General features: G+C 42.3%; 11 protein-coding genes across 11 annotated transcripts in view; 7 read left to right on the forward strand and 4 right to left on the reverse strand.

The window, feature by feature from the left end:
- Positions 1–5,175, forward strand: part of LOC310940634 (uncharacterized protein) — a gene marked incomplete at both ends in the record, with an annotated part of 16,381 nt that extends 11,206 nt beyond the window's left edge. Inside the window, 5 exons of the mRNA XM_083905623.1 lie at positions 1,457–1,605; positions 1,735–1,878; positions 3,776–3,929; positions 4,263–4,480; positions 4,615–5,175. Of these exons, the coding sequence (XP_083761749.1) occupies positions 1,457–1,605; positions 1,735–1,878; positions 3,776–3,929; positions 4,263–4,480; positions 4,615–5,175 (1,226 nt within the window). The remainder of the gene's footprint in view (positions 1–1,456; positions 1,606–1,734; positions 1,879–3,775; positions 3,930–4,262; positions 4,481–4,614) is intronic.
- Positions 5,176–7,359: 2,184 nt separating this feature from the next.
- LOC310940635 (high affinity choline transporter 1-like) lies at positions 7,360–15,043 on the forward strand (the record flags this gene model as incomplete). The annotated part of the gene is made up of 8 exons (XM_083905624.1): positions 7,360–7,543; positions 7,701–7,814; positions 8,098–8,253; positions 11,328–11,476; positions 11,606–11,749; positions 13,646–13,799; positions 14,133–14,350; positions 14,483–15,043. The coding sequence occupies 8 exons, from the start codon at positions 7,360–7,362 to the stop codon at positions 15,041–15,043; spliced, it is 1,680 nt and encodes a 559-aa protein (XP_083761750.1).
- A 1,542-nt stretch (positions 15,044–16,585) lies between these two features.
- Positions 16,586–21,348, forward strand: LOC310940637 (high-affinity choline transporter 1-like; the record flags this gene model as incomplete). The annotated part of the gene is made up of 8 exons (XM_083905626.1): positions 16,586–16,769; positions 16,927–17,040; positions 17,327–17,482; positions 18,684–18,832; positions 18,969–19,112; positions 19,526–19,679; positions 20,357–20,574; positions 20,797–21,348. 8 exons carry the CDS (start codon positions 16,586–16,588, stop codon positions 21,346–21,348), a joined length of 1,671 nt encoding a protein of 556 aa, XP_083761752.1.
- Positions 21,349–26,387: 5,039 nt separating this feature from the next.
- LOC310940638 (high affinity choline transporter 1-like) lies at positions 26,388–30,982 on the forward strand (the record flags this gene model as incomplete). Its single annotated transcript, XM_083905627.1, has 8 exons — positions 26,388–26,571; positions 26,725–26,838; positions 27,114–27,269; positions 27,474–27,622; positions 27,761–27,904; positions 28,668–28,821; positions 29,997–30,214; positions 30,431–30,982. The coding sequence occupies 8 exons, from the start codon at positions 26,388–26,390 to the stop codon at positions 30,980–30,982; spliced, it is 1,671 nt and encodes a 556-aa protein (XP_083761753.1).
- A 5,643-nt stretch (positions 30,983–36,625) lies between these two features.
- Positions 36,626–39,011, forward strand: LOC310940900 (interferon-induced protein with tetratricopeptide repeats 5-like). The gene is made up of 2 exons (XM_083905949.1): positions 36,626–36,710; positions 37,093–39,011. The coding sequence occupies exons 1-2, from the start codon at positions 36,706–36,708 to the stop codon at positions 38,396–38,398; spliced, it is 1,311 nt and encodes a 436-aa protein (XP_083762075.1). The 5' UTR covers positions 36,626–36,705; the 3' UTR covers positions 38,399–39,011.
- Positions 39,012–39,830: 819 nt separating this feature from the next.
- LOC310940639 (uncharacterized protein) lies at positions 39,831–41,387 on the forward strand (the record flags this gene model as incomplete). The annotated part of the gene is made up of 2 exons (XM_083905628.1): positions 39,831–39,943; positions 40,266–41,387. The coding sequence occupies exons 1-2, from the start codon at positions 39,926–39,928 to the stop codon at positions 41,385–41,387; spliced, it is 1,140 nt and encodes a 379-aa protein (XP_083761754.1). The 5' UTR covers positions 39,831–39,925.
- A 1,413-nt stretch (positions 41,388–42,800) lies between these two features.
- On the reverse strand, positions 42,801–47,741 carry ndufs8a (NADH:ubiquinone oxidoreductase core subunit S8a). Its single transcript, XM_083905963.1, has 8 exons — positions 47,677–47,741; positions 46,664–46,719; positions 46,123–46,188; positions 45,532–45,621; positions 45,310–45,418; positions 44,879–44,942; positions 44,666–44,794; positions 42,801–43,907 (listed from the first exon to the last, which is right to left on the reverse strand). The coding sequence occupies exons 2-8, from the start codon at positions 46,704–46,706 to the stop codon at positions 43,776–43,778; spliced, it is 633 nt and encodes a 210-aa protein (XP_083762089.1). The 5' UTR covers positions 46,707–46,719; positions 47,677–47,741; the 3' UTR covers positions 42,801–43,775.
- A 1,171-nt stretch (positions 47,742–48,912) lies between these two features.
- Positions 48,913–52,203, forward strand: LOC310940641 (uncharacterized protein; the record flags this gene model as incomplete). The annotated part of the gene is made up of 9 exons (XM_083905630.1): positions 48,913–48,925; positions 48,967–49,106; positions 49,193–49,256; positions 49,979–50,104; positions 50,185–50,323; positions 50,481–50,595; positions 50,751–50,761; positions 50,881–50,974; positions 51,988–52,203. 9 exons carry the CDS (start codon positions 48,913–48,915, stop codon positions 52,201–52,203), a joined length of 918 nt encoding a protein of 305 aa, XP_083761756.1.
- A 277-nt stretch (positions 52,204–52,480) lies between these two features.
- Positions 52,481–58,548, reverse strand: p2rx3b (purinergic receptor P2X, ligand-gated ion channel, 3b; the record flags this gene model as incomplete). The annotated part of the gene is made up of 12 exons (XM_083905952.1): positions 52,481–52,600; positions 52,692–52,769; positions 53,345–53,410; positions 53,521–53,614; positions 54,095–54,231; positions 55,201–55,342; positions 55,442–55,519; positions 55,610–55,703; positions 55,821–55,890; positions 56,442–56,513; positions 56,614–56,749; positions 58,427–58,548. The coding sequence occupies 12 exons, from the start codon at positions 58,546–58,548 to the stop codon at positions 52,481–52,483; spliced, it is 1,209 nt and encodes a 402-aa protein (XP_083762078.1).
- Positions 58,549–62,800: 4,252 nt separating this feature from the next.
- Positions 62,801–67,051, reverse strand: LOC310940642 (high-affinity choline transporter 1-like; the record flags this gene model as incomplete). Its single annotated transcript, XM_083905631.1, has 8 exons — positions 62,801–63,352; positions 63,453–63,670; positions 63,779–63,932; positions 64,367–64,510; positions 64,952–65,100; positions 66,005–66,160; positions 66,487–66,600; positions 66,868–67,051. The coding sequence occupies 8 exons, from the start codon at positions 67,049–67,051 to the stop codon at positions 62,801–62,803; spliced, it is 1,671 nt and encodes a 556-aa protein (XP_083761757.1).
- A 1,741-nt stretch (positions 67,052–68,792) lies between these two features.
- The window catches only part of LOC310940643 (high-affinity choline transporter 1-like), a gene marked incomplete at both ends in the record, with an annotated part of 4,258 nt that continues 2,477 nt past the window's right edge, over positions 68,793–70,573 (reverse strand). Inside the window, 4 exons of the mRNA XM_083905632.1 lie at positions 68,793–69,344; positions 69,444–69,661; positions 69,760–69,913; positions 70,501–70,573. The exon at positions 70,501–70,573 is cut by the window's right edge and continues 71 nt beyond it. Of these exons, the coding sequence (XP_083761758.1) occupies positions 68,793–69,344; positions 69,444–69,661; positions 69,760–69,913; positions 70,501–70,573 (997 nt within the window). The remainder of the gene's footprint in view (positions 69,345–69,443; positions 69,662–69,759; positions 69,914–70,500) is intronic.

Consider the following 70,573-nt stretch of genomic DNA (forward strand, 5'->3'; position numbering starts at 1 on the left):
AAGCATGTATCTGTGAAGCCACTGCTTTCTCCAGAATCTTGGAGACAAATGGTAGGTTGGAGATTGGTCGCAGGTTATTAAAGTCACTGGGGTCTAAACCGGGTTTCTTAAGTATAGGTGTAACAGCAGCAGATTTTAGAGTGGACGGTACAGAACCAGAGGTGAGGGAGGAGTGAATGATAGCAGTTATCAGAGGTAACAAGGAGGGTAGACAGGAAGTGACTAAGGAGGTAGGGAGGGGGTCAAGTTGACAGGTAGATGTTTTAGATTTCAGGATGAGATCCGAAATGTCAGCAGCAGAGGGCAGTTGGAAGCTAGAGAATGCTTGGGATTCTCTAGCTTCCGGAGGAGAAGGAATGCAGGGGATTTGAGGGGTCAGTTGCTGGTGGATCCTGTGTATTTTTTCATTGAAGAATAACATTAGGGAGTTGCAGTGATCTGAGGAGTAGAACTGTGCAGGAAGTGAGGTCGGAGGGCGTAGTGTGTTGTTGAGGACTGAGAACAGGGCTCGAGTATTCCCATAACCAGCACTGATTAAACCTGCATAGTATTGAGATTTGACTGAGGATATTGTGTCTTTGTAGAGAAGGATGTGGATGTGATACATTTCTTTCTGAACGGAGAGTCCGGTTTTCTTGAAGAGCCTCTCTAGTTGCCGTCCCTTGGCTTTAAGTTGTCGTAGATGCGGTGTGAACCAGGGAGCAGTGTTGGTAAATGACACAGTCCTAGTTTTAACAGGAGCAAGTGAATTCAGCAGGGAATGGAGGCCATGATTATAGTGGGTAACCAGTTGATCAAGAGTAGATGAAGAACTGAAGCTGGGGAGGCTGTTAATGCCTGTGGTGAGATCAGCTAAATTCATATTTTTGATTTAAAATCACCAAGCAGAATTATATTGGGACAGAGTGAGGTAAGGTGGGTGAAAAGAGCAGAGAAATCATCAATAAAATCCTTATTTGGCTTAGGTGGACGATAGACAGTGACTAAAATAGTGGGAGTTGGACCATTCAGTTGAAGAGCCATGGCTTCAAAAGATGAGTATGTCGTCAGTTTGAGAGAAGAGATCTTCCAGGTCTGGAAAACATGACTGAGTCTTGTTTTTTTAAATTTTGGGGACTGGTATGGCCCCCTGAGTCCCAAATATCAATACTAAAATGATTAAAAAGTTGATTTTGCACAATATGGGCCCTTTAATACAAACCACAGACATCAATTGCAACCACAAACATAATCATTATTAACAATTACATGAAACAGCTGTATGTGTGTGTGTTCATGTGTGACTGTGTGTATGTGTTGTTTGGAATTGCGTCGATGTCTGGAACAACCAGACATCTCGAGTTAAATGTGGCAAAAAGTTGCTGTCAGTTCAGAATGAGGAACCTAACAAATGGTGCCCCCTTGTGGCCATGAAAGCTTTTAAACTGTATTTGTCTGTTTGTGATTCTCCCAACAGGATTAACCATGAGTGTGATCCTGGACTTGCCCTTTGCTTATTCTGTGTGCATCTCAGCAGCTGTGGCCATTATCTACACATTGTTAGGAGGCCTTTACTCTGTGGCCTTCACTGACATCATCCAGCTTAGTCTCATTTTTGTCAGTTTGGTGAGTCTACAGTAGAACATGTGTTCAAGACATAGTATTAATTATCTACAGTGGTGTTTCCCATACTTTCTGTAAATTATTGTGAACTAAAATCACTATAATCAAGATGATCTCTACTTGTGTTAACAGTGGTTGTGCGTCCCCTTCCTTCTACTCAACGACACATCTTTAAACATCGCAGAGACAGCTTTCAACAACACACTTCATGAACCCTGGGTTGGCACTCTGGAGATAGACATGGTCTGGAAGTGGATTGATGACTTCTTATTGATGGTAAGATGAATATTCATCATCATCAGTTTCAAACCACTTTCACATATAGGGCATGAACTTTCTATGTATTTTGACGAGTTCAGCTAAACTCAAAGGAGGTTGGTGTGGCCGGGGTCAGACTACGCGTTACCCCAAACCTCAGTGCCATGGATTCAATATTGAAGAATAAGGCCCAGTCCCAATTCTCTCACTGAGAACCCTTGCTATAAGTTCCCTCCACAGTAAAGTACCCTGAATGAGGGAAATGCAAGGGAAGATTTTCCCCTAAGAAATGGGACACCACTAGTATGCAAATGAACGTGGCGATAGTGTTCTCTACGTATGCGCATCATCGACGTGTGATTTCACGGATTTCAGGCGTATTTGCGAATATATTCTGTGTGCATGTAGTCGTCTGCACCGGTAGCCGCCATATTGTTCCAGAAAATTGCAGCTGGCTAAGTGTGCAAGGCATCTTCAGCTGGTCGAGAGCTGACTTTGTGGCAAGGGGCATTTTCAGGGGAGGATGGGCACTTCCTCTTGTTCCCTAAAGTATTGGGATACTCTACCCCCTCACGGGTAATTTGAGGGCGTTTACATCCAAATCACGTGAACGGTGTAGGAAGACTTTCTATATGTGCCTCCCACATTTTAGGGGACCAAATGTAATGGGACAATTGACTGAAAAGCTATTTCATGGACAGGTGTGGGCTATTCTCCCAGGGTTGATTCCAGGAGTGACATTAGCATTTGGAAACTGTTGCTGTTAACTCTCAATATGAGATGGAAGGAGCCGTCACTGTCAGTGAAGCAAGCCATCATAAAGGCTGAAAGATCAAATCAAACCCATCAGAGAAATAGCAAAAACATTAGGTGTGGTCAAATCAACTGTTTGGAACATTCTTAAAAAGAAGGAATGCACCGGTGAGCTCGGCAACACCAAAATACATGGAAGACCAACCACGACAGAAGAATTCTTTCCCTGGTGAAAAACCACTTCACAACAATTGGCCAGATCAAAAACACTCTCCAGGAGGTAGTTGTATGTGTTTCAAAGTCAATAATCAAAAGAAGACTTCACCAGAGTGAATACAGAGGGTTCACCACAAGATGTAAACCATTGGTGAGCCTCAAAAACAGGAAGACAAGAGTAGAAACAACACGTAAAAAAAGTCATTACAAGAAGAACATCCTATGGACAGATGAGACCAAGATCAACTTGTACCACAGTGATGGGAAGAAGAGTGTGGAGAAGGAAAGGAACTGCTCATGATCCAAAACATACCACCTCATCAGTGAAGCATGGTGGTGTTAGTGTCATGGTGTGGGCATGTATGGCTGCCAATAGAACTGGTTCCCTTGTATTTATTGATGTTGTAACTGCTGACAAAAGCAGGATGAATTCTGAAGTGTTTCGAATAATATCATCTGCTCATATTCAGCCAAATGCTTCAGAACTCATTGGACGGCGCTTCACAGTGCAGATGGACAATGACCCAAAGCATACAGCAAAAGCAACCAAAGAGTTTTTTAAGGCAAATAAGTGGAATGTTATCAGTCAATTACCTGACCTGAATCTGATTGGATATCATTTCACTTGCTGAAGAACCAAACTGAAGGGAAAATGCCCCAAGAACAAGCAGGAACTGAAGACCGTTGCACTAGAGACCTGGCAGATCATCACCAGGGATGAAACCCAGCGTCTGGTGATGTCTATGCCTTCCAGGCATCAGGCTGTAATTGACTGCAAAGGATTTGTAAAGTTTGATCTATGATTGTTTAGTTTGTCCCATTACTTTTGCTCCCCTAAAAAGTGGGAGGCACATATAGAAAGTGTTGTAATTCCTACACCATTCACTTGATTTGGTATGTGTATAAAAAACTTGCCACATACTCTCCTCGTCTTCTCTTTCTCCAGGCTCTTGGCAGTCTTGCATATCAGTGCTTCCACCAGAGGACGCTGTCTGCCACCTCATCACAGACAGCCCAGATAACCTGCTTTGCTGCTGCCTTTGTGATCTCCATACTGGGAATTCCTTCAGTCTTGATCGGGGCTGTCGCGGCCTCCACAGGTGGGAATTACATTCGAGAGACGACAGATCTGGTCTATTTTCCTTTAATGGGAGCATCATTTACAAAACTGATTTCAGAGGAGCTAAAACTAGACATTGAGACATTAACTCCTCAGGAAAATGTTAAGAGTAGAAGCTCATTTTCCCATAAACTTCTTCCTGCAACCCTGGGGGCTAACTGCTACTTTCATCCTTTACAAAACAGGAGGCAATGCCATTTTTAAGTTTTAAATATATATAGTTATATAGTCCACAGCAAAACCTTTGAAATAACAGGAAAGTCAGTGTTTTTGTTGGAAAAAAGTTTGTTGAACCTTCATATCTCTTGTCCAGACTGGAACCTGACGATGTATGGCTCTCCGTCTCCTTATGAACGTGGTGAGCAGTCGATGGTCCTTCCTCTGACTCTGCAGTACCTCACTCCATCTTTTGTTTCAATCATTGGAATTGGAGCCATCGCTGCAGCCGTCATGTCCTCTGCAGACTCAGGCCTGTTATCTGCAACTTCTGTTTTCTCATCAAACATCTACAAAAACATTCTGCGCAAACAGGTGAGGACTGCAGGACACTGACAGAAATGTGTTCTTGGGTTGATTGCTGTTCATTTGCAAAGGCAACATGAACAAGCAGAGTTTCAAAGTACATGAATGAATATAATGACACATCTCATTTTCTGTGTCCCCAGGCTTCAGATCGTGAAATGCAGTGGGTGATTCAGATCTCAGTCGTGGTTGTGGGTGTCCTTGGAACATCCATAACGTTCTTCACTAAAAGCGTCCTCCTCCTCTATATTCTTGGAGTAGACATTGCCTACACCATTATATTCCCCCAACTGGTTTCTGTACTCTTCTTCAAAGTGACAAATGGGTACGGTGCTGTGGTGGGTTACATTGTAGGGCTGATTGTGAGGATTCTGTTAGGAGAGAACGCTGTAGGTCTTCCTGTAGTTATTTGCCTTCCCGGTTGCACACTGAAGGACGGCATCTACGTCCAAACATTTGCGGTCAGAACATTCTCCATGCTTTGTACTCAGATAACCATCCTAGCTGTTTCTGCACTGGCTTTGGTCCTGTTCAACAAGGGCCTGCTGCCTGAAAGATGGGACATTTTCAAAGTAAAGTGTAACAATGCTGTACCACCAGGAGATGCTGTCACTCAGAACCTCAAAGATGGAGCTGGAAGTGATGCTGAATGTGATGATGACAGAGATGGACTTCCCTTAGAGCCCATGTTGTCGATTGGATAACCATTTATCTTTCCCTTTCATAAGCTGCTGGCATTGCTGAACTTTTAGTTTGATATTAATAAATATATATTTTGTTTACAGTTCTTGACACTTAAAGAGACACTGTGTAGTATTTATGGGTTTATATTACCTAAAATCCATACAAAATCCTTTTCTATACATATTATGTGCTCCTGCATTGTCTAGTAGCTGTATAATATTCTTTGTTTCATTCTCGTAGTGTTTCAAAAAGTACAATAAAATGGTGTGAAATAACATGGTTGCGGACCGCTACTGCATTGCCACGACGCTATGTTTCTACTGGAGCCTGTATAGACAAACGCGAGAGAACAAATCAAGCATAACTTTACTTGTAGTGGAAGTCCCGCCTCCACTCTCTCCTGTTCATCTGCTATGACCGCGGTAGCTCGCCCTCTCCCTCGCCTCACAAACCTCATCTGCTGACACGGAGAAAGACGACGAGGACGACATTTGACAGGCTGAGGATACCGTAGCGCTCAGGGAAGGGAGGGGGTGAGCAGAGGAGCAGTTCCTTGTTGTAAATTTCAGCCTCTCCTCTAGATGTCACTATAAACTACTTACTTCACCCTTAAAGTATCTAACTGTTGATAGTTGTTCTTTTACACTTGTAACTGCTGCACTTTTTTTGTCTATTTACTTGCACTTTAATATTTCAATGTTGACTGGTTCACAGCGGGCTCTCCAGCCATTGATCCGGCACTCTGTGGTGAGCTCCGAGTATTTGGCTCTCTTACGCTCATTAGCTACATCAATCCGGTCGTCCCAGAGGACTGTCAGTTCCATGAGCACCACTTGCTTAGTTGACTCCAATGTTGACACCATGTCTGGGTGGAGTGAAGTGGTAGCAATATTGTCCAGGAACTTGAGTTGCCTTCCCAGGTCAACTTGGAGCTGCCAGTTGGGAGCTGTGGTGAAGAGCCCTCCTGTGGAGTTGGGCTGGTGGTTTATTATTAATAATAATAATAATAATAATAATAATAATAATAATAATAATAATAACAATAATGCATTATATTTGAAGGCGCCTTTCAAGACACTCAAGGTCGGCCTTCTGCCCTGCTCTGATGAAGGTGATCGACTGCTTCGGAGCGACCTGGGACTTGCTGCTTTGTATCGCTGTGCAAATGGAAACCGCCAAGGATTTTAAAACTCGGTTGTGGCGCCAGCGATGCCGCCCCTACCCTAGAGCCTTTGGGCAACAACTCAGAATGTGCCCCATGGTGCCCCTCCTCTGGCACAGCTTGCACTCCACGGGCTTGGGAGGACGTCATACACAGATTGGATGAGGAACTTAGCTCTTATTTTCTGAAATTTCAAAGATCCTCAAACATCACGTCCAAAAGCAAGTTGAGCAGGACCTGGGCCCCTTGCTCCAGTAGATGATCCACATATTTGTCCTCAAGCCTGGGGTAAGTTGTGTCACTTAACAAAGAGCAATGGGGACTATAAAATACAATGGCATTGGAGGGAAGCATTCCTACTTAGTTATTTCTCACCTCTGGCAAATGTCACAAAAAATGTTCTAGTTGTGTGGTTGGTACATTTGTTTCTGCCTAATGTCAATAAAACTGCTCAGTCTGGTTGCATTTCAGCACACGAGCTCCACAGAGGCAGAACACCATGGCTCTGAACATCGCTGGTGTGGTTGCAGTTGCTGTGAACGGCGTGTGTCCTCTCCTTTGAAATACCTGTCAACAGGTAAGTAAAACGCAACCACTTGTTGTCTGTGTCTCTCTATCATGACCCCAGGGCTCAGGTGCTCTTGAGCAAGGCGCCAAGATCCTGCTTAACTTGTTTTTTGGGTGTGATGTTTAAGGATCTTTGAAGTAGAACTGTATCACGGAAAAGCGCCAATAATCATTGCTAGATTATTAGATTATTTTCTTCTCCAGTAGCATTGGTTGCGCCAGTGGATGATCCGCATACTTGACTTCGTGCCTGGGGTAAATCGTAAAATCGTAAATTGTCACTTAACAATGAGCAATGGGGACTATAGGTATAGGAAGGAAGCATTCCTGCTGAGTTACTTCTCACCTCCTCATTTGTTTTTTTTCACTAATGTCATTATTATTTCATAAATTATTATTTTTTTCTGCCTAATATCAATAAAACTGCTCAGTCTGGTTGCATTTCAGCACATGAACTCCACAGAGGCAGAACACCATGGCTCTGAACATCGCTGGTGTGGTTACAGTTGCTGTGTTTTACGTCTTAGTCCTGGTCACGGGGATTTTAGCTGCCCGAAAGGCCAAGAAGGCTGAGAAGACCAGCAGAGGAAACAGGACTGAAGTGATCCTGCTTGGAGACAGAAATATTAACTTGGTGGTTGGGATTTTCACCATGACTGGTACGTAGATCAGTGGGTTTGAAAAACTTGATCGTGATCAGGTATTGTAATCATAAAAGCTTATTTTTAATGATGTCATAAAAAGACAGTATATTCTCTCAACCAATGTGATTTTGATTTGTTGTGTTTCTTGCCGTGTTGTGTGATTTTTCTGCAGCTACATGGGTGGGAGGTGGTTTTACCCTCGGTGTGACTGAGGCAGTTTACACTCCTAAGATGGGCTTGATCTGGGCTCTAATGCCTGTACAACAAGCTATATCCTTCATACTGGGTAAGACTGATGATCTAGAAATTCTAAAACCAGTTATTTTGATCATATCAGACACATAATTTACCAGCTGCTTTAATAACCTTTAAGAGCGAGGACAATGGACTTTGAGATATGTGCCTCCAAGTCAACTGACCTCTGCTGGTACCCATTGGCTTAATTCCACACCGCACCTTTGTTAGTGTTTTTGTTTCAAAACTACCCTCATAGCATTTGCACAGCATGTTATTGATTGAGTAAATAATATATACAGTAATTATATTGAATATCTCACCCACTGCACAAGGTGGTCTCTTCTTTGCCAAGCCAATGAGGGACAAGAAGTACGTCACCATGATGGACCCATTCCAGATAAAGTACGGCAACGTACTGAGCGCTTCTCTGGTGCTGCCTTCTCTGATCATAGATGTGCTGTGGGTGGCGTGCACTCTTCTTGGCTTAGGTAAACACACCTACATGACAAATTAAAAACACTGGTTATAATATACTATGACAGTAACCACTTTGATATTAAAGAGCCCATATTATTATAATAATAATAATAATGCATTATATTTAAGGCGCCTTTCAAGACACTCAAGGTCGCCGTACAACAACAAAATAAAAATAACAAAAGGTAAGAGCAACGGGTAGTGAGTTAGAGAGTCAGAGGGAGTAGGCCTGTTTAAAAAGGTGGGTTTTCAGGTGGGATTTGAAGATGGCAAATGAAACAATGTTCCTGATGCCAGGGGGGAGGGAGTTTCAGAGGCTGGGGGTAGATCGGCTGAAGGCTCTGGCCCCCATGGTGGTCAGACGGGCAGGAGGCACAATGAGGCTGATAGATGAGCCAGATCTTAGTGTCCGGGAAGGGGTGTTGATGTGAAGGAGGTCAGAGAGGTATGGGGGAGAGAGGTTGTGGATGGCCTTGAAGGTGAGAAGCAGAATTTTGAAATCGATGCGGAATTTAACCGGAAGCCAGTGAAGCTGTTGCAGGACAGGAGTAATGTGATTGATAGAAGGGATCCTGGTGATGATCCGGGCAGCAGAGTTCTGAACCAATTGGAGTTTATAAATGGACTTGTGGGGAAGACCAATAAGAAGGGAGTTACAATAGTCCAGGCGGGATGTGACCAGGGAGTGGACCAGGTTAGCAGTAGAGTTGGGAGTAAGGGATGGGCGGAGACGGTTGCTGCGTAGGTGGTAATAGGCAGACCGAGTGGTGTTATTGATGTGGGTCTGGAATGAGAGAGTGCCGTCAAGGACAACACCCAGACTCTTAACCTGTAGGGAGGGGGAAACAAAGGAGTTATCGATGGGGATGGTGAAACTTTGAGTGTTGGCGAGAGTGGATTTGGAACCTATGAGGAGAACCTCGGTTTTATCACTGTTGAGTTTCAGGAAATTGGAAGAGAACCTACGTCACTCGGCTGGCCTGGGAACGCCTTGGGGTCCCCCCGGAAGAGCTGGAGGAAGTGTCCTGCGAGAGGGAGGTCTGGGTGTCCCTTCTCAGACTGCTGCCCCCGCGACCCGGCCCCGGATAAGCGGTGGAAAATGGATGGATGGATGGATGGAAGAGAACCAGGTTTTGATTTCTTGCAGACAGTTACAGAGGGAGGAGGGCGGGAAGGTGGAGGTGGGTTTGGAAGAAAGGTAGAGCTGGGTGTCATCCGCATAACAGTGGAAGTGGATATTGAATTTGCGGAAGATCTGACCAAGGGGGAGGAGATAGATAGTGAACAGGATGGGGCCAAGTACAGAGCCTTGGGGAACACCAGAGGAGAGGGGAGACGGTTGGGATGTGAAGGTTTTCAACTGGATAAACTGGGTGCGGCCAGAGAGATAAGATTTAAACCACTCCAGGGGCGTGTTGGAGATGCCAATAGATGCTAGTCTGTCGAGGAGGGTGGTATGGGAGATTGTGTCAAAGGCCGCACTCAGATCAAGGAGGATAAGGATGGATAATAGGCCAGAGTCAGCTGCCAACAGTAGGTCATTAGTAATTTTAAGGAGGGCTGTTTCTGTGCTGTGACGTGGGTGGAATCCAGACTGGAACTGTTCATAAAGGTTATTGCTATGGAGATAAGCATGTATCTGTGAAGCCACTGCTTTCTCCAGAATCTTGGAGACAAATGGTAGGTTGGAGATTGGTCGCAGGTTATTAAAGTCACTGGGGTCTAAACCGGGTTTCTTAAGTATAGGTGTAACAGCAGCAGATTTAAGAGTGGCCGGTACAGAACCAGAGGTGAGGGAGGAGTGAATGATAGCAGTTATCAGAGGTAACAAGGAGGGTAGACAGGAAGTGACTAAGGAGGTAGGGAGGGGGTCAAGTTGACAGGTAGATGTTTTAGATTTCAGGATGAGATCCGAAATGTCAGCAGCAGAGGGCAGTTGGAAGCTAGAGAATGCTTGGGATTCTCTAGCTTCCGGAGGAGAAGGAATGCAGGGGATTTGAGGGGTCAGTTGCTGGTGGATCCTGTGTATTTTTTCATTGAAGAATAACATTAGGGAGTTGCAGTGATCTGAGGAGTAGAACTGTGCAGGAAGTGAGGTCGGAGGGCGTAGTGTGTTGTTGAGGACTGAGAACAGGGCTCGAGTATTCCCATAACCAGCACTGATTAAACCTGCATAGTATTGAGATTTGACTGAGGATATTGTGTCTTTGTAGAGAAGGATGTGGATGTGATACATTTCTTTCTGAACGGAGAGTCCGGTTTTCTTGAAGAGCCTCTCTAGTTGCCGTCCCTTGGCTTTAAGTTGTCGTAGATGCGGTGTGAACCAGGGAGCAGTGTTGGTAAATGACACAGTCCTAGTTTTAACAGGAGCAAGTGAATTCAGCAGGGAATGGAGGCCATGATTATAGTGGGTAACCAGTTGATCAAGAGTAGATGAAGAACTGAAGCTGGGGAGGCTGTTAATGCCTGTGGTGAGATCAGCTAAATTCATATTTTTGATTTAAAATCACCAAGCAGAATTATATTGGGACAGAGTGAGGTAAGGTGGGTGAAAAGAGCAGAGAAATCATCAATAAAATCCTTATTTGGCTTAGGTGGACGATAGACAGTGACTAAAATAGTGGGAGTTGGACCATTCAGTTGAAGAGCCATGGCTTCAAAAGATGAGTATGTCGTCAGTTTGAGAGAAGAGATCTTCCAGGTCTGGAAAACATGACTGAGTCTTGTTTTTTAAAATTTTGGGGACTGGTATGGCCCCCTGAGTCCCAAATATCAATACTAAAATGATTAAAAAGTTGATTTTGCACAATATGGGCCCTTTAATACAAACCACAGACATCAATTGCAACCACAAACATAATAATTATTAACAATTACATGAAACAGCTGTATGTGTGTGTGTTCGTGTGTGACTGTGTGTATGTGTTGTTTGGAATTGCGTCGATGTCTGGAACAACCAGACATCTCGAGTTAAATGTGGCAAAAAGTTGCTGTCAGTTCAGAATGAGGAACCTAACAAATGGTGCCCCCTTGTGGCCATGAAAGCTTTTAAACTGTATTTGTCTGTTTGTGATTCTCCCAACAGGATTAACCATGAGTGTGATCCTGGACTTGCCCTTTGCTTATTCTGTGTGCATCTCCGCAGCTGTGGCCATTATCTACACATTGTTAGGAGGCCTTTACTCTGTGGCCTTCACTGACATCCTCCAGCTTAGTCTCATTTTTGTCAGTTTGGTGAGTCTACAGTAGAACATGTGTTCAAGACATAGTATTTATTATCTACAGTGGTGTTTCCCATACTTTCTGTAAATTATTGTGAACTAAAATCACTATAATCAAGATGATCTCTACTTGTGTTAACAGTGGTTGTGCGTCCCCTTCCTTCTACTCAACGACACATCTTTAAACATCGCAGAGACAGCTTTCAACAACACACTTCATGAACCCTGGGTTGGCACTCTGGAGATAGACATGGTCTGGAAGTGGATTGATGACTTCTTATTGATGGTAAGATGAATATTCATCATCATCAGTTTCAAACCACTTTCACATATAGGGCATGAACTTTCTATGTATTTTGACGAGTTCAGCTAAACTCAAAGGAGGTTGGTGTGGCCGGGGTCAGACTACGCGTTACCCCAAACCTCAGTGCCATGGATTCAATATTGAAGAATAAGGCCCAGTCCCAATTCTCTCACTGAGAACCCTTGCTATAAGTTCCCTCCACAGTAAAGTACCCTGAATGAGGGAAATGCAAGGAAGATTTTCCCCTAAGAAATGGGACACCACTAGTATGCAAATGAACGTGGCGATAGTGTTCTCTACGTATGCGCATCATCGACGTGTGATTTCACGGATTTCAGGCGTATTTGCGAATATATTCTGTGTGCATGTAGTCGTCTGCACCGGTAGCCGCCATATTGTTCCAGAAAATTGCAGCTGGCTAAGTGTGCAAGGCATCTTCAGCTGGTCGAGAGCTGACTTTGTGGCAAGGGGCATTTTTAGGGGAGGATGGGCACTTCCTCTTGTTCCCTAAAGTATTGGGATACTCTACCCCCTCACGGGTAATTTGAGGGCGTTTACATCCAAATCACGTGAACGGTGTAGGAAGACTTTCTATATGTGCCTCCCACATTTTAGGGGACCAAATGTAATGGGACAATTGACTGAAAAGCTATTTCATGGACAGGTGTGGGCTATTCTCCCAGGGTTGATTCCAGGAGTGACATTAGCATTTGGAAACTGTTGCTGTTAACTCTCAATATGAGATGGAAGGAGCCGTCACTGTCAGTGAAGCAAGCCATCATAAAGGCTGAAAGATCAAATCAAACCCATCAGAGAAATAGCAAAAACATTAGGTGTGGTCAAATCAACTGTTTGGAACATTCTTAAAAAGAAGGAATGCACCGGTGAGCTCAGCAACACCAAAATACATGGAAGACCAACCACGACAGAAGAATTCTTTCCCTGGTGAAAAACCCCTTCACAACAGTTGGCCAGATCAAAAACACTCTCCAGGAGGTAGTTGTATGTGTTTCAAAGTCAATAATCAAAAGAAGACTTCACCAGAGTGAATACAGAGGGTTCACCACAAGATGTAAACCATTGGTGAGCCTCAAAAACAGGAAGACAAGAGTAGAAACAACACGTAAAAAAAGTCATTACAAGAAGAACATCCTATGGACAGATGAGACCAAGATCAACTTGTACCACAGTGATGGGAAGAAGAGTGTGGAGAAGGAAAGGAACTGCTCATGATCCAAAACATACCACCTCATCAGTGAAGCATGGTGGTGTTAGTGTCATGGTGTGGGCATGTATGGCTGCCAATGGAACTGGTTCCCTTGTATTTATTGATGTTGTAACTGCTGACAAAAGCAGGATGAATTCTGAAGTGTTTCGAATAATATCATCTGCTCATATTCAGCCAAATGCTTCAGAACTCATTGGACGGCGCTTCACAGTGCAGATGGACAATGACCCAAAGCATACAGCAAAAGCAACCAAAGAGTTTTTTAAGGCAAATAAGTGGAATGTTATCAGTCAATTACCTGACCTGAATCTGATTGGATATCATTTCACTTGCTGAAGAACCAAACTGAAGGGAAAATGCCCCAAGAACAAGCAGGAACTGAAGACCGTTGCACTAGAGACCTGGCAGATCATCACCAGGGATGAAACCCAGTGTCTGGTGATGTCTATGCCTTCCAGGCATCAGGCTGTAATTGACTGCAAAGGATTTGTAAAGTTTGATCTATGATTGTTTAGTTTGTCCCATTACTTTTGCTCCCCTAAAAAGTGGGAGGCACATATAGAAAGTGTTGTAATTCCTACACCATTCACTTGATTTGGTATGTGTATAAAAAACTTGCCACATACTCTCCTCGTCTTCTCTTTCTCCAGGCTCTTGGCAGTCTTGCATATCAGTGCTTCCACCAGAGGACGCTGTCTGCCACCTCATCACAGACAGCCCAGATAACCTGCTTTGCTGCTGCCTTTATGATCTCCATACTGGGAATTCCTTCAGTCTTGATCGGGGCTGTCGCGGCCTCCACAGGTGGGAATTACATTCGAGAGACGACAGATCTGGTCTATTTTCCTTTAATGGGAGCATCATTTACAAAACTGATTTCAGAGGAGCTAAAACTAGACATTGAGACATTAACTCCTCAGGAAAATGTTAAGAGTAGAAGCTAATTTTCCCATAAACTTCTTCCTGCAACCCTGGGGGCTAACTGCTACTTTCATCCTTTACAAAACAGGAGGCAATGCCATTTTTAAGTTTTAAATATATATAGTTATATAGTCCACAGCAAAACCTTTGAAATAACAGGAAAGTCAGTGTTTTTGTTGGAAAAAAGTTTGTTGAACCTTCATATCTCTTGTCCAGACTGGAACCTGACGATGTATGGCTCTCCGTCTCCTTATGAACGTGGTGAGCAGTCGATGGTCCTTCCTCTGACTCTGCAGTACCTCACTCCATCTTTTGTTTCAATCATTGGAATTGGAGCCATCGCTGCAGCCGTCATGTCCTCTGCAGACTCAGGCCTGTTATCTGCAACTTCTGTTTTCTCATCAAACATCTACAAGAACATTCTGCGCAAACAGGTGAGGACTGCAGGACACTGACAGAAATGTGTTCTTGGGTTGATTGCTGTTCATTTGCAAAGGCAACATGAACAAGCAGAGTTTCAAAGTACATGAATGAATATAATGACATCTCATTTTCTGTGTCCCCAGGCTTCAGATCGTGAAATGCAGTGGGTGATTCAGATCTCAGTCGTGGTTGTGGGTGTCCTTGGAACATCCATAACGTTCTTCACTAAAAGCGTCCTCCTCCTCTGGATTCTTGGAGCAGACATTGCCTACACCCTTATATTACCCCAACTGGTTTCTGTGCTCTTCTTCAAAGTGACAAATGGGTACGGTGCTGTGGTGGGTTACATTGTAGGGCTGATTGTGAGGATTCTGTTAGGAGAGAACGCTGTAGGTCTTCCTGTAGTTATTTGCCTTCCCGGTTGCACACTGAAGGACGGCATCTACGTCCAAACATTTGCGGTCAGAACATTTTCCATGCTTTGTACTCAGATAACCATCCTAGCTGTTTCTGCACTGGCTTTGGTCCTGTTCAACAAGGGCCTGCTGCCTGAAAGATGGGACATTTTCAAAGTAAAGTGTAACAATGCTGTACCACCAGGAGATGCTGTCACTCAGAACCTCAACGATGGAGCTGGAAGTGATGCTGAATGTGATGATGACAGAGATGGACTTCCCTTAGAGCCCATGTTGTCGATTGGATAACCATTTATCTTTCCCTTTCATAAGCTGCTGCCATTGCTGAACTTTTAGTTTAATATTAATAAATATATATTTTGTTTACAGTTCTTGACACTTAAAGGGACACTGTGTAGTATTTATGGGTTTATATTACCTAAAATCCATACAAAATCCTTTTGTATACATATTATGTGCTCCTGCATTGTCTAGTAGCTGTATAATATTCTTTGTTTCATTCTCGTAGTGTTTCAAAAAGTAAGTAAGCCTAAACAACTCAGGACGGTGCCATCTGCAACTATCTAATCACAGAGGCCTCTGTGCGCTAGCAACAGTCTGTTGTCTACAGAATTTGTCCCTTAATATTTTCACTGAGCCTAACTGGACTAACTGGGGCAGACGACTGACAACGCAACTGCGCAGTCCTCCCCAACTCTGGGACTCACAGGCAGACTGTCTAACATGTTCACATACTTGGTTGTGTTCGGCATCGTCTCAGTTCTCCTCAGGTCTGAGCTGCTTCCAATAAAGCTTTTCAACTTAACTCATGACTCCAGAAAAGTCCATCCTTGGTCAACTCAACAAATAAACAAGTGCAAAAAGATATTCAATTTCAGTCAGCCTAACGTTTTGAGGGTTACTCAGCAGTGCCCCCTGTGGCTCAGCGGCACATATCACCAACCCATCATCATCATCATCACCTTTCAAATGGAAAGCACAGCTGAGACAGCAGGCTTTACTGGTCAGTCTTCTTTTGGTTAGGATTTTCTCAACATACGACCAAGTATGGTGACAATGGACAGTATTTAAAAGCATAAAACATGAACAGAGCACATCTCACATTCAAGACAAAACATAAGACACACTCGATAAGTCCCACTGTCCCACGTTTACATCCAAATCACGTGAACGGTGTAGGAAGACTTTCTATATGTGCCTCCCACATTTTAGGGGACCAAATGTAATGGGACAAAGGAAGGTGGATGTTGCTCCACCTTCTTCAGAGGGGGAAGGTGGAGCAACATCACTGAGACACATGTTAACTACAATATCTTCAATTGGATTCTGTAGAGCACTAGGATCCAATGGACAGAAGCCAGAGCGGAGGAAATATCATCACATCTGTGAGCTCCCGTTAAGGCAACACGAGCAAAACCTTTATTTATTTATTTTTTCCAGCATTTACAGCTAATGAGCAAGCTAAATGGAGAATATCTTTGAGCTTGCCAACAAATTCTTCTGAGCTCTTATTTTCTGAAATTTCAAAGATCCTCAAACATCACGTCCAAAAACAAGTTGAGCAGGACCTGGGCCCCTTGCTCCAGTAGATGATCCACATATTTGTCCTCAAGCCTGGGGTAAGTTGTGTCACTTAACAATGAGCAATGGGGACTATATAATACAATGGCATTGGAGGGAAGCATTCCTACTTAGTTATTTCTCACCTCTGGCAAATGTCACAAAAAATGTTCTAGTTGTGTGGTTGGTACATTTTTTTCTGCCTAATGTCAATAAAACTGCTCAGTCTGGTTGCATTTCAGCACATGAACTCCAAAGAGGCAGAACACCATGGCTCTGAACATCGCTGGTGTGGTTGCAGTTGCTGTGTTTTACATCTTAATCCTGGTCACGGGGATTTTAGCTGCCCGAAAGGCCAAGAAGGTTGAGAAAACCAGCAGAGGAAACAGGACTGAAGTGATCCTGCTTGGAGACAGAAATATTAACTTGGTGGTTGGGATTTTCACCATGACTGGTACGTAGATCAGTGGGTTTGAAAAACTTGATCATGATCAGGTATTGTAATCATAAAAGCTTCTTTTTAATGATGTCATAATAAGACATTATATTCTCTCAACCAATGTGATTTTGATTTGTTGTGTTTCTTGCCGTGTTGTGTGATTTTTCTGCAGCTACATGGGTGGGAGGTGGTTTTACCCTCGGTGTGACTGAGGCAGTTTACACTCCTAAGATGGGCTTGATCTGGGCTCTACTGCCTGTACAACAATCTATGTCCTTCATACTGGGTAAGATTGATGATCTAGAAATTCTAAAACCAATTATTTTGATCATATCAGACACATAATTCACCACAACAGCTGCTATAATAACCTTTAAGAGCAAGGACAATGGACTTTGAGATATGTGCCTCCAAGTCAACTGACCTCTGCTGGTACCCACTGGCTTAATTCCACACCGCACCTTAGTTAGTGTTTATGTTTCAAAACTACCATCACAGCATTTGCACAGCGTGTTATTGATTCATTAACTAATATGAAGTAATTATATTGAATATCTCACCCACTGCACAAGGTGGTCTCTTCTTTGCCAAGCCAATGAGGGACAAGAAGTACGTCACCATGATGGACCCATTCCAGATAAAGTACGGCAACGTATTGAGCGCTTCTCTGGTGCTGCCTTCTCTGATCATGGATGTGCTGTGGGTGGCGTGCACTCTTCTTGGCTTAGGTAAACACACCTACATGACAAATTAAAAACACTGGTGATAACATACTATGACAGTAACCACTTTGATATTAATACAAACCATAGACATCAATTGCAACCACAAACATAATTAAAGCTGCAACCAGCATTGTGCGGGACCTTTGCATCCACCGGCGCCACCGCTAGGCCGGGTAAGCCACCAGCAGGCTGGCCAGGAAACCGCACAGTTTGATATAGGATGTGTGGGGGTTTTCTCAAAACTGTGGGAGGAGTTACGCAGCAAAGTTTTGGTTGTATGACAAAGTATGACAACACTGTGAGCCTCCAAAGTGGCCTTGGTTTTTTCTCTTTTTCCCATTTGCGTGTATGTGAAACTACACTTTTAAGAGTTTTTCGTGATTTTTGTCGCCATGGATAGTCAAAACATCAATCATAGCTGGCTATTCCCTATCAAACCGCACGTTTTAATATTGGATGTGTGGGGGGTTTTCTCAAAACATGTCAAATTTGGCCGTGTTTGGGTCAAATTCACGTTTGTAGACATGTTCAGGGGCGGGGTCTCGTGTCAGTTACGAAACTTGTGAAACGCCAAGATATACGCCAAATCCAAGGTGGCCAACTACCTGTTGATTTGAGGTCATGGTCCCTCATGATTATTAAGAATTTCATGAAAAAAGTTAAGCAGACCAACAACAGCTGTATGTGTGTAGGTGTTGTCATTAGATGTTGTTGGGAATTGCGTCGATGTCATGGACAACAAGACATCTTGAGTTAAATATGGCAAAAAGTTGCTGTCAGTTCAGAATGAGGAACTTAAAGGTGCATTATGTAATAAATCTAAAGCAACTGGCCATAAAATCCTCCTAATATGTCACAGAGACTCAGGAATAATGTTCATATAACAAACTGAACTCAACAACAACAACAGTACAGCCAAAATATATGCATAAAAAAAAAACTGAAAATCATGTTTATGTTTTGAAATCATGTTTTGGCATGTGGCGCCACGTACCGCCGTCTACCAATCATTGCAGTCAGTAGAGTCTCAGCTGCCGAGCAACCACGGGTTGCCAGTTAGGTCAGAAAACGAAACCTAAAAGACCTCGGGAAATTTGAATTTTAAGGTGGTAACCGTTTTTGGCCACATTCTTTAACAAATGGCGCCCCCTTGTGGCCATGAAAGCTTTTAAACTGTATTGCCTGTTTGTGATTTTCCCAACAGGATTAACCATGAGTGTGATCCTGGACTTGCCCTTTGCTTATTCTGTGTGCATCTCAGCAGCTGTGGCCATTATCTACACTTTGTTAGGAGGCCTTTACTCTGTGGCCTTCACTGACATCATCCAGCTTAGTCTCATTTTTTTCAGTTTGGTGAGTCTACAGTAGCACGTGTTCAAGACATACTATTTATTATCGACAGTGGTGTTTCCCATACTTTCTTTAAATTATTGTGAACTAAATTCACTATAATTAATCTTCACAAGATGATCTCTTCTTGTGTTAACAGTGGTTGTGCGTCCCCTTCCTTCTACTCAACGACACATCTTTAAACATCGCAGAGACAGCTTTCAACAACACACTTCGTGAACCCTGGGTTGGCACTCTGGAGATAGACATGGTCTGGAAGTGGATTGATGACTTCTTATTGATGGTAAGATGAATATTCATCATCATCATCATCAACATCATCCGTTGCAAACCACTTATAGGTCATGAACTTCCTATGTATTTTTACGAGGTCACCTAAACTCAGAGGAGCTTGGTGTGCCCGGTATCAGTCTACATTTTACCCCAAACCTCAGTGCCATGAATTCAATATATTGAAGAATAAGTGTCAAGTAAAGATTACGTAGTGAGGCATCTAAAAAATACTTTCATTTACTCATAACAGCAACATCCTTACACACGTTCCGTACAGAAAAAACAATTGGGCCCATAACAGAACCTTGTGGTACACCACAAAGTGTGATATAATCTCCTCAATCTGAACAAGCAACAATGTATGTATGTATATATGTGTATGAAAAACTTGCCACATTCTCTCCTCGTCTTCTCTTTCTCCAGGCTGTTGGCAGTCTTTCATCTCAGTGCTTCCACCAGAGGACGCTGTCTGCCTCCTCATCACAGACAGCCCAGTTAACCTGCTATGCTGCTGCCTTTATGATTGTCATACTGGGAATTCCTTCAGTATTGGTCGGGGCTGCCGCTGCCTCCACAAGTGGGAATTACATTGGAGCGATGACAGACCTTTAACCCAGAGAAATTAGACTTTTTTTGTGGCAGACATTTTAACAGGTCACAGTAGAAAAAAGCACAGGAATAAATAACTATGGCCAGGTTTCTGGGTACATGCTGGCTCACTGTCACACTGTCCTGAATACTTTAATTGAACCAGTGCCAAATGGTACCTGCATTAGATGATATAACTCATAGGCTATGCGTATAAATGGATGTCGCAAACTTAACTCTTCATGTGAAGCTTTAAAATGTGTGATTGGATCAGCACCATGTCAGTTTTTGAAACTGTTCGTTCACTGACCAGGCACCTGCTGTCAATCACACTGGTTTCCACTCACATGTGCCATTGTTTATTGTCCATTTTCATCTAAATCGGAGCATCATTTACAAAATTGACATCAGAGGAGCTAAAACAAGACAGTGAGACATTAACTCCTCAGGAAATTGTTGATCATATTCCCATGAACCTCTTCCTGCAAACTGCAGTTGCCACCTGGTGGCTAACTGCGACTTTCATCCTTTTCAAAATAGGAGTCAATGTCCATTTTTATATTTTAAATGTATACAGCAAAACCTTGATGAAATGACAGGAATGTCAGTGTTTTTGTTGGAAAAAAGTTTCAAAAGTTGAACTGAACCTTCGTATCTCTTGTCCAGACTGGAACCTGACGATGTATGGCTCTCCGTCTCCTTATGAACGTGGTGAGCAGTCCATGGTCCTTCCTCTGACTCTGCAGTACCTCACTCCATCTTTCATCTCAATCATTGGAATTGGAGCCATCGCTGCAGCCGTCATGTCGTCCACAGACTCATTGCTGTTATCTGCAACTTCTGTTTTCTCATCAAACATCTACAAGAACATTCTGCGCAAACAGGTGAGGACTGCAGGACACTGCTGGTGGCAGCAGCTCAGTGGCACATGGTCTGTAGAGATGTGGCCTTGGGGTGATTGCCGTAAATCCCTTGAGGGGACTTGTGTAAAATATTAACCACAGCACCCTTTAGCTTTAAAAGGGATTACACTAAATCTTGCTTGTTGTTGAAAGCACAGGAACATGAATTAATAGAATGACACATCTCATTTTCTGTGTCCCCAGGCTTCAGATCGGGAAATGCAGTGGGTGATTCAGATCTCAGTGGTGGTTGTGGGTGTCGTTGGAACATCCATAACGTTCTTCACTAAAAGCGTCCTCCTCCTCTATATTCTTGGAGCAGACGTTTCCTACACCCTTATATTCCCCCAACTGGTTTCTGTGCTCTTCTTCAAAGTGACAAATGGGTACGGTGCTGTGGTGGGTTACATTGTAGGGCTGATTGTGAGGATTCTGTTAGGAGAGAACGCTGTAGGTCTTCCTGTAGTTATTTGCCTGCCCGGTTGCACACTGAAGGACGGTGTCTACGTCCAAACATTTGCGGTCAGAACATTCTCCATGCTTTGTACTCAGATAACCATCCTAGCTTTTTCTGCACTGGCTTTGGTCCTGTTCAACAAGGGCCTGCTGCCTGAAAGATGGGACATTTTCAAAGTAAAGTGTAACAATGCTGTACCACCAGGAGATGCTGTCACTCAGAACCTCAAAGATGGAGCTGGAAGTGATGCTGAATGTGATGACAATGGAGACGGACTTCCCTTAGAGCCCATGTTGTAGGTTGGATAACCATTTATCTTTCCCTTTCATAAGCTGCTGGCATTACGGATTTTTAGTATCATATTAATAAATATATTTTTTTCACAGTTCTTCTTCTACATCATAAGTATCAACCCGTGGTTAACAGGATACAACTGGAAACTTGTGTGTGTTTTCTTTCAGTCCTATTACCAGAGACAAAGGATTATGCATTTATGAGTTAATTAATTGTCTTTGTTCACAGTGTGACGCAAGTGGAATAAGCAAAGTGCAAAATGTATAGATTAAATCAGCAACCTGCAGTGATGACTGTCAAATAGTATTCAGTCTGTGAGTTCAGTTAATTACAGCTTAACTACTGAAGATAATAACAATGACCTTTGATGAGTAAGAACACAAAGCAAATTATATACATATATATATATATATATATACGGTATACGGTGGTATGCAAAAGTTTGGGCACCCCTGTAAATGTTCATGATTTTCCTTTATAAATCATTGGTTGTTTGGATAAGTTTCAAATTTAAGGTAAATATATCATATAGGAGACAAACACAGTGATATTTCAGAAGTGAAATAAAGTTTATATGATTTACAGAAAGTGTGCAAGAATTATTTAAACAAAATTAGACATGTGCATAAATTGAGGCACCTTGTCATTTTATTGATTTCATTATCTTTAGCACTAATTATTGGAACTCAAAATTGGTTTGGTAACCTCAGTGACCCTTGACCTGCATACACAGGTGAATCCAGTCATGAGAAAGGGTATTTAAGGAGGTCAACTGTAAGTGTTTCTCCTCTTTTCATCTTATCTGAAGAGTGGCAACATGGGAGCCTCAAAACAACTCTCAAATGACCTGAAAAATGATTGTTAAACATCGTGATTTCGGGGAAGGAAACAGAAAGCTATCTCAGAGATTTAAGCTCTCAGTTTCAACTGTGAGAAACATTGTAAGGAATTGGAAGACCACAGGCACAGTTCTAGTTAAGGCCCGGAGTGGCAGACCAAGACAAATCTCAGATAAGCAGAGGCGGAGGATGGTGAGAACAGTCACAGTCAACCCACAGACCAGCTACAAAGACCTACAACATCATCTTGTAGATGGTGTCACTGTGCATTGTTCAACTATTCAGCACATTTTACACAAGGAGATGCTGTATGGAAGAGTAATGCAGAAAAAGCCTTTTCTCTGCACCCGCCACAAACAAAGTCGCTTGCGTTATGCTAAAGCACATTTGGACAAGCCAGCTTCACTTTGGAATAAGGTGCTGTGGACTGATGAAACTAAAATAGAGTTATTTAGGCAAAACAAGGGGCGTTATACATGGCGGGGAAAAAAACACAGCATTCCAAGAAAAACACTTGTTACCTACAGTAGAATTTGGTGGCGGTTCCATCTTGCTGTGGGGCTGTGTGGCCAGTGGAGGGACTGGGAATCTTGTTAAAGTTGGGGTCACACGGATTCCATTCAATATCAGCAGCATCTGGAGAACAATGTCCAGGAATCAGTGACTTTTTCCGTGGCAGATATTTTAACAGGTCACAGAAGAAAAAAGCACAGGCATAAAAATAACTATGGCTGAGTTTCAGGGTACATGCAGGCTCAGTGTCACACTGTCCTGAAAACTTTAACTGAACCAGTACCAACTGGTATCTGGTTGGCACAGAACCACATTTCATGGCGTAACCCATAGACTGTGCATATGAATGGATGTTGCAAAATTGACTCTTCATGTGGAGCTTTAAAATTTGCGATTTGATCAGCATCATGTCAGTTTTTGAAAGTGTTCGTTCACAGACCAGGCACCTGCTGTTAATCACACTGGTGTCCACTCACATGTGCCATTGTTTAAATGGGTTTACACAAAACCTTGCTTGTTTTGGAAAGCTAAAGGAACATGAATGAATATAATGACACATCTCATTTTCTGTGTCCCCAGGCTTCAGATCGGGAAATGCAGTGGGTGATTCAGATCTCAGTTGTGGTTGTGGGTGTCGTTGGAACATCCATAACATTCTTCACTAAAAGCATCCTCAGCAGACATTGCCTACACCCTTATATTCCCCCAACTGGTTTCTTTGCTCTTCTTCAAAGTGACAAATGGGTACGGTGCTGTGGTGGGCTACATTGTAGAGCTGATTGTGAGGATTCTGTTAGGAGAGAACGCTGTAGGTCTTCCTGTAGTTATTTGGCTTCCCGGTTGCACACTGGAGGACGGCGTCTACGTCCAAACATGTGCGGTCAGAACATTCACATCCATGCTTTGTACTCAGATAACCATCATAGCTTTTTCCGCATTGGCTTTGATCCTGTTCAACAAGGGCCTGCTGCCTGAAAGATGGAACATTTTCAAAGTAAAGCATAACAATGCTTTACCACCAGGAGATGCTGTCACTCAGAACCTCAAAGATGGAGCTGGAAGTGATGCTGAATGTGATGACAACGGAGATGGACTTCCCTTAGAGCCCATGTTGTAGGTTGGATAACCATTTATCTTTCCCTTTCATAAGTTGCTGGCATTGCTGAAATTTATTTTGATATTAATACATTTTTTTTTCCACAGTTCTTCTACATTATAAGTATCAAATAGTGGTTCAAAGGATAAAACTGGAACTATGTCAAAGGTCCTTAATGCAATAATTGACTACTTGAATCACTAGAATTGAACATTGTGTGCAGTCCTATTACCAGAGACAAAGGATGATGCGTTAATGAGTTAATTACTTTACTTTGTTGACAGTGTGACGCAAGTGGAATAAGCAAAGTACAACATGCCTCAGGGAGGGAACAATCTGTATAAATTAAATCAGCAACCTGCAGTGATGACTGTCAAATAATGTTCAGTCTGTGAATTCTGTTAATTACAGCTTAACTACAGTAAACTTCACAAGTTATTAACCACAGGCTGGTTGTGTATTTGTCACACTAGTGCAATGCCCGTAGGAAGTATGTATTCCTTTTGTGGGAGCTGAAGATTTTTCAGTTATGGTAATGCATGATAAGGAACGTAAAGGCTAACATAATACAAACACTGTGCAACCTGCGTGCCTAATGAGGTTGCACAGTGTTTGTATTATGTTAGCCCTACACTAATGCTAATCGTAGCCTCGCTAGCTTACCTTTGGAAACAGGTTCGCCAAGTTAGCCACAAAGTAGTAGCATGCTAATGCAAAAATAAATACATTCTCGCGTATAGGTGAATGGACACCTCGTCGTTTCAGTATAACACCATGTTCTGCGGTGAACTGTGTGAAAATGTCTCACCCACCGTGAGGACAGCCTCTTCACTCCCACCTCCCCTGCTGCTGCTGATGAGCCGCTGCCTGCCTGGTGAAAGTGCAGCACGATAAATCAGTGAAAATCAAAATTCATCCAAGAAAATTGGAAAATCAAGGTACACACCATCGGGCCATGCTTAAAGGTGCCATATGTAAGAATGTGGCTAAAAACAGTTACTACATTCAAATTCAAAATACAGAGGTATTTTAGGTTTCGTTTGCTGACATAACTGGCAACCCGTGGTTGCTCGGCAGCTGAGACTCTACTGACTGCAATGATTGGTAGATGGCAGTAGGTGGCGCCACACGCCAAACATGATTTCAAAACATAAACATGATTTGCAGTCTGCAAAATATTTTTTTAATGCAAATATTTTGGCTGTACGGTTGTTGTTGGTGAGTTCAGTTGAGTTCAGTTTGTTATATGAACATTATTCCTGAGTCTCTGTGACATATTAGGAGGATTTTACGGCCAGTTGCTTTAGATTTATTACATTATGCACCTTTAACCCATGTCCAAAGTCTTAGGACAATCTAACGGTCAGTGAGATATGCCTGTCACAGACAGATAGACTGACAGACGCAACTTGCTTTATAGATAGATGTTACAGCAATAAACTAGTCCAGTGCTTCATCCAACCTACCTCCTTGAAGTTTATGCCAAAAGCAGCAGAGCATAATAACAAAGGTCACACTTGGTCGACTCACCAAATAAACAAAACTCCTTAACAAAGAGTTTCTTAACAGTGTAAAGTGTTTTATGAGACACCTACTCTGCTGCGGTTTCAGCGTGATCCAGGTGCAGTGTAGGATCCCTATCAGGATGCGACTTGTCCATTTCATATGCTGGTTTACCTGTAATGAAACAAATATATCAAAACTCCAAATATTTGAAAACGACAAAAAAGTCTATCAATCTATTCATTTATCTGCCAGCTGGCTAACTGGGCAGCTAGAGACAGTCAGTTAGCCAGTGAGCTATGATTGTGCAGTAAAATCAGATTTTGTGATAAAACATTACCAGTAGTAAACAATCAAAACACTTTCCTGAATGAATTGAATGAATATTTCAGGCATCTCTGGATGCTGGTAAATTGGATATCAGGGCTTCCTCGAAGCTGCTTCCACGGATGAAAACCGCAAAACGATGTGCACTGTCGAGTTAGTTTCCTTGTGGTCGTGTGAACGGGTATTGCAGCCGATGAGTGAAACTTTCTATGGTGTTACTATCCCCTCTTGCTTTGGTCTCTCTTCGGCTTGGGCAATCAAGATTGCTACTGACACCACAACGCAAATGCGCTGATGTCACATTGACAAGCTCCATACACTTGTTTTCACCTGTGTTTAGGGGTTTATTTGCACTTTAAACACTTTATTTCCAGCATTTCCAGCTAATGAGCAAGTTAAATGGAGACGATCTTTAAGCTTGCCAACAAATTCTTCTGATCTCTTATCTTCTGACATTTCAAAGATCCTCGAACATCACATCCAAAAAGTTAAGCAGGACCTGGGCCCCTTGTTCCAGTGGATGATCCGCATTGTATGTCCTCATGCTTGGGGTAAGTTGTGTCACTTAACAATGATCAATGGGCAATATAAAATACAATGACATTGGAAGGAAGAATTCCTTCTTAGTTACTTCTCACCTCTGGCAAATGTCACAAAAAATGTTGTGGTTGTGTGTCACATTGGTACATTTTTTTCTGACTAATGACAATAAAACTGCTCAGTCTGGTTGCATTTCAGCACATGAGCTCCACAGAGGCAGAACACCATGGCTCTGAACATCGCTGGTGTGGTTGCAGTTGTTGTGTTTTACATCTTAATCCTGGTCACGGGGATTTTAGCTGCCCGAAAGGCCAAGAAGGCTGAGAAGACCAGCAGAGGAAACAGGACTGAAGTGATCCTGCTTGGAGACAGAAATATTAACTTGGTGGTTGGGATTTTCACCATGACTGGTACGTAGATCAGTGGGTTTGACTTGATCATGATCTGGTATTGTAATCATAAAAGCTTCTTTTTAATGATGTCATAACAAGACATTATATTCTCTTAACCAATGTGATTTTGATTTGTTGTGTTTCTTGCTGTGTTGTGTGATTTTTCTGCAGCTACATGGGTGGGAGGTGGTTTTATCCTCGGTGTGACTCAGGCAGTTTACACTCCTAAGATGGGCTTGATCTGGGCTCTAATGCCTGTACAACAAGCTATATCCTTCATACTGGGTAAGACTGATGATCTAGAAATTCTAAAATCAGTTATTTTGATCATATCAGACACATAATTCACCACAACAGCTGCTCTAATAACCTTTAAGAGCAGCTTAGATATGTGCCTCCAAGTCAACTGACCTCTGCCAGTGGGTACCACTGGCTTAATTCCACACCGTACCTTAGTTAGTGTTTATGTTTTAAAACTACCTTCACAGCATTTGCTACGTTATTGATTGAGTAATTAATATATACAGTAATTATATTGAATATCTCACCCACTGCACAAGGTGGTCTCTTCTTTGCCAAGCCAATGAGGGACAAGAAGTACGTCACCATGATGGACCCATTCCAGATAAAGTACGGCAACGTACTGAGTGCTTCTCTGGTGCTGCCTTCTCTGATCATAGATGTGCTGTGGGTGGCGTGCACTCTTCTTGGCTTAGGTAAACACACCTACATGACAAATTAAAAACACTGGTAATAATATACTATGACAGTAACCACTTTGTCTGGAACAACCAGACATCTTGAGTTAAATGGGGCAAACAATTGCTGTCAGTTCAGAATGAGGAACTTAACAAATGGCGCCCGTTGTGGTCATTTTTAGCTTTTAAACTCTATTTGTCTGTTTGTGATTTTCCCAACAGGATTAACCATGAGTGTGATCCTGGACTTGCCCTTTGCTTATTCTGTGTGCATCTCAGCAGCTGTGGCCATTATCTACACTTTGTTAGGAGGCCTTTACTCTGTGGCCTTCACTGACATCATCCAGCTTAGTCTCATTTTTTTTAGTTTGGTGAGTCTACAGTAGCACATGTGTTCAAGACACACTATTTATTATCTACAGTGGTGTTTCCCATACTTTCTGTAAATTATTGTGAACTAAAATCACTATAATCAATCTTCACAAGACGATCTCTACTTGTGTTAACAGTGGCTGTGCGTCCCCTTCCTTCTACTCAACGACACGTCTTTAAACATCGCAGAGACAGCTTTCAACAACATACTTCGTGAACCCTGGGTTGGCACTCTGGAGATAGACATGGTCTGGAAGTGGATTGATGACTTTTTATTGATGGTAAGATGAATATTCATCGTCATCAGTTGCAAACCACTTTCACATATAGGGCATGAACTTTCTATGTATTTTTACTAGTTCTTTATTGAAGAACAAGTGTCAAGTCAAGTAAGTAGTGAGGCAATACTTAATTTACTCATAACCGCACCATCCTTACACACGTTCCGCACTGAAAAATCAATTGGGCCCATAACAGAAGCTTGTGGTACACCACAAAGTGTGACATAATCTCCTCAATCTGAACAAGCAACAATGAACTAACGTTCAATACACTCTATACATTGTTAATGTGGTAAACGACTATTCTAGGTGCAAACATCTGTTTTTTAATGGAATATGTACATAGGTGTATAGAGGCCCATTTCCAGCAACCATCTCTCCAGTGTTCTAATGGTACATTGTGTTTGTTAATCACGTTAGAAGTCTATTGGATGATTAGAAAACCCTTGTGCGATTATGTTAGCACAGGTGAACAGTTTTGCTGTTTTTTTGACGAAAGCAATGTTTGAAGGGCAAAAATATTATTTTGGATAAAAATCATATATATATACGTTTATATATATATATATATATACGTTTATATATATATATATATATATATATATATATATATATAAATATACACATATAAATATATATACACACATATATATATATATAATATACACATACATATATACAAACACACGCACATATATACAGATATATATGTATATATATAATACATATACTTGCCACATTCTCTCGTCTTCCCTTTCTCCAGTCATTTGGCAGTCTTGCATATCAGTGCTTCCACCAGAGGACGCTGTCTGCCTCCTCATCACGGACAGCCCAGTTAACCTGCTATGCTGCTGCCTTTATGATCTTCATACTGGGAATTCCTCCAGCCTTAATCGGGGCTGTCGCTGCCTCCACAGGTGGGAATTACACTCGAGAGATGACAGACCTTTAACACAGAGAAATTAGACATTTTTCGTGGCAGACATTTTAACAGGTCACAGTTGAAAAAAGCACAGGCATAAATAACTATGGTCGAGTTTCAGGGTACATGCAGGCTCACTGTCACACTGTCCTGAATACTTTAATTGAACCAGTGCCAACTGGAACCTGCATTAGATGATATAACCCACAGACCAGGGCTATTCAACTGAAATTTCCGGAGGGCCAGCTTTTCTGAAGGCTGTCCAGCCAGTGGGCCGGTCAACCCCTGTACTACTATTTTGTGTTGCATGTACAATAAACGGATACAAAATGTATACAAAATGTATACAAAATGTTATACATTATTTAGCACTTATTTATTAAAAGGGCTGCTAGTTCTGTGCAAAAAAGGTAAGTAACAAAACCGCCGACATTCGCTTATAGTGCAAAAAGGTAACAGTTACAGTACCACCAACATTCACACTCTTACAAAATTAGAGATAACAATATAAACAACATTAAGGTGCAATGGCCACTACAGGCTATTTTGGCAGAAATATAAGTAACAGTACCAATAATATTCAGGTACAATAGCTACAGATGGCGATTAGTGCAAACGATAAAAGTTACAGTACCAACAAAACACAGGTACCGCTACAGTTGGCTCATAATGCAAAATATTCTGGTACATACATAGGCTGCCTACAATTACAGCTGTACTAGTATTTGCCAAAAAGGGACACAAAGTGTCACAAAGTGCCAGAAATTGCCAAATTGCTTGAAGGGCCAGTTCTGGCCCCCGGGCCTTAAGTTGAATAGCCTTGCCAAAGACTGTGCATATAAATGGATGTTGCAAAATTGACTCTTCATGTGAAGCTTTAACTTTTTTTGAAACTGTTCGTTCATAGACCAGGCACCTGCTGTCAATCACACTGGTGTCCACTCATGTGCCATTGTTTATTGTCTATTTTCCTCTAAATGGAAGCATCATTTACAAAACTGATATCAGAGGAGCCAAAACTAGACATTGAGACAGTCTGTGTTTTTTCCATACATGCACCAACAGACTTCTATGGCAAAACCTTTAAATGACAAGATACCCAATGTTTTTGTTAATTGTTGTTAAGGATGTTCATGTTTCAAAAGCTGAACCGTCATATCTCTTGTCCAGACTGGAACCTGACGATGTATGGCTCTCCATCTCCTTATGAACGTGGTGAGCACTCCATGGTCCTTCCTCTGACTCTGCAGTACCTCACTCCATCGTTCATCTCAATCATTGGAATTGGAGCCATCGCTGCAGCCGTCATGTCCTCCACGGACTCAGGCCTGTTATCGGCAACTTCTGTTTTCTCATCAAACATCTACAAGAACATTCTGCGCAAACAGGTGAGGACTGCAGGACACTGCTGGTGGCAGCAGCTCAGTGGCACATGGTCTGTAGAGATGCTTTCTGGGGCTGATTGCTGTAAATCCGTAGAGGGGACTTGTGTAAAATATTTACCACAGCACCCTTTATCTTTAAAAGTGATTACACTAAATCTTGTTTTGGAAAGCACAGTGACATGAATGAATATAATGACATCTCATTTTCTGTGTCCCCAGGCATCAGATCGTGAAATGCAGTGGGTGATTCGGATCACTGTCGTGGTTGTGGGTGTCGTTGGAACATCCATAACGTTCTTCACTAAAAGCGTCCTCCTTCTCTGGATTCTTGGAGCAGACATTGCCTACACCCTTGTGTTACCCCAAATGGTTTCTGTGCTCTTCTTCAAAGTGACAAATGGGTACGGTGCTGTGGTGGGTTACATTGTAGGGCTGATTTTGAGGATTCTGTTAGGAGAGAACGCTGTAGGTCTTCCTGTAGTTATTTGCCTTCCCGGTTGCACACAGGAGGACGGTGTCTACGTCCAAAAGTTTGCGGTCAGAACATTCTCCATGCTTTGTACTCAGATAACCATCATAGCCTTTTCTGCACTGGCTTTGGTCCTGTTCAACAAGGGCCTGCTGCCTGAAAGATGGGACATTTTCAAAGTAAAGCGTAACAATGCTGTACCACCAGGAGATGCTGTCACTCAGAACCTCAAAGATGGAGCTGGAAGTGATGCTGAATGTGATGACAATGGAGACGGACTTCCCTTAGAGCCCATGTTGTAGGTTGGATAACCATTTATCTTTCCCTTTCATAAGTTGCTGGTATTGCTGAATTTTAGTTTGATATGAATATTTTTTTCTTGACACTTCAAGTAGATAAAAAAAAAGTGCCATTTATGTTCACATATAGTGTTTTAAGAACTGTTTGCTGACTCTGAAGTGAAGGCAAGGCACACGTGTTTGTATAATTTTCACACAGCTCACTACTGTTCGCTTTTTTTAAGGCTCAACATTTCCAGGCACCACTGGAATATTTGGCCTGAGGATTGTCCCTAAGCAGTAAGGTAGAATCTGCTTGCCCATCATCCCCTTAACAGGAATCCATTGAACAGTGCCTGTGTTCTTAAATTGTTAGTGCCCCTGCACGATATTTGTCTATTTACTTTACTTTTATATTTCAATGTTTGTTTTGTAACTGCTTTTCTTATCATCTGGTTGAATAAAGGTTGAATGGAAACATAAATGTGTCACCGGGAGGGCAGACCAAGACATTTGAGAAGGTCCCCACGACAACAATTGGTTGTATTCTGTATTTTATCCTGTGAGTGAGCAAAAGTGACCAATAGGGAACAGTATAGCCAACAGCATAAGCAGTCTTAGTCTGGTATTTGCTAGCACTGCTGACTGCTTGCTAGGACGCGAACAAAATCCTACGAAAAATGTCCATAAAGATGGTTCTAGTCCACCCAAAATGCAATATGTGGCACAAAGATTTCAATCGATCCGGCCTGGTAGGTGAGCCAGGGCAAAAAGATAAGCTAACTTTTATTCCAGTCTGGCCAGGCAAATTGAAAATAGTTTTAGCAAGGCCTACCCAAAGTCCAATATCACTGATGGTGTCAATCTGTGCCATTAGGTCAGGCCTGCAGCTGAGGAGTTACCTTTAACGGAAAGGCCAGTGGGTGGCAGAACTGGCAGATTTTCATTTTACAATTAAATACCGCCCTGGCCAAGGCTCAAACCCAGCAGTCCAGTGTCACTTGGCCACTCCTACTGACGACAATCTAAGATTGAGTATTTCAACTCACGAGAGTCATGGAGTATGGCAGAGTGGTGGTCAATATGCGTGACCAGTACACAGACACTACTTATGGTCTGGTCAATAAAAGGGCACACCAAAATGTGGACTTTTGTCTCTTGTCAATATGCCACAGATGTCACAATACATGAGGGTGCGTGCCATTGGCATGGCGAGTGCTGGGTTGAGCGTTACAGCTGTGGCAACACAACTGAATGTGCATCATTCAACTGGCCGCCATATTTACCAGACATGTCACCTATCAAACACCTTTGGGATGTTCTGGATAGGCGTGTCCACCAGCGGGTTACAGTTCCCCAGAACGGCTATCAACTTCAAGTGGCTCTGCAGGAGGAATGGGACAACATCCCCCAGGCCATGATCAACAACCTGGTGATGTCCATGCGTCGCCGGTGTACCGCTCTGCGTGAGGCTAATGGTGGACACACACGTTATTGTTATTGAAGTTTGTGAACTTGGATCATCGACCCCCATTGTGTTCTTCCTGCCATTACTCCAGGACTTTTGTTTTGAAATTTATCCTAATGCTCGCAAACTAAAGCCACTTTATTGATAAGGTTATACTGTTATTTTTGGATAGTTATTCTGTTTTGTCACATAACTATAACTACAAGTATTTCTTTGTGCGTTTATATTTTTGTTGCGTTTACAGAATTGTTAATATTACAATAATACTCAAACAGTATACATTGTGAGAAGAGAGTCATATATATAATACCTAATATCATATTTAATCTTTGAATCACTTTCAAGATTTCAATGTTTGATAAAGAAAATAAAACTTAATTTAATGGGGTCAATAACTTTACATTTGATTGGAACGTTGGTGTTCCTTCCCATAATGATTTTTGGACAGACTACACTAAGAGATGAAATGCTGAGACTGCTATATTATGATGGGCTCATCCTGTAATGCTAATATATTTGACGATCTCTATGTGTGTTAACAGTGGAGATAGACATGGTCTGGAAGTGGATTGATGACTTCTTAATGCTGGTAAGCTGAATATTCATCATCAGCAATAAACCACTTTAATTTACAGGGCATGAGCATTCATCCTTTCCATCAGTTGATGTTACTGCACTTGTTGAGATACGATGTCTTTCTCAAATATGTTTTGATCCATTTCTCTCTACGTTGTTACTTGGTAAACTCAAGATAAAGCTTGTTGCCTCGCTAGGCTGAGCCTTCACGTCGGCCTTCATCGTCCTCATCATTTTCTCCACAACAAAACCAAGAAAGGAAGCACATGGATGGCAACCGGTATCTTCATGTGTGTCCATGAAGATATCGGGTGCCAATAGAAAACATTCTGTTACATGAAAATAAATCTGCAAGCATTCCAGTGCTCGTTTCTGGTAACTCGAGAACTGGAGGGAAGAGGGAAAATGTAATTTGCTCCTTGTCCACCTTTGATCCAGTTTGCCAAGGCTACAAATTGCAGGGGATTTTGTCTTTCATCTGCCTTTGATCAGAGAAAGGCAGATCATGCATAGTTTCTGTGTCCATTCAGTTTCAGTGGGGAGACGGGTTGGAACTGCAGTGTGCAACTTTTGGTGGCATGATTATTCTGCCTCCGTTTGGTCTTTATGAAGCAAAACAATGCAACATTGCTTGTTTGCTGTGTCTTTCAACTGAAAACAGGCTCTGCCAGGTAAAACTATCACACCTGACTGAAAAAACAACAGACTAATTAAATGCGAGTGTGAGGGTTAATCCACACTGAGGAAACTTAATACACCCACACATTATGTTGGTCAGTTGGGCCCTCCCATTGTCCCTTTCCTCTGACACAAAATCACTTTTATCAGATGACGAAATGGGAGACATGGTGTGCAGTGATTTGGACATGCCCTTGTTCAAATCTGAGTGTGTGGCTTCACTTTTTAGCTCGTATATTAACATGGCCCTTCCTTCATGGGACTTATGGGAGTTGGTGATGGATGGCAGACGTGTCAGATCCGAGTTCAGCAGTTTGCTGTCCTCCGTTGTTAAGAATATTGTGGATGTGATCAGCACAGCGGTTTTCCAGGTGGTGAAGCCACAGGTTATTTCCCACTCAGGTTTAAGAAACAGGAACCATAATTACAGATATGTGACAGAGGAGGATATCCTTGCCAGCTTTGACACAGCTTTCCACCTTGGCCTGGAAACAGCGCTGGGACTCAGAGTGAAACATTCTTATATCACAGACAAGATGCTGCAGTTGTTAGCAGCCGAGGTGACAAGTATTCTCAACCAGTTGCTAGACTCGGAGGAGCGAGACGACGGTGAGCCGAAATTGTGTTACATGCACACAAGAGAAATGGTTGAACTTCTAGCGTTCATGCTAATGTTAGCTGAAAAACATCCCGAGTCGCGTCATAGCCAAGATGCACCAAAAGATGCCAAGTCACGTGACAGCCAGGATGCGCCAGAAAATCCCAAGTCATGTGACAGCCAGCCAGATCAGACCGAGTCCTGTGAGAGCCAACCAGAACATCCCGAGTCATGCGACAGCCAACCAGAACAACCCGAGTCATGCAACAGCCAAGATGCACCAGAACATACCGAGTCATGTGACAGCCAACCAGAACAGACCGAGTCATGTGAAAGCCAACCAGAACATCCCGAATCCTGTGACAGCCAACCAGAACATCACGAGTCATGTGACAGCCAACCAGAGCATCCCGAGTCATGTGACAGCCAACCAGTACATCCCGACAGCCAAGGATCTGCCGGGACCGAGTCCCATTCGCAGAACTCCGAGGATTCTGACTCCGAGACGTTGCTACAGCGAGACTGGTCCTTTGTTGTGGTGTTTTGCTCAAACTTACTGATCCACATTCTAGACTCGAATGCCTTGATATATGACGTGGACTTCTTTGGGATCATAGTGCGACTGGGAGAGAGAACTGTGGGGGAATTGGGGCCAAAGCTCCCAAAAAACATCAAAAAGGTCCAAATTGCTGTTTATAAGACGCTGTGTTCCGAGTATGGATCTGCAAATGCTCTGCTGGCTGCCATGTTCAGTGACACTAACTTTGAGGATAAGGTGTACTGGGTTTTAAAAGAAGAAGTGCAAAAGCCAGAACCAGTCAGCTTTCTGGATAAAATGAGGAGTCTTTTCAAAAAACGGACCGGCAGAGTTTATCCAAAGTGCACCGTCAGTGACCACCAGGACTCCATCAACCACGAGACTGGATCAACACCATCGTCTTCCAGGAAACAGAAGCCACCAGTCAACGTCAGGAAGTTCTTGTCCATAGCCAGATTTTTTAAGAAGCCTTGAATGGATGGAAGAAAATAAACATCCTCAGGGTAAATATATTTGTTGATCAGCCTGAAAAATAAACTAATGGACATAATCTGTTGATGTTGTTGCCTTTATTGTTACTTTTCAACTAAATTTGATTAATTTCACTTTGAGACCTACGATGTTAGTCCCAGTATTATTACCTTTTATATTTAAAAAAAGATTCTTAACTTGAACCAGGGGCATTTAAAAAGAGTTTGGGGATCCCGGGAAAATGGGTCCTGGGTGGGGCGGCCATAGACCAAACCCCAATGCCATCCGATCTGTGCCAACTGTCTCATAGTCTGCCTATCCCAGCCTTTACTTGTTTCCCTGAAACAGAAACCTAATGCTCAGAGGAAACAAAACCATGACTCAGCAGTTAGTTGCTCCCTTTAAGTTCAATCAAATGACAAACACATTTTTTATCCATTTGACACACACAAGTATAACTCGAACAAATCCTGCAAACAAGCCCATTGTCTTCCGTGTGGACGATAGAAGAGGCCTGCAGTTCTTTCAACATAAAATGATCACGTTTATACAATATAATTATCATGTTTATACAACATAGTATATACTGATCCAAAAAAATTATTCCTGTTCCACTGGGACAGCAATATGCTTCCACACTAATGAAACTCCAGATAGATTCAGTCCATCCAGAAACTACAGTTTATATGATACTTTATTTATTACTAATATTTTGAAGTTTATGGATATTGATAAGTGTGTGGGTGTGTAGGACCGTCTGTGGTATAAACAGTGATTTTTTTTTCCAGTACTAGCATAATTTTAGATTAAGGTTCTGGTAAACTGGACTGATGTTTGAGATTAGAGATTAGGTTTTTCCAAATGACTGGAGTGTCCTTACAAGAACAGCTGCACAAACCTGTGTGTGTGTGTGTGTGTGTGGACATTATAATGTTATCAATCTTCCAACAGAACATCTTTGTCATTTTACTGAAGTTAAAGGGCGTAACTGAGTCGTGGTTTCGTTTTTTTTCTCTCTGAGCGTTAGGTTTCCGTTTCAGGGGAAACGAGAGTTACGGGACAGAACGCGCGACGGAAGTTCGCACGCGAAGGCAGGCTGTGTTTTGCTCACGGGCCAAAACAAAGCCAAGATGCGGCTTATTTCGAACAGAAGTGTTTTCTTCCACTTCCTCTCGGGTGTGTGCTCTGGTGTCACCGCTGAGCTCCGTGGAGTGGACAGTGTTTGCGCTCAGTTCGCCTCGCCACGCTCTGCCCCTGCAGCGAACTCGCGTCGTTCGCGCGACGTGTCGCAACGCCCTTATAAAAGCGTCTCCCCTCCTCATCCAAACCACTGCTGCACAAGCTACTGCTGACAACAGAGATTCCTCTAATCCAACTACAAGCAGACGAGCTGATCAGAGGCAAGGAAACAGCTGAGAATGAGGTGAATTCATGCAATTATTTCTTCTTATTATTATTATTTTTATTACTATTTCTATTATTATCATCATCATCAATAAGAATATCAGAGGTGTTGTCAGTGATATTAGGAATGGGGGAAAAAATACAAATAAAAAATGTGCAATATAGAATAAGATATTAAGAATAGCGGGAAGGTGTCACAGTGCAACTGAATATTAAAAGCCTCTCTAAATAAATGTGTTTTGAGTTTACTTTAAAAAAAATCCCAGGTCAGTAACTGAACGCAGGGTTAGTAGACATATCGGTAGTATATTTAAGTTCTGCCAATAAATAAAGGATAAATGTAAAATTGCCACTCTCTCTCCACATAGTGACAATGTTTTTATGTCATTAATCTCCACCAGTGCTGCACAGAGTGAAACTACGCTGGAGGCCAAACTGAAGAAGCTGCAGTGTCACTTCACCTGGGATCTGGGTGGCAACAAGTCCAAACTTTTACAACTCGGCGAGAAGCTGCAGGACATCGGAACTGATGAGGGAAACTGTTGGCTGGGCCACATTTACAACCTGCAGGGCTACGTCCACTTCCAGCTGGGAACCAGTGAAGCCAAGGAGGAAGCCAGGAGTTTCTTCAGCAAGGCTACAGAAGCTCTAAACCAAACAAGAAAAGCAGACAGGGGTCCATGGCTGCTAGTGAACTATGGGAATCTGGCTTGGCTGCACCATCTCCAAGGTGAGGAAGCAGAGAGTCGGGCTTACCTGTCAAAGGTCACTGCCCTGATGGAAGAATTCCCATCTCCATCACAGGACGAGCCGCACCCAGAGATCTGCGCTGAAAAAGCCTGGACTCTGCTGAAGTTCAGCAAAGAACAAAAGGTGCTGGCGGGCGAATACTTCCAGAAAGCCATCAGGATGCAGCCAGACATGGTGGAGTGGCAGACCAGCCATCTGATAGGGTTGGCCAATACTCATAAGCACAATGAGAACGAACTAGAGGCGGACTTCATGGAGAGAATGCAGAATGCCAAGGAACAGGATCCAGAGAACCTGTACCTTGCTGCTGCGTACCTTAAGCAGTGTGCCAGCAGAGGAGAAGATGTTAGAGATGAAGTAAGTGAGTTGGCAACAAATATTTTGAGAAATCCTGTCAGCAGCTACAGCGGAGTCAAAGTAATACTACGCATTTACAGAAGCTACGACTCGTTTGACGAGGCTACAGCTTTGGCAGAGGAGGCTCTCCAAAACCATCCAGATGAACGTTATCTGAAAAGATGCCTTGCACTCTGTTACAAATGGAAGATCAATTCAAGGGACAGTCGCCCATCACAGCAAATGATCGACGAAGCAATCAGTCTCCACAAGCAGGTGATTTCTCTTTACCCACATTCTTCCTTTGTAAAGAGAATGGACCTTGCAAACGTGTACGCAAAGTCCGCTCACGGCGTGCATGAAGCCGAGGACATTTACCGGGAGTTGCTAAGACGTGACCTGCAACCTGCAGACAAGCAGGTCCTTTACAACATCTATGCAAAATTTCTAAACTTTGATCGACATGACCGCAACAGATCAGTAGATTATCACATGAAGGCGGCGAGGATCCCGGATGAGTCGTTCTACCGACAGAACAGCATAAAAGCTCTGGAGAAGATCAGAGACAGAGGCAGGGATCGAAGGTGCCGTGAAATAGCGCAGTTTCTGGACGGACTGTAAACGCCACAGTAATCGCCGTGACATCACTTTAACAGCTCAGTAGATGCTGATGTCATGTTGTTTGAACCGCTTTTAGATACTGGGATTATAACAATTATAATAGCTTGAGTGTTCTACAAATATCAATCTTTAATCATCTGACATTTATCTCTATAATAGTAAAAAAAAAATTGGTAATAGTTTATTAATTATATGCATTTAAATGTTTCATTGAATGCTGCTTGCACATCACACACACACACATATATACATGTATACATATATATACGTATATACATGTATACATATGTATATGTATTCATATATACATATGTATACATATATACAGATATATACAGATATACGTACATCTGTATATATATGTATATACACATGTATATACGTCGTATATAGATATATATACGTATATACAAATATACACACATATACACAAATACATAAACATATATATATATATACACACATATATACACACATACATACACACACATTGTTGATTATCAAACAACGCACACAATGCACTTAAATCTGCACTATGTTTTTGAGAAGTAAAAAAAAGTCTTTGTTTATTGCTTTATTTGTGGTGGAATCTGAATAAAGTTTTTAATCTTAATATTTTCTATATAGAGATTTATTTTGCATGAACAAACTGACAGGACTTTGGTCTTTCGTCTTTCTTCTTATTAAAAACAACAACTGAATTCAACATCGTTAGTAAATCATTTGTCATGAACATAATAAAAAAAAAAAATAATAACCATAAACACAACTCAAAACGATATGCGGGTCTGTCGCTAATTTAAAAAATCTCAAAAAGACTTACGTGTTTCTATCCAGCTATGGCGTCATAGTGTCATCACTTTCCAAGATGGCGATATTAGCGTAGCTACTGCTAGCAGAAGGGGGGACTGTTGGAGAGAAACGGATACAGGCTCCATTCTCTTTCCTTGGCGTGTATTGATGAACGAGAAGCCCCAGGAAGATTTAGTAACCTAGTAATTAGCTAACTAACCGGTTTAATAATTAACTGGCCCTGTAGCGTAGCGTATTTATTTAGCCTCCTCGCACTTATCCGTGTTAGCCCGTTAGCTTGGGATGCTAGTGTGCAGCGGATTCGGCGTCTACACGTACACTCACTGGCCACTTTATTAGGTACACCCGTAAACCGGTTTTAATATAAAATAGATACATTTGACAATGCGGAAAAATCACTAGCTGTTAGCTTTAGCAGTTTGAACTGACACAGATACCTTTATATTACAATTCGACGACTTATTTAGTTATATATATGTTATTACACTACTTTGACTAGGCAAAAGGACAGATATATCAGTATCATAACATGAAAAGTTGTGAGTTTTAACAATAAACGTTTAATGTTTTAGTATGATACTTATCAGTTTGCATATTGCTGGTTTGGCCGCAGTTAGATGTCTGCATTTACACTGAGACTGTTGGAGTAACGGTCATTTCAGAGCTCCCATCTGCTGAGGAGATTTGGAGGACGTTGCCCGATAAAGAAATGAAATGAATTCTTCTGAAGAGGTGAGCACTCTTCAAAAAATAAGAAGAAACACGTGCTTCATTTATATTTGAATTCATGTACATTAATTAAACTAAACTAAATCACAGCCTTATGTCTAAACAGGCATATTACTATCCTTATTATCAATTGAACAAGGTAACAGACATCTGTCAGTTAATCATCCGTCATAATAAGCAATAGAAACCTTTGCCTTTTCAGTTTAAATGTTGTACGTTAGCGGCAAACGGACACCAAATAAAATCTGCCCCTTCTTAAGTCTATAATATCCTTAGAATATGTTGACTGCCACTCTGACTTCACTTGTCTTGGTGTTCTCCTCAGTTGAAACAGGAGGACAAAGAAGAAAGCAGACCTCATCAGTGCCAGAGCTGTGGGAAGTGTTTCCGTCGGATTTGTAGTCTGAGAAGACACGAAATCACCCACGACGCAGAGGAACTCTATCACTGTGAACTGTGTGGCAGCAGTTTCAGCCAACTTAACGCATACAACCTGCACCTTTATACTCACCCAGAAGAGACACAGTACCGCTGTGACCAGTGTGGGGAGGATTTCAGTGACCAGACCTCGTACAGAAAACACCTGCGTGACCACAATGGACCGTACCAGTGTGTCCAGTGTGAAAAGACTTTCACGTACTTCAGTATATACAAGATACACATGCGTGTCCACACAAAAGAAAAGCCATATTGCTGTGACCGGTGTCCAAAGAGTTTCAGTTTCTTAAGTTCATACAAGCGCCACCTGCTAAGCCACAGCGGAGAGAAACCGTACCAGTGCGACTTCTGCGGAAAAGGTTTCACCCAGTCGGGACATTTTAACCTGCACCTGCGCAACCACACAGGTGAGAAAGCCTACGAGTGCGAGCAATGTCAGAAGAGTTTCAACGACGTTAGCAGTTACAAAATACACCTGCGTGTCCACACCGGCGAGAAGCCATACTCCTGTGACCAGTGTGGGAGGAGCTTCTCCCAGCTAGGGAACTACAAGTCACATCTGCGTATCCACACAGGCGAGAAACCATTCCAGTGCGAGTTGTGTGACAAAAGTTTCTCCATCTCAAAAACGTACAAACTCCACGTGCGCACCCACACCGGCGAGAAACCGTACAAGTGCGACGAATGTGGCAAGTGTTTCGGTCGCCCCAGCAACCACGTGCGCCACGTTCGTATCCACAGCGGGGAGCAGCCGTACAAATGTGACCAGTGTGGGAAATGCTTCAACAGCTCTTTCAGTTACGCCCGCCACAAGCGCGTCCACACTGGAGAGAAGCCTTACTGGTGTTCACGGTGCAAGAGGCTGTTCACACGTTCACACACTCTGAAGAAACATCGCTGCGTTCGACTCGACGAAGACTTTTCAACGGCGATAACCAAAGCGGAGCAGACGAGGACCTGCTCAACAGGGGACCCAACCATTGACAACCAACAGCAGCCAATCATATGAAATACACGCGACAAGACGCCTCGTGCTGGTTTCAAGCGGGAAAGAGTTCACTGCGCACTTTAAATCTACAGAGATGGAGCAATATATCGCATACCTAAAGCCCCTTTTCCACCCAGCTCACCTGGGCATGGTTTAAGGTTGGTTTTCCAACCTACTCTACGTGGGCGGAGTCATCACTGCACGGCTGCATGAAACTGCCGTGTCTTCGTTTTCCACGTGACACACGAACGAGCGACTGGTAAAGCAGTTGTTTTCAGTGTAACTGAATCAATGACTTGGTTGATTCCCCACCTGCAACATTTGTTAATCCTGTACTGGGATTGTGTCCCACACAATATTAACATGAGTACATGGAAACATTTAGGTGTTGATGCTGAGCCAGAAAAATACAGTTGGAAACATGCAATATGAGGTTTTGCCATCTGACATTTTAAATACTAATCTATAAGCAGGTGTCCCATCTTGTAACTTGTTTGTATGTTGTCAAGTGTATTATATTATTATTGTATATTTTATATATTACTATCTATTTGACTGGTGGGTTGTGCAATCTGAAATGCAACGCTGTTGTTTACATTCTGTAAAATGTTTTAAGAAATAATTAAAGGAATTGAGACTGAAGTGAAGTGGTTTGAAAGTGTATAAGATTGGGTTAAACAACAGTTAAACAATGTGCGTATTAGAAAATATTTAGATACATTTTTGTCACGTTTACCTGTAAGAAGTCATGAAAATGTTCTCGCCTGGGTGAACTCGAGGCAGGCTCCTCTGATGGCAACACTGGCAGCTTTCGTATACATCCAACATGGCGGCCATTGAAGAGCAGCCGTCACTCCAGTCAGCCGTTGTGTCCGTTTTTAGTGGCAAGTGCAAGACAGACAGACAAACTAACACACAGAGCCACCAAAAACAATATGTAACAAGGCTTATCATTGTCAATTTATGGGAAATTTTGGGTGGTGGTTAAAGATTTATTCCAAAATAGCATCTTTTGTATCCTATTCCACTTCTGGGTTCAAATTGCAATCAATCTGAATGATCTCGAGACCAAATGATTTCGAGTTCAAACCCTTCCAATAAATCTTCCCAATGGTCTACTCCTGCTTTTACCTTTCACTTGAAGGTCCCAGGGGTCGTTGTAGACAATCCCAGCTGACATGGGGCACAAGGCAACCACTGACACCCTTTCACATTCACACCTATGGTCAACCGAGTGTCCAAGTTTTTGGACACAGGAAGGAAACTGGGGAAAACCCACAAACAGACAGGGAGAACATGTTAACTCCACACAGAAAGGCCCTATGTTGGACTGGTATGCAAACCTGGGCCTGACAGCTTAAAACGTGTGTTACATGAGCAGTAAACATTTCATACTTCAGATAAAGTAAAGAATCCCTCACATTTTCTCCCACTATATTATTTTATTTGATTCAGGGTGAAGACACCGAGCTGGTGGACTTGACACGCGGGGATACAAACAATAGTCCATGTGTGGGACGTGTGCGGGATCGAGTTCACATCCCAGTGTCCACAGTGTCTCAGCAGTGGAGACAAATCCACTCAGTCCTCACTGATGATCACACATGAGCCAGTGTACGACTCGACCAAGGGCTGCAATCATTAACACTAAATCACACGCCAAATATTTTGACAGTCAAAGTATCAGTTTTTGTGATTTTTTTTGAGGGGGTTGGCAGGAAATAATAATTGTTATTTCAGCATCATAATAAACGTTACATTTATTAGTGGCGTTTCCTGATGCAGCTGTGGAGGAGAAACTACGCCGCCTTCGATTAGCATCAAAACATGTTTACTTTGTCAATTTGTGCATCAGTCCACTAGATGGTGCCAAGTGCTAACTCTCACGAGAGCTGTTGCGCGAGTATACTGCAACAAGCAATATACAAATACTTTTTTGCAATATCATCAAATTATCTTATCGTTTCTTCCCAAACTTATTGTAGACTAAAAATTTAACACACTGGACCTTTAATTGTGAGCATTTCCTGGTTTCTTTGCTCTTCTGTGACGGTAAAACCGACAAATCTTTGGTTTGTGGACAAAACTATATATTTTAGGAGGTATTCATTGTGATGGCTCGGGAAACAGATTTTGATATATGCCACCAATTTTTCCACGCAAACTATTGACCGAGAGACAAACGAGCAGATCGATCGATCGATGATGAAAATGACTTCAGTTGCAGCCTTAATTCCTAATTTTACAATAAATATATGATGCCACGGGAAACAAATTTAAAACAGAAACGTGTTAAAGTTTGATCATCATGTCAGGATGAGATGACGCTGATGTTCGCTTCGAAACAGCCGAGTCTGTCTCCTTACATTATGTACAGTATGGACGTACAGTGTGCGTGTGTGCGCGTGACTATCGATACAGGTAATCAGCTTGTATGTTGGCCGCGATCTCTGCTTCCCACTTGTCTCCGTTGTTGAGCAGCTTCTCCTTGTTATACAGCAGCTCTTCATGAGTCTCAGTGGAAAACTCAAAGTTGGGGCCCTGCGTGAGAAAAAAAGAAAGACGCCAGACGGAGAGAGAGAGAAGGACAATTACCGATTGACCTCATTATAAATTATAACAATTGTTATCATTATTAGAATCATTTAAACAATCAATTCAATTAAATCCTCCTAATATGTCACAGAGACTCAGGAATAATGTTCATATAACAAACTGAACTCACCAACAACAACAGTACAGACAAAATATTTGCATTAAAAAAAATATTTTGCAGACTGCAAATCATGTTTATGTTTTGAAATCATGTTTTGGCATGTGGCGCCACCTACCGCCATCTACCAATCATTGCAGTCAGTAGAGTCTCAGCTGCAGAGCAACCACGGGTTGCCAGTTGCGTCAGAAAACCAAACCTAAAAGACCTCAGTATTTTGAATTTGAATGTAGTAACCGTTTTTGACCACATTCTTACATATGGCAGTGGTGGTTACAACCCTGGTTGAAAAATAAATTCATATAGAACTTCACCTGACGACCAAGTGCCTTCGTTTTTTCTTTCCACGGTTGATCTACAGTTTAAACGTCGAGCAGAACCTCAAGGATTTTGTTCTTGTGTATCTTTATCCCTTAGCTCTATGATGAATATCTACTGCTCCTTGAAGTTTTCTATTTCTCAAACTACAGAGAACATGGTTATACTCTATACTATACGACAACAATAAAAACCCGATGCGAGGACGCTGAGATGAGTAAGAACTGCGGTACAAACAAGCCAAGATCGTGCGCACACACACACAAACCTCAACAATGGCGTCCACAGGACACGCCTCCTGACAGAAGCCACAGTAGATGCATTTGGTCATGTCGATGTCGTAGCGAGTCGTCCTCCTGCTGCCGTCCGCGCGAGTCTCAGCCTCGATGGTGATGGCCTGGGGGAGAGAGAGAGAGATATGAAAAATGGATACTCATGTGAAGTCCTTTCGGATCTTTGTGTATGTGTGTTGTGTACAAACCTGTGCAGGACAGATGGCTTCACACAGCTTGCAGGCGATACAGCGCTCCTCTCCTGATGGATACCTGGCGTAACATCATCACAAACATTGGACATCAAGTCGTTCAGTTTACTCAGATTAACTGTTAACAACCAGTCAATTGCTCGGTTTGGCACAGTACAGTACATATTTTTCTGAATTTCCATTTGGAAAAGTACCAAAATAACCAGCTCTTAACGGTACATTCCGTGTGGAGCCGTTTGCTACTTATCTCGTTGACGTGGCACCTCGCCTATAAAGGTACTGTTCTCATTTGAAACGCAAGCCTGATCCAGTACTTTACCGCTCCAAACCATACTGTATCAACCCAAACCCGACCGTACCATGATGGAAACACAGCATTAAGGTGTGTGTGTGTGTCAGATTATACCATTGAACTCTCGCTCTCTCACCTGCGCAGTGCGTGCTCTCCTCTGAAGCGAGGTGACAGTGGGCCTTTCTCAAACGGGTAGTTGATGGTGGCGGGCTCTCTGAGAAGGTAGCTCAAGGTCATGCCCAGACCTGACCACACAAAACCATCATTCATAATGTAATCAATAATAATAATAATAATAATAATGATAATGACTCGAGGCTCCAGCCTTGGAAGACCAGGTGAGTGTGGTTGAGCTGACCTCTGAAGAGCTCTGTCCACAGCAGCGTCTGAGCAGATCGGTCTGTGATGGACTTTGTGTCAGTGGCAAGCTCCTGAGCGTTCACATACTCTGTGGACACATGCACACACACAGGTCAGATTTAGCATGCATTTCACACATCTTTGTCAAAATTGCTGCAACCAGGGTTCACACAACTTTGTTGACATCAAATTCAAGGACTTTTCAAGGACTATCCAGGACCAATTCCAATTCAAATCCAAGGAGTGACTTTTATTGACTTGTAGAATGCTGTGCATCTGGACAAGTGACTGTCTTTGGGATCCTGGTCAAAATGAGTCTTTGAACATTCTTTGGACAGACAGAGATGCTGGAATTTTCATTTCCCATTTCTGGTTTCTTTGCTCCATATAACAAAGAAATCATTAAAACTGAATCATTTTGGTTTGTGGACAAAACAAGACATTTAAGAACATCAACACAGCCCTAATTTATGTACATTTATTATATGCTTATATTTGCACATGGTGCTAGTATTATTTATAATCAGCTCTCTGGCATTATCTCACATGTATGAGAACGTATTGATGATGATGATCTGGCTGTACTTACTGAATCCTCCCCTTTGTGCAGAGATGCTGAAGGACCTCACCAGATTCTGGCTGGTCACTAAAGAGCCTGCAGGTAAACACAGAGTACATCAGCATAAATACTGCTGTCAATGATGTCATCTTACAGCGCGTTTTTCAAAAACTAACCCACGGGACTCGGGACACTGAAAATATATGGCTGCCAGCAAAGAAAGGAGGGAAACGGATTTAATATTGCAAGTCTGCAACAACATGCATTTTCTCGCTCTTAATCCACTAAGAAAAACAGTGTTTTTAAGTCGCGGGGAGACAGGAGTTGCTGGTCTAAAAACAAAACAAGACATTTCAGATCATCATTTGTGTAATTGGGGAAAAACAACAATCAACATTTTCTGGAACAAACAAGTTCTTGTAAATAATCGTAAGTTGGAGCCCTACTTCTTGAAACTTGAATAATATGTTGAAGTGTTGTATATTCAGTTTAAGGTCATGAATCTGACTTTTCTATGGATCCACCCACAGAAAGTGAACTATAAGTTGAAGAATTATACTTCAGATCTTACCTGGTCTTGACACACAATACAGTAAACGCAGTGTTGCAGCCATGACGTCTTTGCAACTGAAATAAGACACAGACGATGACAATTTTTTCCAAAATCATGCTCAGACAAATTCATGTAATGCAATTAAATACATATATATTTAAATTAAATTAAAAAAAACAAGACTTTAGTGACTCTGCAACATTTATAAAGTTTCTAAGGACAAAACATGTGAATGCATACAGTCAAAGGCAAAAAAAAGGCAAATATCCTGATAAATTGGCCCAACCAATAAATCAATCTAGTTCTTCTTGTTAATTTCATGTTTTTACAGTATTTTGTGTTATAAACAAGAATAAATAGATAGATGTTAAAGATATCACAATAAAGTGTCGAATCGTGTCTAATGGCTTCTTAAATGACTTTAACAGAACCGTTGGGACGTGACATTAGCATCACGAATGAGCAGCCGACAAATTTGCAACAACTGAGGGACATTTTTAGCTCTGCATGAACCAAACTCTCCGAGGAATATTTCCAGCACCTTGGAGAATACATGTAACATACGAATTAAGCCCGTTATAAGGGAAAACACGAGTCCAATACACCCCTTACAGGGTGTACCTAATAAAGTGGCCGGTAGCTGACACCCAGGGGACGAACTTAAATGACACTCGGCACCTAAGCTAGCCCTGGCGCTGACCCTGAAGTGCACTACACGACTCAACAACATGACAAGTCCACTACACTTCACCGAGTGACACTCGCACACGTGCAAGTGCTCACAAATATGGGTGACTTTGTTTTTATTTGGTCAAGTGTTCACTACTCAATGCCAGGCTAGCACCGTTAGCAGCCGGTTAGCGCACACACGGTCAAGGACTTTAGCACAAAGCTCCTTTCAGAAGAACCAAAGGCGAATTTTATCACAACACGAACACAAACAGTTTAGTAAAGGCTCGACATTTTACTGTGGTGAAAATAATTATATGCAAGAAACACAGTTTAATGAGTTGAAACGCTTTGAAACTCACCGAAACGTCGCTATTTGGCCTTCTTAACCAGAACAGCGGACGATTTAGGGGGATGGACCGTGCGCGTACCGGAAGTTGTAATGCGTATTACGTCAAGCCCTCCTTTTTTTTATATCATTGTACATCTGCATATACGTGGTTTTGTTGAAATCATTATGTTTATTTATCTTATTTAATTCATTTAAAGAATTAATTAATAAAAAAAAAATCATGACGAACAGTGTGAGTGTCCGTAATGTTTATGGTATATACTGTAAAAAGTAACATGCAACTCGGTTTAAATGTATTTATTTATTAATAATATTGGATTGTGTGCACAACATATAATTGGTTGATGTAAATCAATGATGTGAGTTTAAAAAAAAAAATAAATAAATAGAAATGACTGAAAACCCAAGTACAGTTTTTTATATATTATATTTTTATCCGCTATGTATGGAAGCCTGTTTCCCACTTGAAATATTAAAATATATATTAGTATGTCACAATTATGGATCCTAAATCATAATTGTAAGATGTTAAATCGTAATTATGATATACTAAGTCACGTAGTATCCCATTATTATGACAGCATTTCCTAATTTTGGGATTATTATATCATAATTCGGTATGCATTTTTTATTTTCCCCATATATAAATTAAATTAAGAATTTTGTTAATTAAATTAAGAAAAAAAGAGTGAAAATTAGATGCTGTAGAGCTTGTTTTACCTAGTAATGTGCTACAGAAAAACACACCGGGTGCCGCTCCTGTCTCTTCTTTAGTTGTCCTGTCCTGTACTTAATAAAGTGGCCTGTTCAAATCGAGACAAACAGGTAATGAAGATACTCAATCCTTCCGCTACAAGACGACACCACTCATCACCTACAAGATTAGGCTGATAGTGGTGGACAAAGTTGTAGCAGCACACGCACGCACACACACACGCGTCATTGAAGTTAATGGAGCATGTGTTTTTTAATTGAAAACGTTTTTTTGATGACACGTCCGTCTGAGCTCTTCACCACAAACACCTTGTTGAAGGCTGTGGACGGACGCACCCGAGAGCTCACGACGACAGTAAGTGATTTTAACCTCATCGTCATATAAAACACATGTAAATCATGTTTAGTAGAGTAGCACATGTATACTCAGAGATGGTCTTCTTCATACCTGGGTTATAAATAAGTGTGGTTATTTATCTATTTATGAGCAGCATAAATCTGTGGTCATTCTCCTTAGACCTTCAAACGAGGCATGGAGCTGCCATGTATATGATATGACATCTTAAACTGTGCTGTGCTCCTGCAGTGACTGAATGGTTCAACGAGACCGTGTTCATGGAAAATCTGTGGACAGAGCCAGAGAAGTGGCTGCTGGTGGCCACACTGGCCCTGGAGATGGTGATGGGAGTCGTGGGGAACTGTCTGGTTCTGCTGCTCAAAGTCTTGGTAAAGTGCAAACACAACGTGAGGAATAACGGTTGAAAATTCATAGATTAGATATTAGTCACATGTTTTCATCTTTTCATTTTCAGTGCAGGGGTCAGTTCTGCTGCCGTTACTGGCTTCCTTTCGTCAGCCTCACGTTGTCTGATTTAGGTACGAATCACACCAAGTGCTACACTCACTCATTCATCTCATACTGCGTTATCCTCTATACACGAGGGTCGCTGGTGCCAATCCCAGTGGACCTCCATCACAGGGACACATAGAGACATATATTCACTCTCACACTCACACCTACGGTCAATTTAGTCCAATGCCCAACATACGCAGTCCACAAATGTGCAAATACACAAATAAGAATCTTTTGATTTATCAAAACAATGTGCAAAAATGCTTCCATGACGGAATATAAGGATGCATTCGCACCAGAGCTGTTTGGTTTCCTCGGATGAGTGCGAAACATCATCCGAACTCTCGTGTGGACCAAACGAGTCGCAAAACGTCTCGTCTCGGTTTAACCCAGGTTCGTCCACTTACAGCAGGAAATGCAAGCAAAGACAGGAAGTGAGGATAGCTCGCTGCCCTGCCTGCTGCTCATGCACTCTGAGAAATAAGGGTTTTTCAAGGGTTCTTGGTAACACTAATGGTTCCAGTAATAATCATTTTGATCCAGAGAACCCTTTAAAACCCCTTTCCTGAATAAAGGGTTTTAAAAGGGTTCTTGGTGGAACCCTCCAAAAGGGTTCTCCAACCTTATATGGATCTATCTACCCAAAAGACTGCATATATTACAGGGCCTCGGACTATCCTGGTGTGAATGCGCCCAAAATGGACTTTATAAAATTGACTAAAACCATGGTTCTAAAACTGTGAAGGTTGTTCCCTTCTCATCATCTCCGGCTCCCTGATGGCCATGCTGACGGGAGGTCAGAGGTCACCGTGGTGTGAGGTCGTCAGCCTGCTGAAGTTTGCCTTCATCACCTCGTCCATCGGGAGCATCGGTACCAAAGATCACTGACGTCTCAATGCTGAATATCTGGCCGGTCGCTGTTTTTCGTCTGAGTTCTACTCTCTTTTGCAGCAGTCCTCTGTGTGCAGCGCCTGATCGGCAGGGCGTCCGCGCGAGGCGCTCTCTTCGTCGTCATGGTGACGGCATGCTTGGCGGCGTGGGTGACCGGCGTGGTGTTTGGGAGCGTCCCCGTCGTCTACGCCTGGATCAGGTGATGCTCCACATGAGGGTCACTGCTGGGTCATATCCTGGTTATGGCGCTCGTCCAGTGACGACACTCTCTGGCCGGCAGTCACATTTTGAGTCGTACCACCACGTTTCAACTCTAAAATAAGCAGATAACAAGGAACTGTGTTCACCTCCTGCAGGTATGACAGTGCAGAGATGCTGTGCGCCGTCTTCTTTGAGAGCAGCTACTCGGACATGTTGGTCTACATTCTCTGTGCGTTCTCCCTCTGCATCTTCCTCCCCTTCCTCCTCATCGTCCTCTGCTCGCTGCTGAGCTGCTGCTCCGACAGGTGAAGCAGCAGAAATCGTTTCTACAAGTGACACAAGCTGGGAATTATTGTGTCTATTATTGTCTTTATTTCTATATATGTTTGTGTGGAATCTTGGCATGATTTACATTTCACGACTAGAGCAAATTCATGCATAATGCAGTGACTCATTTACAGCCTAATATCATTTTGAATTTGGTAAACAAATCATTTCAAAAATAAATGTTTGGTAAATTAATTTATGTTGTTGTTGTTGTGTTCTTCCTCTCAGTGATGATGATGATGATGACACAGATCTGTCTGCAGTCACTCCTCTACTGGTGGCCTTCTACATGCTCTGCTACACTCCCTTTGTTGTGTCTGAGGTCACTCACTCACTCACTCACTCACTCACTCACTCACTCACTCACTCACTCACTCACAGACATACTCACAGAAGCACTCAAATTCACTCACTCAGATACATTCACTCACTCACTCACACAGACTCACTCGATCACTCGCACTCACTCATTTACTCACTCAGACTCACTCACTCAGATATATTCACTCACTCACTCAGACAGATACATTCATTCATTCACTCACTCTCTCACTCACACAGATACATTCACTCACTCGCTCACTCTTTCACACACTCGCACAGACTCACTCACTCACTTATTCACTCACTTCAACAGATGCTCTCACTCACTCACACAGACTCACTTACTCACTCTCTCACTCACACAGATGCTCTCACTCACTCACACAGATACATTCACTCACTCTCACTCACACAGATACATTTACTCACTCACTCACTCACTCTTTCACACACTCGCACAGACTCACTCACTCACTCACTCACTCACTCGATCACTCACACTCACTCACTCACTCACTCACTCACTCACTCACTCACTCACTCGATCACTCACACTCACTCATTCACTCACTTCAACAGATGCTCTCACTCACTCACACAGACTCACTCACTCACTCATTCACTCACACAGATACGTTCACTCACTCACAGACTCACTTACTCACTCACTCACTCACTCACTCGATCGCTCACACTCACTCACTACTCACTCACACAGATGCTCTTTCTCACTCACTGACACAGATACATTCACTCACTCACTCACACTTACTCATTCATTCACACACTCACTCAGACTCACTCACACAGATGCTCTTTCTCACTCACTCACACAGATACATTTCCTCACTCTTTCACTCTCTCACTCACTCACTCACTCACTCACTCAGATACATTCACTCACTCACTCACTCACTCACTCACTCACTCACTCACTCACTCACTCACTCACTCACTCACTCACTCACTCACTCACTCACTCATGTGTGTTGTTTCCTGTTGTGTGATCAGCTGATCCTGCTGGGTCGTCTGGACCTGTCCCCAGCGCCTGATTGGTTGAGGACTCTGTCGTCGGTGATGTCATACCTGGACTGTGGTCTGAACCCTCTGATCTACTGCTGCCACCAGGACTTCAGGGAGGCGGGGCTAGCCCTGCTGTGGACCAATAGGAGAGCACGGTCAGAGGAGCCGGTCCTCACTGCTGTCACTAAACGCCTGCAGCTCTAAACACACTTTTATTAACCTGATATAATATAAACGAGTCATGTTTTCTATACATTTGTGCTAAAAGAAATACAATGAATAATGCATGCCTCTTTATTCAAGGTGTTTATCACAAAGACTGCAATAGCAATTCAGGAGGTATAAAAGAAGCAAAGGATGTTTCCCTTTCAGAAACACAGATTTTCAATGCGTCAGCAGGGTTATATTCGTTTATTTGTTGTATTAAATATTGGTTTTTCGTTCCCTGGAGCAACAGTTCAAGATCCCTCGGCTGTTCCGTTCAGCTGTAATGATCAATAGAAAACGCTCCTGAGTCGCTGGACCTCATTATGGCCTCGTCTTGTCTGAGTGACAGCTGTGTGCGATAGAAGCCTTTGTTTTCCATCGGGCTGTCTGACACCTACAGTCCAAAACCGAGAGAGAGAGAGAGAGATTGTTATTGAATGGAGAGTTAATGTTTACTTCCACATTTAAAGAACCAGGTATTTTACCTCTTCAAATTTCTTGGCCTTGTATTGCTCGGCTCCTTTCAGGAAGTTCAGCAGGATGATGTCGCACAGCACCGTTCCCTGCGTGGGCAAAACAGAAACATGAATGTTTCCTCCACAATTGTACAAACGCAGCATTTCTCATGGTTTGTATAAAAGTAAAAAGCCCAGTTCATTCTATAGAGCTGTGCACGGTTCCCAAGGGGTTCCTTGAAGGTTTTTGAAAATTGCGCTAAATAAAGTTGATATTTAGGTAAATGTCTCCCTGGTTTGTTACGACGCCACCTACTGTTTCACGCCCTGCATTGCTTGATGTGCGTAGACGAGGCCTAGGCAGGACAAACGTGGAGTCATAATTACTAGCGGTGTTGTGGACACTGTCCACTGTCTAAAAGTGGATGCAATGGACGAAGAAGGCACATTCGGTGCTTGGATGTGAGGAAACTGGTCATGGAAAGTCCTTGAGTTTGATGTCAAACAAAGCGTGGGAGACACCTTGCTGTGGATCAACCGAAGTTAACTCCTGCCGTCTTCATTAACCAGACTTTAAAATGTTGGGTTTCTTGCTGGAGAACTTTTATTGAATGTCCAAAAACCCCTCTCCAGTCTTGAGTTAACAGTTCTGAGAAAGTGGAAAGTTTTAACGTGAAGCTCACCACTCCTACTGATGTGAAGGCGGCCACCATGTTGATGAGTGTCGGGATCATGTTGAACTTCCCCGCCTGCAAACAAAAGGAAGAAGTATTGAGATCACAACAGGTTTCAGTCTTGGATGAGGTCACAAACCCGTATTCAAATTTGAAATAACAGTTATAGAAAATGTCATACTCACATTTCCATTGACCAGAACATCAAACCTGATCGCATAGGCTTTGACCAGAGTGCGGTAGTCTGTCCCATTCTGCATTTTATAGTATTTGGCAAACCTGTAAATAAAGACACAACAATACTTTCATGTAAATAGTTGCAGTGCAGCAGGATTTGGTCGATCTATCTTGAGCTAAGTTAACGAAAATGCATAAAGGAAAGATGACTCGAGATAATCTATCGCTGTAACTCTCTGCTGATACACTCTTAGAAATAAGGGTTCTTCTACAAGGGCTGAGGTTCTACCTGGAACCATTTGCTTCTGAAAAAGCCTTTCCCGAAGAAAGGGTTTTTCAAGGGTTCTTGGTAACACTAATGGTTCCAGTAAGAACCATTTTGATCCAGAGAACCCTTTAAAACCCCTTTCCTGAAGAAAGGGTTTTAAAAGGGTTCTTGGTGGAACCCTCCAAAACTGTACGTGTATATCTGGTGTAATAGGATCTTGATCTTGATGTTTCAGTCTAATATTGATGTAAGTGGAAAGTTTCATGACTGTTTTCTGGATTGAAGACATCGGAGGTCACAGCAGAACATCGTACCTGAAGTTGTAGCCAGGCGAAATGGCGTTCTTCTGCGACAAGGCATCCAGTCGCGTGAACGAGTAGGACGGGTTACACTGGTCATCGGACTTGTCCAGGTCACACATCCAGCCGATCTTTATTCCGATCACTCCTCCCTGACGCACATTTCAAACATGGATGAGACGAGGTCAGGCCGCGTTCGTTTGGAATTCAACGTCCGTGCAACTCCTTATGTTGAGGTCATGAGTCACATGAGCTCGGCTCGACTCGACTCGATTGGGATATTTTTTAGTACTCGCTCTCACGAGGTTCTAAGCGAGATGAACCGATACTAAAAATGTGACGTCAACAGAGTCATGAGTGCGACGTCCAACGTCCGAATCAAATCAAGCAATACCGAAATATAGATTGGTTAAAAAGACTTAAAAATCCTGAACATTTTATGTTAATCTCCAACATTTAGCAAAGGAAACAGAGGAGTCTGGTGTACACTACCGTTCAAAAGTTTGGGGTCACTTAGAAATGTCCTTATATTTGAAGGAAAAGCACTTTTTTCAATGAATATAACATTAAATTAACCAGAAATACAAACGTCTGGTTTTTAATGGAATATGTACATTGGTGTATAGAGGCCCATTTCCAGTGTTCTAATGGTACATTGTGTTTGCTAATAGCGTTAGAAGGCTATTGGATGATTAGCAAACCCTTGAAAGCCATTGTGAAATGATGTTAGCACAGATGAAAACAGTTTTGCACTACACTCTTAGAAATAAGGGTTCCAAAAGGGTCCTTCTGCAAGGCCTGAGTTTCTACCTGGAACCATTTGCTTCTGAAAAAACCTTTCCCGAAGAAAGGGTTTTTCAAGGGTTCTTGGTAACACTAATGGTTCCAGTAAGAACCATTTTGATCCAGAGAACCCTTTAAAACCCCTTTCCTGAATAAAGGGTTTTAAAAGGGTTCTTGGTGAAACCCTCCAAAAAGGTTTCTCCTATGAGGACAAGCCTAAGAACCTTATTTGGTTCTACTTAGCACTTTTATTTCTAAGAGTGTAGAAATAAAATGTCATAGTTGGCATTGAGAACACAGCAGACCGTGAGTCGTACTGCAGTTTCCCCTGAGCCCACCTTGTCTGCAAGTTTAGTGAAGTTCTGCTGCGCGTAGCGGATGACGTCGCCCACCCTGAAGATGGGGCAGTACGTGTTGCTGACCTTGTCGAAGTTACAGTTTGCGATGTAAGCGCCAGTGATCGTCGGGAGGAAGTTCCCCCTGCACGGACACAAACACACACACACACACACACACACACACACGTGATATCATGTCGACACTCAAGTATCGTCATCATCGTGATGTTCTGAATCATACTTGGTATAGTTGAAGGTTGGGAAGCGGATGCTGTTCTTGATGAAAATGGTGAAATTCTCCACTTCCATCATTGGGGTACTGCGAGAGAAGCACAGGGAGAAACACACATGAATATCATTGCGTTTATTCCTCAGCACACGTATGTGAATCACAGCGGTGTCGTCTTACGTCTTGATGGTGTCTATCTCAGCAGGACACCACCCTTTCATCTGACACATGCTGATGGTGGTGTTGAAGGGGACACATTTCCCCGTGAGAATTCCTGCAGACGAAAAGAAAAGAAAATGTTGTAAAAAAAAAAATTAAAGTTTGTTCTATTTTAAGAATAATTGTAATATTAATTATGATTGGAGAAGACAAAGTGACAGACGTGTCTCACCATAACCTCCTGGTTTGTTGACGTATCTAGTGCAGTTACTGTCCTGGGTACATATATACTTTTTCTCACTCTGTAACATCCACACACACACACACACACACACACACACACACACACACACACACACACACACACACACACACACACACACACACACACACACACACACACACACACTCAATTAGGCAGTCACTCTTACAACGAGGTATAACTTGTGGGTATCACCCCCAAGAAAATGTGCAAATAGTACCTGTAAAGGTGACTAATAAGGTTATCCAACGATATATAAAGTACAATACCAAATTGGTATTATTATTATTAAAAGGGGAGAAATAATTGACTGAAATAATATTTCCCATCATTTTTAAAGAGTTTCAGAGAACTAATGTTCCAAAGCCTTTAAACTAATCATTGTTGTCCATATTCAGCGGCTCAGAAACGATTGGACAGTTGACTAAAAAGCAGTTTCATGGTCTGTTACCTCAATACTTCCTGTCAAAACGAGCACATAAAATAGGTACACAGTCTGAAAATATATATATATCTGTATATATCTGAGAATATAAAAGAAAGCACATATATTGCAGTAGCATGACAGTAGTGGTGGGGACGTTAGCTGACCTCAGGACAGTATCCTTGGACTTGGTTCTCTGTCGTGATCATTTTGGTGATGATGCAGAAAACCGAAGCTCCCTGTAGTGAACACACACACACACACACACACACGCGCGCGTCACTATCTCTGTATACGTACAGTCATCGAGTAGTTAGCACATGCAGCAAATCCGTGTACCTGTCCCGGAGTGACGTAGTCCGCTACGTCCATGACCTTGTCATTGTAGACGCCAAAGCCTTTGACCTTGGTCATCACCGAGGACTCGACGGCGGTGTCCCTCACCTGGTAGGCCTTCTCGTGGACAAAGACCCACCTGAGGCAAACGCACACAGTGTGACACATGCTCGTACATCGTAGAGGATTTTCATCGCCCAGAACGTCTCTGACGCGAAACTGAACGACCTTCAAAAACCCTTTTAGCCAAGTCCACTTAATGTTTAAGCCCGCCAATGCATTTCTGATTACGACTACATCAGCTTCGTCTTACAGCCCTCAGAATCAGATTAAGGACGAGTGAGTGGCCGTTTGCGATCATCAGTCCTCTGCTGCAGAACAAGCTCTACCTGTTGTGCTGAGATCTATCGCTACTGTCTCCACATCTAACCAAACAACCTTAAAGAAAAGGCCTTAAACGTAAAACTGGGTACTTGGGTGCATCTATTTCTACAATTGATGATTGTATATGCCTTCTGTTGTAGGGCACGTTGAATGAAAGGCACTTTCTAACTGAAATAAGCATTCATTTGAATTTGAATGTATGATTCTAAGTGATATAAAACCACATCACACATTTAAACTCACTTGTTTACACTTGCTTTGGATTGTTTCATTGTTTTATTTCATTATTACTATTGAAGTAGGCCTCAGTTGGGAGAGGCATGGAATCGTCTGAATCAAAGCCACGTTTCCAGCATGGTACAGTTCGGTTTGGAACAGTACCTTTACATGCCCCGTGGCACAAATGGCACAAATGACGTTGTACAACGAACGACAACATTAAACGCGACACAACGGACAACAAAGGAGGACATCCAGCAGCTCGTTTTTTTTCTGCTTGGATTGTGGCTGTTTGTCTCTAACCCTAACCCAACAATTCCAATGCCAAATTTCGTTTTTAAAGGTCATTTCAGATAACACATTGATTCAGACAATCAATTACAGTTTGAGAGCTGCGTCTACCACATCCGCATATGACTTCTAACGCGCCATAGCATTCACTTGCGAGTTGCGACGACCTGGTGGGCGCCATCACACGGGTAAGATATGTGATTATTATTATGTGTGTATCACAGGGTTAGGATTAGAGTTAGGGTTAGGGTTAGGGTTAGGGTTACCACTTCCTCATACGACTACGAACGTACCAGAGCATTCACATGTGAGTTGCGATAACCAGGGCGACCTATGGGCACCATCACACGGGTAAGATATGTGATTATTATTACGTTTGTATCACAGGGTTAGGGTTAGGGTTACCACTTCCACATATGACTATGAACGCGCCATAGCATTCACTTGCGAGTTGCGATGACTCTGCTCCACCAGGGCGACCTATGGGGCGCCATCACACGGGTAAGATATGTGATTATTATTATGTGTGTATCACAGGGACGGACGTAAAGGCGGAAGACATCTGTTGGTAAAAGCAGAAGTATGAACCTGAAGAAAAAAAAGACCTGGAAATATAAAAATAGATCTGAAACTGAAAAAAAAAGATTTGAAACCGTCAATAATAGATTTGAATCCCATCCTAAAATAATTGCTTGTCAATGTACAAAAGTAAGATTGACTTACTAGATATTTTGTTAAGTGTTTTCCAAACACGAACCCCCACTTTTCCCAATTTCCACTCAACCGCTTTCTTTAGTTTTCACTTAAAAATACATTTGTCTTACCGTCTAACCTTCACCTTTGTGTTCGAAATCCATTAAATGTGAACCAGACTCTTGTAAACATCGCATAGTTCCATTAAAGAAGGAAGACGGGCACTCACCCAATGAAGTAAGTGATGATGAGAAGTTGGACGACGCGGTTGATGATGCCGATGGTCCAGCTCTTCACCACCACTGACTTGGTGGTTTCGTAGGTGAAGAAGTCTGTGATACAAGACCACATTCTTGCAATGTGTGTGTGTGTGAGAGAGAGAGCGTAGAGCGATAAATAGAAAATTTCAGAAAAACAAAGAAAAATCCCTCTCCGGATAAGAAGTGTGGCCCTTTTTTTGTTTGTGTGTACGTCAACAGCGATTGTCCCAAAAATGGAGAGAATTAGAGATACGTCCTCATCTTCATGGAAAACAGAAGAGAGAGAGAAAATCCAGACTCTCAGTTAATGCTCATGTGTCATGATCACGGACAAGTCATGTTCTCAGGCTGCATATATATGATCGCTCTTCACCTTTCCTTCCAGTGTCTTATTTCCTCCCTCCCCCTCTCGCTCACTCTCTTTCTCTCTGGTTCTACCGTGATTATCTGAATTACTTCTCCCAGTCCTTCCTCCCTTCTCGCACTCAGTGCGTTTGTTTGGGTTTTTTGAATGCACAGATTATACCAAAAAAAAAATCACAGAAATAATCTGAAAAAAAACAACATTATTTACCAACAAATCAACAACTAAATATGAAGAAATACACATCGAGTAGCGGCTCTCTGGTGGACATGTGCCCTTTTAGGCTGATTGAAGACCAGGCACACCATCTGTAGGGGTTTGTTTGGGTTAGGGTTAGGGTTGGGGTTGGGGTTAGGGTTACCACTTGAGTTGCGATAACCAGGGCGACCTATGGGCGCCATTACACGGGTAAGATATGTGATTATTATTATGTTCGTATCACAGGGTTAGGGTTAGCACTTGAAGACCAGGCACACCATCTGTAGGGGTAGTCAAGGTGGGAGATGGCCAAAGCCTGTAATTGGGCAATGGGTAGCCTGTTGAGTTAGGTACGGCCTGGTTTTTCCTGATACTGAATAGTGCTAAAGCTGTGAAGGTCAACTGTCCATCAATCACGACACCCAAGTTTCTCGCTAGCTTGGAAGGAGACAGCGATAGGCAGTCGATATGATTAACGCAGATGTTATGATGCATCGTTGGCTTGGCTGGGAAGACCAGCAGTTCAGCTTTGGAGAGGTTTAGCTGGAGGTCCATGCAGATATGTCAAGAGAGACGATCTTGCTGAGATAGACCGTGTGGTCGTCAGGTGGGGACGACAGCTACAGAGGGGTATCATCGGCATAGCAGTTGATACGAGAAGCCATGTGAGCGGGTGCTTCGCTGCATGTGATACTGAAGGAAGTGACAGGTAGGAAAATATAGACTACCGTTCAACGGTTTGGGGTCACCTATACTTGTTGGTGTTTTCCATTAAAAGTCACACTTTTATTCATCAAAACAGTTGCACGTTGCCCGACAAACTTTGCTTTCGTCAAAGAACAAGCAAAACCGATTTCAGTTGTGCTAACACAAGGGTTTTCAAGGATTTTCTAATCATCCAACACCCTCAACCACATTAACAATGTATAGAGGGTATTTCTGATTCATTTAATGTTATATTTATCGAAAAAAAGATCCTTTCCTTCAAAAATAAGGACATTTCTAAGTGACCACAAACTTTTGATAGCTAGTTTATTTTTTGGGGACTTTTGAATGCGTCTTCCTTTACACATACTGTATTTGATCAATTCCGCGTTGATAAATATTTGATGATTCAAAGCGCATAATGTCAATCAGGTCAAATGTGGACCACAGTGAGTGGCGCAGGCAACCTCATGCACCACTTTTTACATCAAATACTTGCCGCTAAACATATCCACGGTATAGCATTTCACCATAATCCAATCACAGCCGCAGCTTCACTCTAATGCCATCCAGACTCCTATGCCTCCATTACACAGCAGTCACTTATGATAAGTCAATAATGCACTGCCATTGGACGAGAACCAGGAAGTGGTGAAATATCTTTAATTCTTTCTTACTTTCTTTGAGTCAGATTAGAGGTTGAGATAAAGTGGAGGGAACGGAAAAGTGGGTGCAGCTTGTAAAGAGAAGAAGGGTGGAAAACGAGGAATGAAATCAAACAGAAGGAGAGTGAAGAGTTTGTTTTTGGTTGTTTTTTTTGGTGAAGCCAATTTGAATTGAAGTCTGTGGGAAATCGAGCTTCTTCTCACTGAGGAATGAATGGTCTCAAAGTGCGGTTGTCTGCCTGGTTGCAGGCGATGGTCAAAATCACGAAAGTTGAGGCTTCACAATGGGAGTTAGTTTTCATTGTAATATGGAAATACGATAATTTACATTATGACTACACTAGGACTGCTTTGTAGCGTGAGATTTAGTTGCCTACAACACGAGTAATACCTAGAACACACACACACACACACACGCACACACAACAGGAAGCCACGTCTGTGTTGCCTCAGGGTCGCCAGTCAGAGCGACTCCTCGTGTCAAGCATGATGGATAACACGCCCTCACAAACACACATATACACACACACACAGGTGACACACGTACAAACAAGAGACACGGAGGCAGCCTGAAGCAGCAAAAACTGAGGAAAGATGTTCATTTTGTTTTTCATTTTCATTCTTTAGCACCATGTGAAACCTACAGCGAGCAACACTGAAGCTGATGGTGTGGTCCAGCTGCAGGTCCACTTCCAGTCCTCTTAAACTCAGATATTCCATATCGTAAAGGCAGGTTCATCCTGGAACTAACTAACTGTAACAAGTAGCTCACTCATCTTCTACCGCTTTATCCTCCACATGAGGGTCACTGGTGCCAATCTCAGCCGACACGGAGGTCTTTTAGGTTTCGTTTTAACTGGCAACCCGTGGTTGCTCGGCAGCTGAGACTCTACGGACTGCAATGATTGGTAGACGGCGGTAGGTGGCGCCACATGCCAAAAACATGATTTCAAAACATAAACATGATTTGCAGTCTGCAAAACATTTTTTTTAATGTAAATATTTTGGCTGTACTGTTGTTGTTGGTGAGTTCAGTTTGTTATATGAACATTATTCCCGAGTCTCTGTGACATATTAGGAGGATTTTAAGGCCAGTTGATTTAGATTTATTACATAATGCACCTTTAAGTAAGGATGTGAGAAGAACTAGGGTTTGAACCTGGGACCTTCTTGCTGTCAGACAACAGTGTCATCCACTGCTCCTCCTCTACATCACCTCAATAGCTACATTGAGTACCTGATAAATCTGTGTGGTTGTTTAAAATGAGATCCCACACCAGGGTGCACACACACACACACACACACACACACAAATACACACACTATTATAATGTAAGTGATCTGCCAGGATGGATGGATGAGAAAGATAGAGAGTGGAAAACACCAAAGGAAGAAGGCTTAAAAGATTTGTATTGATTTGGGTATTTACAACATGGTGAGTGCGCGGGAGGGTGAGTGATGGTGGTTGTGGTGGTGGGCGGGGCCGCTTTGGTCCTTTGACTTCCTGACTTCCTGACACCCATCATCATCATCATCATCATCATCATCATCATCATCGCCGCCATCGTTTTCAGGCTGTACGAGTTCATACGACTGAAAAAGCATTAGCCACAGAGATTACATCAGTATACGTTCATGTGCATCACTTTATGGGATGTAATGGGAAAGCAAATGTAATAAAACGATAAAGATAATCATAAAGCACAGTAATGTTTTATTTATTTATTTATTTATTTATTTATTTAAGTGGCGTCACCATCACCCAGGAACTCGGCTCTGTCTGGAGCCATGAAAAGGCATATATGTATGTAACAGAAGGAAGAAATACATCAAAGTCGCTGATTTTGTATAGTATTCTGCAAATCCTAGATCCTCCATTTTCAAATTTAAGGTCACAATTCGATTAGATTTTTTTTAGCCGAGGATCATTGATTGTGTAGTTTAGCAACAAATCTACAGTCTAATCTGTAACAAGTAGTATAGATTTTAAATGATTGCTTTGGTAATTGAATTAAACTTCATCTGATATTAGTATAAGTTTAAATTTATACACATAACTCTTAACTAAAAGGTTATTTAATAACGGTCCGAAGAAGATGTAAAGAACTTTAACAATATATTCATGATTTAATTTGAAAATTGTTAATTATTTCAACGATTACTTCATTTTAACCATCGTGGGCAATAGCACTTCATTTGCTATCTCATAGGCTTTTATAAAAATTCCTTGCAAGTACCAAATATCATGAATATTTGTGCAAGCTCTTAGAGTCAGAATCGGAACTTTGAAGAGTGTTAACTAACAACTATACTTTAATAACTATACTATAATAACTTTACCTTGCTGTTTCAAACTAAAATTCCAACAATGACAGCAGCTTATGAAAGGGAAAGATAAATGGTTAACCAGCCTACAACATGGGCTCTAAGGGAAGTCCGTCTCCATTGTCATCACATTCAGCATCACTTCCAGCTCCATCTTTGAGGTTCTGAGTGACAGCATCTCCTGGTGGTACAGCATTGTTATGCTTTACTTTGAAAATGTCCCATCTTTCAGGCAGCAGGCCCTTGTTGAACAGGACCAAAGCCAGTGCAGAAAAAGCTATGATGGTTATCTGAGTACAAAGCATGGAGAATGTTCTGACCGCAAACTTTTGGACGTAGACACCGTCCTTCAGTGTGCAACCGGGCAGGCAAAGAACTACAGGAAGACCTACAGTGTTCTCTCCTAACAGAATCCTCACAATCAGCCCTACAATGTAACCCACCACAGCACCGTACCCATTTGTCACTTTGAAGAAGAGCACAGAAACCAGTTGGGGGAATATAAGGGTGTAGGAAACGTCTGATGCAAGAATCCAGATGGCGATGGTGCTTTTAGAAACAAACGTCATGGATGTTCCAAGGACACCCACAACCACCACTGTGATCCGAATCACCCACTGCATTTCACGATCTGAGGCCTGGGGACACAGAAAATGAGATGTGTTATTATATTCATTCATGTTCTTCAGACTCTGTGCCACTGAGCTGCTGCCACCAGCAGTGTCCTGCAGTCCTCACCTGTTTGCGCAAAATGTTCTTGTAGATGTTTGATGAGAAAACAGAAGTTGCAGATAACAGGCCTGAGTCTGTGGACGACATGACGGCTGCAGCGATGGCTCCAATTCCAATGATTGAGATGAACGATGGAGTGAGGTACTGCAGAGTCAGAGGAAGGACCATGGACTGCTCACCACGTTCATAAGGAGACGGAGAGCCATACATCGTCAGGTTCCAGTCTGGACAAGAGATATGAAGGTTCCACTTTTTATACTAACCCATAGTACTGAACATCCACACAGTAATCAAACACCTACTGTTTGACGTCTCTCAAACGGAATTCCCACCTGTGGAGGCAGCGACAGCCCCAACCAACACTGAAGGAATTCCCAGTATGACAATCATAAAGGCAGCAGCATAGCAGGTTAACTGGGCTGTCTGTGATGAGGAGGCAGACAGCGTCCTCTGGTGGTAGCACTGAAATGAAAGAGCCCCAAGAGACTGGAGAAAGAAACAGCACAAGAGAAATAAATCTAGTGGAATTTAAGACAGATGTTGATGAGTACAAATTTCTTCTCACGTACATAGCTTTGCGTCAAACAACCAGCAAATCTGTTTTCAGCTGTGCTAACATAATTGCTATAAGGTTTAGCCTTCTAACACGATGTACCATTAGAACACTGGAGAGATGGTTGCTGGAAATGGGCCTCTATACACCTATGTACATATTCCATTAAAAACTAGACGTTTGCAGCTAGAATAGTCGTCTACCACATTAACAATGTATATATTGGATTGTGAATAATTTAATGTTATATTCATTAAAAAAAAGGTGCTTTTCCTTCAAAAAATAAGGACATTTCTAAGTGACCCCAAACATTTGAATGGTAGTGTAGATCCTCGAGAAAGTTCCTGATGATGAATACTCAACTTACTATCATTAAGAAGTCATCAATCCACTTCCAGACATCCTCTTTCTCCAGTGTGCCAACCCAGGATTCTTGAAATGTGTAGTTCAGAGCTGTGTCTACGATGTTTAAAGACGTATCGTTGAGCAGGATGAAGGGGACGCACAGCCACTGTTAACACATGTAGAGACTAAAGATATTAGCTTTACAGGATGACCCCATCACTTCTTTCTTCTTTTCTTTTTTGCTGCTAATGCTAAATGTTTTTGAATCTTATCTGCCAGTAAACGTTTGTTTGCATTGTTGTCGTACCTGTTTTAGCATTGTCTGGTAGTTTGGCTGCTAGCACTGTGAGCATAGTAAGCTAACCCTAACCCAAATCAATCAAATCTTGAGATTATCAATTTGACCAATGCCATGTTGAAGTTTTACAACCAGATTTCACCATGTCCCGTAGATGAGCACAAATTAGCTTTTGTCATGATTTATGTTGTGATTTGGGTCAAAATAGTTTGCCATCTTTAAAAAGTGGGTCGACATAAACCTTTGGGAAACACCACTGTAGATAATTCACAGTATGTCTTGAACACACGTGCTATGCTGTCGACTCACCAAACTGACAAAAATGAGACTAAGCTGGATGATGTCAGTGAAGGCCACTGAGTAAAGGCCTCCTAACAAAGTGTAGATAATGGCCACAGCTGATGAGATCCACACAGAATAAGCAAAGGGCAAGTCCAGGATCACAGTCATGGTTTTTCCTGTTGGACAAAACCACAAACACAGACAGGCAAATACAGCACAAAATTTTTCATTAGCACTATGGGGCGCCATTTGGTAAGTTTCTTCTGTTGAATGTAAGCCTTACTCCAAACAACATTTACACATACATTTTAAAGGGACACTGTGTAGTATTTATGGGTTTATATGACCCAAAATCCACTTTTGAATACATATTATGTGCTCCTGCATTGTCTAGTCGCTGTATAATATTCTTTGTTTAATTTTCGTAGTGTTTCAAAAAGTCATGTAAAATAACATGGTTGCGGACCGCTACTGCATTGCCACGACACCATGTTTCTACGGGAGCCTGTAAGGACAAACGCGAGAGAACAAATCAAGCGTCGCTTTACTTGTAGCGGAAGTCCCGCCTCCTCTCTCTCCGCTTCGTCTGCTACGTACGCGGTAGCTCGCCCTCTCCCTCGCCTCACGAACCTCATCAGCTGACACGGAGAAAGACGACGAGGACGACATTTGACCGGCTGAGGATACCGTAGCGCTCAGGGAAGGGAGGGGGTGAGCAGAGGAGCAGTTCTTTCTTGTAAATTTCAGCCTCTCCCCTAGATGGCACTATAAACTACCTACTTCACCTTTAAAGGGGTGAATATTATACAGCGACTAGACAATGCAGGAGCACACAATATGTATAAAAAAGTGGATTTTGGGTTATATAAACCCATAAATACTACATATTGTCCCTTTAAATGTTAAATCTAATTGTAATATTTTTTTCAAAAAGATTACATTTTTCTTTTTTTTGCTGTAAATTTGATTGAAAGTGAAATTCATACCATTTGTACCCGTCATTGTTTGGAGTTGAGCATAAGCAACTTAACAAACAGCACCATATACACCATGTGTTTTCATTTCATGTCGTGTGTTTACCTAAACTAAGCAGAGTGCACGCCACCCACAGCACATCCATGAGCAGAGTGGGCAGCACCAGAGCAGCACTCAACACGTTGCCATACTTTATCTGGAATGGGTCCAGCATGGTGATGTACTTCTTGTCCCTCATTGGCTTGGCAAAGAAAAGGCCACCTTGTGACATGGATGAGATATTAAATATCATTTTATCTGAATACATTTGAACAATGTACCTACATGAAAAATGTGTCAATTTGAACTAGACACATGAAAATGTTTTGCAGATTCAAAGGGAGTGGCCAAGGAACCATTGGAATTTTATCAAGAAACAGGAAGTGTCCTGTTACCTCACCGTGCATTACCCGATCTGCTCAAAAGATCGGGCAATGCACAGAATCCTGTTGAGATTTGTTCCATGCTGGCAGGGGCGGACATGGTGATGGACACAATGACATGTGAGGACACACAAGGATCAAACCATTACTAACATCATTACTTACCTATGATGAAAGACACAGAGCCTTGGACAGGAATTAGAGCCCAGATCAAGCCCATCTTTGGACTGTACACTGCCTCAGCCACACCAAGGATGAAACCACCTCCCACCCATGTAGCTGCAGAAAAACCACACAACTCATAACACAGTTTTATTGATATACATATTTATATCAATAAAACAACTCATTTTTGGAGATGTTAATCCTACTTCAAATATGGGGAGATAATCTAAAGTTTAAGATAATAAAGTCTTAGAGTTACTCTCGCCTCACCCTGGTTCTCGTAAACCTGGAGTGAAACCCAAATTCACTCAAAACCTGTCCCACTAATTATATCTGCTGTGAAAACAAATATGGTTGGGCTTTAACATGCTATCTACTCACCAGTCATGGTGCAAATCCCAACCAGCAAGTTGATGTTTCTGCCTCCAAGCAGGACCACTTCCGTCCTGCTGCCACTGCTGGTCTTCTCAGCCTTCTTGGCTTTGCGGGCAGCTAAAATCCCCGTGCCCAGGATTAAGATGTAAAATACAACAACTGCAACCACTCCAGCGATGTTCAGCGCCATGGTGTTCTGCTTCTGTGGGGCTCAAGCACTGAAATGCAACTAGATGGACCAGTTCAATTGTTGTTGAACTGGTGCGTCACGCATTTTTTATGGTGTATGATTTTTGTTTACTTCTGATCCACAAATGGCACGGTTGAGTGAACCATCTCACTAAAACCAGACTTTTAAAATTCACAGTGCTTAGTTTTTTTCCATGTATCATCACTGTCACCTGTTGTTCCACACCCTTTATCCTCACCTGGGGCCCGTTTTGTGAATATTCTGAGATACTTAACCCTGAGATGAGGGAAACTGTTTTGAAAGTTTCTCCAACAAAACTAATTCAAATTATCATGCTTCTGCAGGCCTTGTTGATGAGCTGAACATTTGAATCAGGTGTGTTGGAGCAACCAAACTTCGAAAACATGCAGTTGGTCCCCAGGACCAGGATTGAAGAGCCCTGCCATAGACCATAAATGGTGCATGCGCGGTAGACCTCCCTCCAAAACAAAACAATAGGAACATGTGAGACCGCCCACAGCGGAGCAGACGACAGACAACTGGTAATGGAAATTCGCTGTGTAAACTATGTAATGTTTACTAAACAATTTTGTCTTACAACATGTAAGTATCAAACTCCTGCCTCCTGCCTCCTCTATAATCAACAATAATAATAACTAGGACCGCTTGTAAGACTCCATGTCATGACCCTGCAACCCAGGGAGCGCAGCAGTTCCCTGACCTCACCGTATCCCTCACTCGATGGTCATCTTGCTTTTTTTTATTCAGGGACACACTTTGTACCAAAATCCATGAATTAATTTACGTGTCACGTTTTGTGTAAATGCGACTTCTCAGTCCATCACAAGGTCACAGAGAGACCAAAAAAACAAAGATTCAATGCCACGCTCATCAATATCAATTGACTCATCATATTTGATGACTTTGAGAAATATCATGTAGTTCTGTTCACGTTAAAGATTTAAAAAATTGGAATTTATAGGTCAACTTTGTTGGAGCACTGAGGCCACACCTTTTGAGTTATATAATAGCTTTTTAAAAAATGTAATCATTAACTTGTCTCGAACTTATGTACTAAGTTTGGCGGGGCTAGCTCAAACGTGCTAGGAGGAATTCATTCAAATGCATTCACTCGTCATTTTTCTTTTTTTCCAAAACGGCCGACTTCTGGGTGGGCTGAGCTGATGGAAGTACATTGGAAATGTGTTTGGAATCATGAGAGCAACAACTGTACCAAGTTTGGTTTAAATTGGAACGACTATGTGTGACTTATACACAAAAGAAAAAAATGAAATATTTAGCATTTATGCAAATTTGACCACTTTATCTTGCTTCAAAAATTCCCAAAATATTCCTCAAGAAAATTTGGACGAAGCTTAACACACTCACCAAATTCTGTCCAGATCGGACGACTTTTGTCTGACCATAGCCTGACTTCTGGGGGCGCTATAGAGCCCTGGGGCTGACACGGGTTAGGGCCCTATGCCAATATCGCACTTTTTGGATACCCGACCTGTCATTGTGAACAATACAATGACATTTCTTTGCTGTCATCATTGACTCTGCCCAAAAACACACAAAGAATTAAAGTTATCTGTAAAAATGATATAAAAACATGAGATTAAAGTGCTATATAAACAAGATTGAGGAGGACACACTTCAGTGACGGTCGTAACATGCAAGTTTTGTGAATGTGACTTTATCAAACTAAAATACCAGCTTAACCAGCAGTTTACCCAGCCTACAACATGGGCTCTAAGGGAAGTCCGTCTCCATTGTCATCACATTCAGCATCACTTCCAGCTCCATCTTTGAGGTTCTGAGTGACAGCATCTCCTGGTGGTACAGCATTGTTACGCTTTACTTTGAAAATGTCCCATCTTTCAGGCAGCAGGCCCTTGTTGAACAGGACCAAAGCCAGTGCAGAAAAAGCTAGGATGGTTATCTGAGTACAAAGCATGGAGAATGTTCTGACCGCAAATGTTTGGACGTAGACCCCGTCCTCCAGTGTGCAACCAGGAAGACAAAGAACCACAGGAAGACCTACAGCGTTCTCTCCTAACAGAATCCTCACAATCAGCCCTACAATGTAACCCACCACAGCACCGTACCCATTTGTCACTTTGAAGAAGAGCACAGAAACCAGTTGGGGGAATATAAGGGTGTAGGAAACGTCTGCTGCAAGAATCCAGATGCCGATGATGCTTTTAGAAACAAACGTCATGGATGTTCCAAGGACACCCACAACCACCACTGTGATCCGAATCACCCACTGCATTTCACGATCTGAGGCCTGGGGACACAGAAAATGAGATCTGTCATTATATTCATTCAGGGCTTCAGACTCTGTGCCACTGAGCTGCTGCCACCACCAGTGTCCTGCAGTCCTCACCTGTTTGCGCAGAATGTTCTTGTAGATGTTTGATGAGAAAACAGAAGTTGCCGATAACAGGCCTGAGTCTGCAGAGGACATGACGGCTGCAGCGATGGCTCCAATTCCAATGATTGAAACAAAAGATGGAGTGAGGTACTGCAGAGTCAGAGGAAGGACCATGGACTGCTCACCACGTTCATAAGGAGACGGAGAGCCATACATCGTCAGGTTCCAGTCTGGACAAGAGATATGAAGGTTCAACTTTTGATACTTCTGAACATCCACACAGTAATCAAACACCTACTGTTTGACGTCTCTCAAACATAATTCCCACTTGTGGAGGCAGCGACAGCCCCGACCAACACTGAAGGTATTCCCAGTATGACAATCATAAAGGCAGCAGCATAGCAGGTTAACTGGGCTGTCTGTGATGAGGAGGCAGACAGCGTCCTCTGGTGGAAGCACTGAGATGAAAGACCCCCAAGAGACTGGAGAAAGAAACAGCATAAGTGAAATAAATCTAGTGGAATTTAAGACAGATGTTGAGTACAAATGTCTTCTCACGTACATAATTTATGAATACAAAATGTGGGACATTGGCCCTGGACTCACACGTATGTAGTCTAGGCCTAAACAGACACAATGCTGATGGTCCTATCAAGCATCGGCAAAATAACAATTTATTTTGCCCTTCAAGCTCTGCTTTCGTCAAAGAACCAGCAAATCTGTTTTCAGCTGTGCTAACATAATTGCTATAAGGTTTAGCCTTCTAACACGATGTACCATAAGAACACTGGAGAGATGGTTGCTGGAAATGGGCCTCTATACACCTATGTACATATTCCATTAAAAACTAGACGTTTGCAGCTAGAATAGTCGTCTACCACATTAACAATGTATATATTGGATTGTGAATAATTTAATGTTATATTCATTAAAAAAAGGTGCTTTTCCTTCAAAAAATAAGGACATTTCTAAGTGACCCCAGACATTTGAATGGTAGTGTAGATCCTCGAGAAAATTCATGCCCTAAACAAGGAAGTAGTTTACACCTGATGATGAATACTCAACTTACTATCATTAAGAACTCATCAATCCACTTCCAGACATCCTCTTTCTCCAGTGTGCCAACCCAGGGTTCTTGAAAT

This window comes from Microchirus variegatus, assembly GCF_963457635.1.
Source record: "Microchirus variegatus genome assembly, chromosome: 19".
NCBI classification, from domain to species: Eukaryota; Metazoa; Chordata; class Actinopteri; order Pleuronectiformes; family Soleidae; genus Microchirus; species Microchirus variegatus.

Excerpts from the sequence above, each read along its gene's own strand:
- ndufs8a (XM_083905963.1), bottom strand. The coding sequence starts at position 46,706 with ATGGCTGCAACACTGCGTTTACTGTATTGTGTGTCAAGACCAG. Across the intron at positions 44,943-45,309 it reads GGAGAGCACGCACTGCGCAG|GTATCCATCAGGAGAGGAGC; the intron begins GTGAGAGAGCGA and ends ATGTTACGCCAG. Across the intron at positions 44,795-44,878 it reads AAGCCATCTGTCCTGCACAG|GCCATCACCATCGAGGCTGA; the intron begins GTTTGTACACAA and ends TCTCTCCCCCAG.